The sequence below is a fragment of the Accipiter gentilis genome, chromosome 8 (genome assembly GCF_929443795.1).
Source record: "Accipiter gentilis chromosome 8, bAccGen1.1, whole genome shotgun sequence".
Classification (NCBI taxonomy): Eukaryota; Metazoa; Chordata; class Aves; order Accipitriformes; family Accipitridae; genus Astur; species Astur gentilis.
The window spans coordinates 31081238-31153326 of NC_064887.1; the positions used below are offsets into that span (position 1 = coordinate 31081238).

The 72089-nt window shown below is 42.1% G+C and overlaps 1 protein-coding gene and 1 long non-coding RNA gene across 3 annotated transcripts; one reads left to right on the plus strand and one right to left on the minus strand.

Annotated features, from left to right (window-relative positions):
• Window positions 1–558: 558 nt before the first annotated feature.
• LOC126042071 (uncharacterized) lies at window positions 559–11939 on the minus strand. 2 transcript variants are annotated; one of them, XR_007507059.1, is made up of 3 exons: window positions 11844–11939; window positions 5244–5381; window positions 559–846 (listed from the first exon to the last, which is right to left on the minus strand). It is a non-coding gene; the product is annotated as an uncharacterized LOC126042071 (long non-coding RNA). The 2 variants fall into 2 exon arrangements; XR_007507060.1 differs by lacking the exon at window positions 559–846 and adding an exon at window positions 3031–3130.
• On the plus strand, window positions 11803–19656 carry PTGS2 (prostaglandin-endoperoxide synthase 2). The gene is made up of 10 exons (XM_049808662.1): window positions 11803–11984; window positions 12456–12572; window positions 12686–12829; window positions 13298–13441; window positions 13822–14003; window positions 14840–14923; window positions 15104–15350; window positions 16323–16609; window positions 16750–16897; window positions 17048–19656. The coding sequence occupies exons 1-10, from the start codon at window positions 11933–11935 to the stop codon at window positions 17452–17454; spliced, it is 1812 nt and encodes a 603-aa protein (XP_049664619.1). The 5' UTR covers window positions 11803–11932; the 3' UTR covers window positions 17455–19656.
• Window positions 19657–72089: the final 52433 nt, after the last annotated feature.

The window sequence follows — 72089 nt, forward strand, 5'->3', positions numbered from 1 at the left end:
CTTGCCACATCCACACTTCCATTAACAGCCACCCTGAGATGCCCACGGGCCTGACCCAGAATTGCCTGACTTCACTAAGTCCAGGAGATAGGGTGGAGGAGCCTTACGGGAGTTGTGTTTGTGGTTGGAGCGAGACATGGGGGAGCTATTTGCATAGGAGCTGTGGCCCTTCCCTACAAAAATCAAGTAAAGAGGAAGGACACACACTGCAGAGTGTCAGGCATTTTTTTTCCAGCAAAAGCTGTAACTCTTAAGGAGCCGCAGGCAAAGAAGAAAAGCTCACCGGCAGCCAGCAGGGAAGGGTAATCCCCATCGGCCCTGCCACCATCTGCTGACTTAGAAACCACTGAAGGCTTATCACAAGATTGTGATAGCCTTTGCAATGGTCTGGAACAAGTCACTTCAAAGGAACTGGTGGTGGCTCAAAGAAGCAACAACTCCTTGGGGGCACCAGCACAAAATTAGCTTCCCAGACAGAACTCCATAATGGTGAAATACGCCCTGCTATTTCCCTCCAAACCTGGCCTCAAGCCAAAGCTGAGGGCTGACTGGCCCGAGGTCTCTGGCAACTCTCTCCAAAACAATGCCAGGAAAACTGCCATGTGAAATGAAAACGCAAAATAACATGCATTGCCAGAACATGTTGCAAAGCCCTCATTTGCTTAATGAACTACCTGTAAGGAGCACACAGCAAGGCACAGAGTGGCACCAGCACAGAATTTCCACAGCTGGTGGAAACAACTGAACAAGACAAGCTGAAATGTTTTCAGTTGGGTTTGTATGATTTATCTTCTCTTCACTGAAGGTTAGGAGGAGAAATAAATCCAAAAATATTTTAGAGATCACCTCTGGATAAACAGAAAAATAGTGGAAGACAGTCATATCAATATTAAACCAAATTTACAATTGCTCCACAAAGAAACACCATGAAAATTCATGATACGGGACAAAATCCTGCGCAGTACAATAATAAAAACTGTTCACAAGATCATATGCATTACTCTTACAAACAGTAATGAGATGCCCAGCTAGACATGAGTTAGTTGTTTAACCTGTATGCTGACAAATTCAGTATCTGGCACAAATAAACACATATACTTTCTGAGAAAACATCCTTGCAGGAGGTATTCCCTCATTTTGCTTTTTGTAAAGGGGCGTTCCTACAGGTAAAAGGTGCTCTGCAGTGGAGCAGTTTGCTGGGTTCTGGTTCCCTAACATACACAAATAGAAACAATAAGTGCAGGATGTTCCGCTCACAGCACATGGGTTGTAACCTATAACGCAGCTCAAGCACCAAAAGGAAATATCAGAAGTTTTCCCTGGCAGATAATAAACTAGCTGGGCTGTGGTTCTGATCTCTTACAGCCATTGCAGTGTTTGTATCTCCTTAATTATTTTCTATTTTTATTGTTTTGATCAGTATACATTTTCCCTAATTGAAAATTCTAGGAAAAAGAAATTAAAAACAGTGAGACACTATTTCCTGATAAGTATCGCAATGGCATTATTTCCCTCGGAGGCTTGCTTTTAAGCCCAGCAAGCCAGCCAGTTTTTTAAGCCATTACATAATTGGCCATCTCAAAAAGCATAAAAGCATTTGAACAATTTCTAAATTATTTGCCTTTGCTTAGAGTCATATGTCTTGGCAAGACATAACATGATGTGATGTCTGCTTCACATTCATCTAATTTTCCTTTGAAAAAAAGCAGGAGTTTCTCCATATTTTCTCTCTTGAGCTGTACATTTTCTTGGCAGAATCTTCCTGGATTAAAACTCTTGTTGCTACCTGAGTAGTTTAACTCGCAATACTTCTTAAAGTGCCTTCAGTCCCCACTGGTAACCATGAATAATTACAGCAAGTTACTCGCTTGCCTTTTAAGGAAAAGGATCATGGGGAAGAGTTTTTATCTGGTCTCTTAGTCTTTTTCCCTCACCCCTAACCAGCTCATTTAATATCATTTCATCCCTTTTATTTCTTAATTTCTTCTTTTTTTTTTAATTGTAAGAGTATTTTGGAAGTGAGGCAAAGTGACAAGCCATTACAAGAATATTGGAAAACACTCCTGATTTAATTCTGGAAATGGAGATGACTAGAAAGGAGACTTGGGAGTTTGGGTAGCCTGCACTGGGCACAACCTGCTCCAGGAACCTCCCCACCCTGGTACAAGCTATTACTATAATTTGTGCAGGCACGGTCCACTGTCCATCCCAAAGAGCTGCCATGGGATCTGTGTCATGGAACATTTTTGTTTGTCTACCACCAGATGACTCCTCCAGCCTCCCAGCTATGAAGAGCTAGAGTCAGTTTTAATGAACTCAACATCTTAATACCAATATTTTAATCCACATCTAGTTGTCAATGAAGAATATACCTTGATGGCATCTTCTGTGGATACCGAGTGAAGGCTCACAACAAGAAGTTGCAGAGTGAAGCTGCCCCCTTCTCAAAGCACTGAATGTTGTCACTTAACAAGCTGCACTTGATCATACAACAACCCCCAATGGAGTTACTTTAAAAGTAATTTGCTGATCACAGTAAATGCAGCAGCATCACAGCAACCAACACAGCAATCTTTGCAATACTTACAAAGCAGTGTTTCAAAACCGGAGGACAAGCTGAGGGCAGTTCACGCTTCCACAGACTTGCATTGAAATAAATCTCCACTGAATGTTACTATACATTCTGTGGGTGTATCATGAGATTCTGCTGTTGATCACCAAAGTCCAATCATATAGTGAAGATGTAAAAGCCCTAACAGAAAGTCTTACTGCACTGTACGCATAAGCTTTCACAATTATTATTCACATGTGAACCTCACATATAGAAAATTTATTGTGATATATTAGACCTTGATGAAAACTCATCCATAGCCAAGAGAGTGGAAAATCATGATGAGATGTTATACTCGTGTACTTAAGATTGTAACAATATCCCACTACTTCTATTAAACATTGCTTTAAGGACAGAAGTTTACAATGAACTGCCTGCGTTAATAAATTCATCTCTGCACTGTCACTGGCAATCACATACCTTTATAGACTGTAAGTGCCCACAGAACTGTATCATTCTGCATAGCCTTGCACATCCAAGCCTTCCAGGAAAAAACTCAGCATCCCATCAGACAAAAGTCTACATTAGAAGAAGTACATAAGCTACACTTAGGCAGTCTGATTTTTTTTTTAAGTGCTTGATCATAATATTCTGTGAATACAGATGATTTATATAAAATTATATATATAGTTATATATGTGGACTATATATATAGTGTATATAGTTATATATGTGGATAAATGTTTTAAGTGGAGTTAGATTCAATCTTCTGTTCAGTAAACCCTATCATGGTTTGGTTTATGCAGTTTATGCTAAAGTGCTGCTGCTTTTTTCCTCCTCTCTCCTTTGGCAAGTGATTGTATCTGAGATATGATATAGATCTCCGTAACAAAAAGACTGGGTTTCAGCTACATGGCAAAGAAGCGTTTCTATCACATCCTGGGTTCAGCTCTTATGTTCAAGCATTTGATGAAAACACCTATGAATGTTGTACCTACAGGATCTGTGGACTTCTCTTAGTGACTAAAGGCAGCTCACCTAACAAAACTAAGAATTCTTGGAAAACTTCACAAAACCCTGCAGAGTAGAAGTTACTAGATGGAACAACAGGTTTTGCACTGTTGTAACTTGATCTGGTAAGTGGTCTTGTAGAAAAAAATAATCTCTTCTTTGCAGAAATAATATTTACTTTCTGTAAACTGAATGAGAAAAGGGACTGATGAATAAAACTAAATAAACTTCAGTACCCAAACAGGTGTGTTATGTAAAAAAGCATTACACCGAAACAATTTTCTAATCTGTAAAGCCTACTACAGTGTCCTTTATCCAGGTTAATGTCAGCGTGCTGGAAAGCAATGGAAAATTACAAAGTATGGTATTTGCTGCATAACAACACATAAGCTTTCAGCTGCACAACAAAAGAGCATGAGACTGGACCAAAGAATTAACTAAAAGTTAAGCAGGAAGTAGTTAAAAGAAAATTCCAGCATCTGCAGTAAGGAACATAATATTTGCAAATCTTCTCTCTATAGGTGGATTTTCTGTGGAGGTTTTCCACAGAAAGATGGCCTTTTGATTGTTTTGATACACAATGCTTACTATAAATGGTATAACAGAAGCAATTACCCTAGTATGAGTTACAGCCGTTTTGTGAGATGACAAAAAGCAGATAAAATGTCAGCTGATGCTTCTTTACGTAAGGGAGTTACAAAATCTCATGACGTATTTTTCAGAGCTAACTGTGATCAAATGTCTACATAGGAAATACAAAACATATTGAAGCCTTATGGAGAAAAAACCAGGGGCTCTGCTAAAAAAAGCCCAGAGAACCGAATCACAATGGCAGAGAAGTTCACAGTTTAAGTTCAGTAGCCAATTACCAATAAAGAAAACTTGGTTTTCTACATTCAAGTAACAATGAAAAATATTTTTCATTCTAATAGGTACAGTTCAAATAGGAACAAAAACCCATAGACGAGTGTAATCCAAACAAGGTCTCTGAAAAATTATTTGAAATTAAAGAAAATTCCATAGATCTGATCCAGACCGTGGCTGCCAAAAACTAATAGCTTATGTTTATGGCCTTTTCCTTTAAATTCACCATAAAAAGAAATTAAAGATCTTGCCACCTAAAAAAAATGGGACAGATCGTAGCTAGGATGAAATTTTCAGAGTCAGCCCTGCCTCAAACTCAAACTATCATATGGGATAAAAATCTTGTGCTTCATATTCCATTCATCTACACTCCTTGGAAAAAGTTCGTCCTAGAGTGCTTTGAGCTGAGTTTAAGTCATTTAGGGCTTGTTTTTTCAGGAACTAGTCAGGCAGGACTGAATTTGTGACTACCAAGTTTGCAAATGAGGAAAAGAATAATATTGTCTAATACTTTTAATCTGAAAAACAAAACACATGGTTCTGGAAGCCATTCTGCTGAGGCTTCATTCATTAACTTTCATTTAAAATAATGTGAATTCGATGTCTAGTCACCTCTCAAAGCAAAGACCTCAACCTTGTTTTGGATAAGGCAGAGATTCAAATTTCAGCTGTTATTAATGAGCAATTCTTGTGTTCTTTTTCTCTCCAGTTTTGTGACAAATTGATGTTTACCATGTACTCAGAAGTGTGCAGATACCCTACAGCCACATTATAATACAGGTAACTGCCAAAGAATTTGCAAAGCAAACAGGCCTACCTGGGAGAAACCTGGCCATGATGCAGAACGATGAAGTGTACAGGAGTCTCATTTCACATCTTGTCTCACTGGTTAAATTTGATACAAAGTCACTCTTTTCACCTTAGTTTCACTCCAGCCTTTGACTCTTAACTGAATCTGTCAAGAATGTCAGAGGATTAAACTGATTAAACTCAGAGACATTAATAAAAACAGAAGCATGGAAAGAGTTACCTGAACAGAGTTTACTCCAAGCACATTTTAATGATAGAAATGACAATCTTCTATATCAGAAAGCATCCCCCAAAACTCTGGTTGGCTTCCAAATAAAACACAAGCAGTGGATTTCTGTGCCTTCTTCAGTAGCTGTAGTGCAAAGGTAAGCTTCTTTGAAAAGGGGGAAAAAAGGGGGGAGGAACCAAACTTGCTCAGGTCTTGCCTAAATCAACCGTAGCTTTTTATGCTATCTGCCTATTTTTTGTACACTTTTTTTTGGATAATTCCAGGAGGAAAAAAAAACCCCAACCCAAACTGATTTGGATAATGAGGTATACTCCCATTTTCCTAAGCAATGATCAATGCCCATAGTTACCCATTTAACTGACCTCCCACCTCAACCTCAGGTTCCTTGTCTCCCTGAAACAGGTCTGTGTAGGGAGCCAGAGCCCATGCACAAGTATTTCTTACCAATCACTGTCCATGGTATTTTTATTGAGTGCAAGGCAGTCCAGTTCCCAGATCTCACATACTCTACATTCATACGTATTTCTGACTGGAAGAAACTTCTTTTGTCTTCCAGACAACAATACCAAAATTGCGGTAGTCTAGAAACTCCACAACCTTTTAAATCTTATTTTCCTGGAAAAATAAATAAATCTCCCTTGTTTTAAGTCCAGGTAATGGACTATTTCTGTTTCCCAGCAGAACCTAGGGGTGCTAATGAAACCAGGACCCAAATGACTGAAGTGCTCCATGAGGACACAGAGTAAAGAGACAGACAACTGGCAGACCAGTTGCCTGACCAGACAAACCACGGGGTGATTACATAAAAGTTTAAATCAACTACATAACCGAACACTTTTATTAACACATTTCTGATTAGCAGAAGGCAGCAAAAGAAGCTTAAAGACATTGACATCCTCCTAAGGTCCTTAGATATTCAAGAACATTTTCAGAACATGCAGAATTGTTACCATATCCTTGTACCCATCAGCCTTGGATTGTATTTTCGCTTCAGATGCAATGTATTAAAACTTTCTGTGATAGCAAACTTCAGATTAAGCACATTTTGCAACAAAAGAGCAGAAAAGTACAGACTGAAGAAATAAAACTGGCTTGCTTGCCAGGAAATTACTGCACTATTAAACATGACGACGAGATTCCTGCAATCACAAAGGAAGCGAAAGCATTGGAAACATATTAAAAAGGCTGGTATATAAATTCACTTCTAGTTTAAGTGTAAGCAACCCCAATGATTTCAATAACATTTACTCCTTTGAACTAGCTGATACGAGGAGTCTTTGCTTTACCAATGTTCTTTTCACGTAACGCATGGATCCTATCAATCTATTGGCTGGACAATTTTTCAGTTTCCATAGAAACCTGCAAATGCAAACAATGGATACGGAAAAAATCTGTTTTCTTTCATTCTGTTTTATAAAGTACCTATAAATATTCACTCACATTTCTGTCCATGTGTCACAAACACCACGTTTCCTTTGGAGCAGCTGTGATGGATACATAGACTGCTCGTTACACCTCTGAGCCTGTGGTGAACATAAACCTGACAAGGCTTTCATGTGGATCTTTGTAACTATGAATAGAAATATGCCTTTATTTAATACTGTGCATCATCTGCCCACTGTTTTAGAAAAATACTGGGTGCTTACTGGAGATGATCAGCTCACTTTATCAGCACCTCACTGGGGACCACAAGAAGCCTTCACAGTCTCATGCTCTCACCAGAATACTCACACCAGCACAGCTCTGGCAGAGCCTTTCTGTTAGTCAACCTTATCTTGGAAGTGGCCAGACACCCCACTGTGCAGGTGAAACTTGGCAGAAGTCAAAATCATCCTGGCATCCAGACAGCTACTTGTATTCTGCTTTGTCTCAACTCCAAAGCGTAGTCTGCAATCAACTCAGCAGTGAGCAGAACTAGTGAGAGGACACGCCTTTTTTTCCTGGAAAAGCAATCTTCCCAGAGATACTTTAACTCTAAGATATGCAACAAAATCCTTCCTCTCGCTAAGGACACAATTTTAAAAGGTCCACAACTTAAAGGTACGTTATTTTGTTATTTTCACCAAATATGATGCAAAATAAGAATAAACCCACATGCTCTCTAAGAACCTTAAGTTCTTAGGCCATATAGAAAGGCAGGACAGCTAGAAAACAACAGACAAGCAAAAATCCATTAAAAACTCTTAATATTTGATTTTTAAACCAATTTGGGGAGGTAATTTATGATTATAAAGTGGCAATATTATAAACACCTTGTGTTTATTTTTTATTTTTTCCCCCAGTAAATTATGAATTCTAAATCATCTTGCCTTTCAGTTTAGCACATTTCTCTGACATACACAGCAGCCAGCTTGCAATGAAAGCCCCTGGGAGTTATTCCCATGCATCTGATGACAAAGTAATTTTTTAAATTTTTTTAACAACACAATATAATCTGATGGTTCAAGTATTTGTTCACTTCCATTTTTTGATAGCTACAATTAGAAATTTTGGAAGAACAAAAAATATTCCAAATGATCCATTTATCTTTTTATATTCAAGTTACTTAAAATTACCAATTTTTTTCCTGTCTTTTATTTAAGAATTTCTAATGACAGCTTAACCTTGCAAAGTTCAGTTACAAAACAGAGCTTTATATGGCTTGGATTGTAAATTATTATATTAATAGAGCTTATTCTCAAATAGAGTATCATCTCAACAGTAAGAGCAAAAATAAGCTCCACATCATCATTTATCATGTCATACAGTAAGAAACAAACATCCAGCAAAAGAGGGCAGTAATACTCAGTGAATCCTTCTGCATTTGGAAACTTTTGGCTTCCTTAAAAGTTGTCAAAAACAGGTCTTGTGGGGCTCTACCTACTATTGGGGCAAAAAAAAATAATTGTATGAGCTTATATTCCACTATGTATAGAATTATGACTTAATTGCCATGTGCAGTTGTTAAGAAACATCCCAGAATGGCAGAGCCGAATTTGACTTCAGGGGTGCAAATATTCCCTATGAGCATTGAGGAATTTACTAATTTTTCCCACTGAACCATAGCTACAGATAAAATGAATGAAAATAATTGGGGTGGGAGGTGGGTAATGCATTTGCTGGAAACATTTTGTTGCTTTGAAAACTGTGCTTAAAGGCTGTGCATGCCTTGCAAGGAAGATACGCGATGGGCTTTGCAAAGCCTCAATCTCCCTTCCACATAAATGCCATCTCAGAAAAATCATTATTATTAGAACAATAGCATTTGCCTTGGATTTTCAGGAGTCAGTGCAAAAATGGAGTAGCACCAGTGCCGGGGGACAACATTTTCCCTTCTGCCATTCCGCCCCCCCTTCCTTCAGTGGCATTACTGAAGCATGTCAGTCCTTATGGATTGCTGTATCTTCTGCCAATACTGTCCTTAGGGAAACAGTAACATGACCTCAGCAAAGAGGTGTGAATTCGATATATATTCTATATGCAACCTTTTGTATGCAGTCAAACTTAAAGTAGAAAGAGGAACAAACAGCTTTCAGGGAATCACCTCCTCCAGAAATTTCAGCCAATGTAAAAATGTTGAGGTTGAGGAAGCTACTCTGTTCCACAGGCTGCTTTCAACTGGACCAAAGGGTACTTAAAATAACTATCACAAAAGTAAAAATAATACTGACTTTTTGCAAAGATTGTTTATATGCTAAAATAATAAAACAAAACAAAACAAAAACAAAGAGCACTTATTAGTTGATGGATAAAATCTCCACCTGGTGGTGAGTCCTGCCACAGCAAACTTTTATTTTTAAGAAACATTCCTGTTCCAACATAAAACCAGTTCTTTATGATAGGCAATCCCAAAACAACAAGTGGGGAAGGGCAGCCTTCAGAAAAACAGCACTATCATATCTCCCTGATTTTCCATCTTGGAAAGCTGAAGAATCCTTTCAGTTATACTGCAGCTATCAGGCGCACAAGTGACCTTCCCCAACCAAAAACACACTTACAGAGAGCTCAAGTTGCACTGTATGTAGGGTAGGGTGGAAGGTGAAATGTGCTGACTTTTTTTCAGCTGCAAAATTGCTGCTTCCCAGGGAGAAGTGCACTCTGCCAAGGCTGAAGTTCTGCCCTGTTGCTTGCTTTGCACATTGGCTATTTATAATAATCGAAAACTTTAAGCAATAGTGTCTTCCTGTATCCCCAGGGTCCTCCAAATCAGCATAGTTAGCTTTGTATTGTCATTTTGGGGGTAATTCTATAGCTCCCAACAATTAGTTCAGTTTTCCCCTTAACGTTGCTGGTTCTACACCCTAGACACGTTTTCTGGATTTACATTTTCTGATGCACCGTGTTAAAATGTAACATCTCACTTGCTTAATATTTTTGGTAAAGTCTTATTATCTAACAGCATCAATAAAAGCTTTGTAAGCAGAAAAAAATCAATGTAAAATGGACACATAAAATCTACGAAGCCAGATCCTTCATCTACTGCATTGTGCATACCATGCATCCCTTTCTATACCCCGTTCTGCTGGACATTACCAGTGCTTCATTATTAGTCAGTTTGGCTCATGACACCTTGTAATGCAGAACAAAACATCCCCTTTTCACACTTGATAAGACTGAGCAACAGTTACAAGGCTTGCACATAGCCACAACCTGCAGTGACCTACAGGAACAGGCTCCCCACAGCCATCCTTTGCTTCAAGTGGATGACCAAGGCCAGTAGTTTTTTTACACCTATGTGTGTAAATGTATAAATATAATATATGCCTTTTCCTATGCCAGAAGAATCATGTGATTATAGACTTTCATGCAACATTCCCTAAAAACATCTAGGATGACCTACTGCTGATGTATACAAATTATTCACTGACCACAATACAATTCTTCTGGGCCAAAAATAAGATTTTGTTTAAAGTGGGCCAAACCCACTTTCTGTCAAGTCACCGATTTGCAATTTAAACACAATCAGCATTGAACCTCAAAAGATATCGTTATTGAAACAGCAATGGATTTTTTTGGCGTTTAATGCTGACATCAAGGGCGAAAGTGCAAGCAATGGGAAGACAGCAGCAAGCCCCCAGCACCACGCTGTAGAGAATTACACAGCTGCATTACATCCAACTTATTTCATAATACATTTTCCACGCGCAATGAAGACTAAAAATAGTAGTAGAGTGTACTGATTAAAAAAAAAATAACCTATGACAAAAAGGTAAAGCATCCTCAAATGGCAAAATCTGTGCAGCATGTGAAGGAAATGAGCAAAGATGTGTTTACAAAGCGACTATACAGAGCGGTGGGGGGTATTTTAAAGCAAAATGCTGTGGAAAAGTCCCTGGTAATTTCAAAATAAGACGCCCAATAACGGGATGTGGTCTCATCAGAAACACAAACATATAGAAATAAAACTAAATACTCTCAGTATTCATTTCTCCCCTTCGTGCACATTCATTTGCAACATAGGTGCTCTGCAGCGAGCCCCATTTCGCGCGTATGGAGAAAATAAGTCCTCCGACCGCTTGTTTAATATCAAAATTACCTCATTAACCATCTACACCCCCCTTCCCAAGAGCGCCTAATGGCGTGTCAGACCCGGGGGGGGGTGGGGGGACCCAAACGCCAGTAGGACACTGACGGTACGGTGCCCGGTGCCCCTGTAATTTCTTCTGCCGGGTGGGTTTCCACCGCACTTTTCAGTCAGGAACGGGCGTTTCCTCCCGCGGGCGCGGGGCCACGCCGGCGGGCAGGTGCGATAACAAGCTGCATTTTTAAAACATGACTTGGAAAAGGGACGATTGGGGGGTGCGGGGAGATTTCGGCAGCTCCTCGGACGCCAGGCACCCGAGTCGCTCGGCACAAGGCGAGCCGCCGGGAAGCGCCGTGGAACTCGGGGCAGGCTCCCCGCCGCCCTGCCCTGAGGAGACGCCGGCGGCCCCGCGGAGGACAGGGCGAGCCCGGGTGCTGAGGAGCCGCCTCCGCCAAAGCACCTCCTCCTGCTCCCCTTCGCCGAGGCAGCCGGGGACTCAAAGGGACGGGGGGGCCTCAGCAGCCCCCCTCCCCCTCAGCCACCCCCCAGGCGGGTGCTCCCCTCAGCGCCCGCCCCCCAGCGCTGCCGGCTGGAAGAACCGCGGCCCGCCGCGGCGGAGGCTCGGCTGCGGTACGACGGCGGCACGGCCGCCGCCTCATGGCCGCCGCCGCCACCTCAGCGCCCCCCGCCGCAGCGTGACGGCAGCCGGGGGCGGGCGGAGGGCCCCGGCCCGCGGCAGGTGGGAGCGGGCAGCGGCGGCGGGGCGGGACGGCGCGCAGCGGCGCGAAATCCCCCATTTCGTGATAGTTTCCGGCGGGCGGGCGGAGAGGGGGTGACTCATTCGCGGAGCCAAGGATAAATAGGCGGGCGCCTACCTGGGAGCGGCATTGGGTTCTCGGCGCCGAGCACCCGCAGAGCCTGAGCCGTAGCGAGAGCCCCGCCACAGCCACAGCCCCGCCGGGACATGCTTCTGCCCTGCGCTCTGGTGGCCGCTCTCCTGGCTGCTGGCCACGCAGGTGAGTCCCGTCCCGTCCCCTCCCCTCCCGGGGGCAGGAGAGGGTCCGGCCGCGGGTGGATGGTGCTTCAGACCATGGATGGGGATTTCTTTTCTGTTCTTCTGAGCTGCGGAGTGGATTAATGTTATTATTATTTTTTTTTAACGTTCTGTGTGGTCTCCTGTGATTTCTGGGATACTTGATGTGTGGTAGAAAGGATGTCAGGCCTCCGTTGGCCTGTGTGAGATAATCCAGCCCTCCTGAGGAGGTCTGTTGCTGTCAGGAAACGCAGACGAAGTCCCATGCTTTTGTTAATAGCTATTACCTGTTGTAGACCAAAGGCTAGCGTGAATAGATGCTCACTCTCTGTCTTCCTGATAAGCATTAGACTTAAGGGTATTGCTTGCCAAAGTTTGAAAAGTTAGCTTAGCAAGATGAGAATGCCAGTGTAGCTGTATATGATGCTAATCAGAGCATTTGGTTTCATTCTAGCCAACCCTTGCTGTTCAAACCCCTGTCAGAACAGAGGAGTATGCATGACAACAGGATTTGATCAGTATGAATGCGACTGTACACGGACAGGATATTATGGAGAAAACTGTACAACACGTAAGTATCTTAAGTCTCTCTTTTCATGGAAATGAAATTTGAGAATTCAATTCCAGGAGCGTAGATTATTCTCAACAGCTAAATTACAATAATCTTTCCATTGACGTTCACAGCGGAGTTTTTCACATGGCTGAGGCTAACATTGAAACCTTCGCCGAATACTGTCCACTACATCCTCACCCACTTTGAAGCAGCCTGGAGTATCATCAACAATGTTCCCTTCTTACGAGATGCTATTATGAGATATGTATTAACGTGTAAGTAAGACTTCTCTCTAGTCCTCTTGACTGGCAGAAGGTGCTTGTAGGACTTTAGAATATTGTACTTGATTGGTCCATATATAAAGTTAGCAGTCTAAAATGCACTAAGGTAAAAACACTTTAGCCAAAATTTAAGATTTCCGCATGATGCGGACTTGTATGAAACACGCTTTGAAATGGAAATGCATTTTGCTTTGATCTCTAGTAGAATCCATGATTTTGCTAGCATAACCTTTGCACCAAATTGCTCATGTTAATAGTTGGATCCAGCTGATAATCCAGGACCCAATCCTGTTAAATGGGATTACATTTACTGAATAACATCAGTAGCTGATATATGTGGAATTTGTCAATGCAACTGCTGCCAAAATACATGGAAAAGATCTGACCTTGTGATTTATTTTTTTGAGACTAAAATATACAGTTAAAAAAAGAATAAAAATCAAATACTTCTTTCCTTTTCAGCAAGATCACACTTGATTGACAGCCCACCAACTTACAATAGTGATTATAGTTACAAAAGCTGGGAAGCTTATTCCAATCTTTCCTATTACACAAGAAGCCTTCCACCAGTAGGACTTGACTGTCCAACACCGATGGGTGTTAAAGGTAAGGAATAAACCAGATGCATAATGCTCACTTCTAGGAATTTCTACTTGTCTTCTTAGAAAATACCATGAGACCTGCTTGTCTATAACCTGTTTTCGGTGTAGTTAACTTGAATAGCCATGTTTTCAATACACTGTGTAAAGACTGAGAAGACAAGTATTCTGGTTCTTGTTATTGAGTTACATGCTAAAAAGGGAATTTGTAAGTTTCTAATAAAATCAAGAAAGTGAACATAGAAAAGCAGATAATTCCCTTTATTTGTATGCTGCTATCCTTCAGTAATACATTGAAAGTCTTAAGCCTTTGCGTTGTTAGGATCAAAATTAAGTATTGCATAAACACAGTTGTCTTGAATATCTCGCTGTTTCTTTCTCTCACAGGTAAGAAGGAGCTCCCAGATTCCAAGCTGATTGTGGAGAAGTTTTTGCTAAGGAAAAAATTTATTCCTGACCCACAAGGCACAAATGTGATGTTCACATTCTTTGCCCAACACTTCACTCATCAGTTCTTTAAGACGGACCACAAGAAAGGACCTGGCTTCACCAAAGCTCTTGGCCATGGGGTATGATCATAGGTCTAACTTGAACACAGCATTTAGTTCTTAGGAGCTACTGAGCAGCTAGAATGGTATCTTACAGGTTGTCAGGGTATGCAAACACTGGTGCACATACTGTACAAGGCTGTTTGCCACAAACTGATGGGCTTACCCCTTCTGTGTCTTCTCTTTAGGCAAAATTCTAGCACTTAATAGCATCTCTGCCTGGGTCAGAACTGCTTGTGCAAGGCATGTGGTTCTATTTAAAATATCTGCACAGTGATGTCTGACCTTTTTTTATTATTACCAAGAATCTGCTTTCACTTAAAGCATGTTAGATCTAGTGAGTATCCAGAACTTCTCTGGACTCTTTCTGTCAGTTGCAAAGAGCTGTATCCAGCACTGTAAAGTATCTTGTGGGCTGCTAATTGAAGAGACTTAGTTTAAAAAGAACTTCAAAAGCAGACTTGGATTTAGGATCTTTATCTACAAAACAGGCAGCCTTTGGACAAAGTTCTTCAATATAAGTGTAATGTGTATGTCTAAAACAAAGCTATAAAATATGCGTGTATATACAAAGAGCTGTCTGCATAATAGAAAGCTGCTGACACTTTAAACAGAGTCCTTTTAAATTGCCAGTCAATTTAACAACTTGCTCTCCTGCAGAGATGGCTCCAGTAGCCAGGAAATAATTTGGTTTCATCTTAAATATCAGTGTGTGATACTTACAAGGTAATAATAATATAATTAAAAAGTAAACATCTAAGGGATGAACTCCTGTTGCCATCCATAGAAGTGGGACATATCTTAAAATAGCAAAAAATGAGGGTTGGCTTCATGTTCCAAATGCTTTTATTTTATAGGTTGACTTGAACCATATTTACGGAGAGACTTTGGAGAGACAACTTAAACTGAGACTTCTAAAGGATGGAAAGCTAAAATACCAGGTATGTCTTATCTCAAAACTCCTGCCTTCTTATTGGATGGCACATACTTCCTAAAACTAGTGCTCTGTGCATGGTGTAGTTGATCTAAAGTGTAAGCCTAAAGTCAGACACAGTCAATATAGCTTAACTCCTAAGCATCATAGCTTACAACTCTTTGTTCTTTCTCCCTCCCCCTTGCAGATGATTGATGGAGAAATGTATCCACCAACAGTGAAGGACACTCAGGCAGATATGATCTACCCTCCTCATGTACCTGAACACCTGCAGTTTTCTGTTGGGCAGGAGGTGTTCGGTTTGGTCCCAGGCTTGATGATGTATGCTACAATATGGCTGAGGGAACACAACCGGGTCTGTGACATCCTGAAACAGGAGCATCCAGAGTGGGATGATGAGCAGCTGTTCCAAACTAGTAGGCTTATATTGATAGGTGAGTGTCACTCCTACTATGTGCAACTCTAACCTTCTCGTGAGCTTGACACTTCTACCCATTATCTACTGCAGCTGCAGTAGGTGTAGTAAGAGGGAAAGCTGTTACTTAAGTTGGTGTGTGAGGGCACTTATCTGAGCCTTCATGACCTGTCCCTGGGATTGTATTGAGATACAGCTTCCTCCCAGCTATGTTAAAGGCAGAACTGAAGAAAACTGAGCTAAGTGATACTTAATTCCTTTATCTAAGGGAAACAGAACTGAAAGCAATGAAAAGGCAGGAAGCCAAGGTTCATTTCTCAGAGAGAAAGCATGTGAGGCAAGATGACTTCAGACTCTCGGATCTTGTGGGTTTTTTTGTGGGTTTTTTCTCCTGGGGTTGGGTCAGTTCAGGTATGCTTTAAAAGAAAGGCTGTGATTAAGTCTAAAGTTCAGGAAGTTATATAAAATGTAATTCTAAATACTTCTGTCTAATTGTCTGTTCATTTTGTCTTATGTAAATGGTGATGTACGCTAAGCTTGAAAAGACCTTGCCCAAACTGACTGAAACAGTAAACCAAGACAATTGTATTAAGCAGCTCAGAAGCTGAGAGTTGCTTTCAGATACCAACTTTCTTTGTTATCCCCTCCCTTTATCCTAAAGAGTATGGTATAGATGCACACAATGTAGATACCCATGTGTGCTGTTCTGTGGTACATACAAGGAAGCTTATCTTGGGGTGGGGGGGAAGCAGGCTACTTTACCACAGCCAAAAACTCTTGGGATCTTAAGTACTGTTCCACCCCTTAGTCACATCAAATACATCAATTATTTTCTAGAAAAGATTACAGAATGTTGAAGTGTTTGTTATCCTGATCACTACAGTAGTTTTTTAGAACAGTTCAGAAATGGTGTTTTCTCTCAGGAGGGTAACCACCTAAAACATCTCAGGCAACCAGTACCAATATTGTCTTCTGTTTCTTTGACCAATAGGAGAGACAATCAAGATAGTTATTGAGGACTATGTGCAGCACTTGAGTGGCTACCACTTCAAACTCAAGTTCGATCCTGAGCTGCTGTTTAGCCAGCGATTTCAATACCAGAACAGAATTGCAGCTGAATTCAATACTCTTTACCACTGGCACCCACTTCTGCCTGACACTTTCCAGATACATGACCAGGAGTACACTTTCCAGCAGTTCCTCTACAACAACTCTATAATGCTGGAACACGGCCTTTCCCATATGGTGAAGTCTTTCTCCAAGCAAAGTGCTGGCAGGGTAGGTACTTTCTCAAGTTGCACAGAGACATAAACTGTGGGCAGAATAAAGGTATCCAAAACTAATCATACACTATAAAGTTACAACTTCCTCATGACTCTTATCGGGAGATCTTACTACTTTTCATCTCTATTAAATAGGTTGCTGGTGGGAAAAACGTTCCTGCTGCAGTACAGAAAGTAGCAAAGGCTTCAATTGACCAAAGCAGACAAATGAGATACCAGTCCTTGAATGAATACAGGAAACGCTTCATGTTGAAACCATTCAAATCATTTGAAGAACTTACAGGTAACAGTTTTCATCCTTTCTGACAAACAAGGGCCTTTTTATTAAAATGGCTGACAGAGTCCTGCAGTGCTATTACTGAACTTGAACAAGATAGTCTTGCAATGAAAATAGGATTTTTTTACTTATGGTTTTTCTCATCAATAATTACAGGAGAAAAAGAAATGGCAGCTGAACTGGAAGAGCTTTATGGCGACATTGATGCTATGGAGCTGTACCCAGGCCTTCTCGTAGAAAAGCCACGACCAGGTGCCATCTTTGGTGAAACAATGGTGGAGATTGGAGCACCGTTCTCTCTGAAAGGACTGATGGGAAATGCTATCTGCTCCCCTGAGTACTGGAAGCCTAGCACCTTTGGTGGAAAAGTGGGCTTTGAAATAATCAATACTGCCTCCTTACAGAAGCTCATCTGCAACAACGTGAAAGGCTGTCCTTTCACTGCTTTCCACATCTTAAATCCAGAACCCACAGAGGCAACTATTAATGTTAGTACCTCAAAAACAGCAATGGAAGATATCAACCCCACACTACTACTGAAAGAGCGATCTGCTGAGTTGTAAAAATCCATCTATTTATTTAACTATATAATTTATTCTATTTATGGCTTAAAGTGTTTAAAAACAAAACTTGAGCATCTTCTTTGTGGGGGTTGCCCTAGATTCCTTACTCAGGTAAGGCTTCCATTTACGAAAGGGATTTTCTGTGTTGGAGCTCTACAGTGGTGAATCCCTTGTTTAAAATCTTCTGTAACAGAACTATGTATTCCAAAGTGGACAGAGGTTCCAACTTTTTTTAATGTTGTTTTAATACTTGACAAAGGGTGTTGGTGGGTTTTTGCCTTTTCACTTGATAGGTCACATAACACTACAAAATCAGTTATTGCCTCAGCAACTTCTTAAACTTGAAAGCAGACCATTGAACTAAAAGTACAAGAAAAATTTGACTTAATGAAAACTGCCAGAAAAGATTATGAATTCAGTATGAGCACTCCAAGATTAACAGAAAATACATATACTTGAGACTCACTTATTTATGTTAAGTCAGAAAATGCATTGCATTTATTGTTGATACTACCTCTCCCTTATTGCAAATAAGGCACTTTGTATAGTAACTTATATGTTTGTTTTTATGTGTAAATCTACTTTCATGTGGCATTACACTTTTTTTTAATTTAATTATTTTAAAGAAAATAGAATGTCTCTTGGATCCTACTTGTTTTTGAAGCATATGTTGCAGAAGTATTATTTGTGTAAGAGGATGATAAGGTACTGAGCTTAGAAATAACTGACTCTCAGGCTGCAATACAAGGCTGCTTGTATTTTGATACAGATGTTTTATTGTGCAAGTTTGGGGAGGTCTTTAACTTAGTCCAAAGTATTGGTATTCTTTTCATAGCTGTAGTTTGCTGGTCTAATTGATTATATAACTTTAATATCTGTCATTTTAAGGACAAATGGGCGGTATAGCTTTAGTTAAGGATGTGACTGTAGTATAGCTTTGTGTACCCAAAACAGATGTTATTGGGGGATAGTGAAAACTGAGAAGCTGTGTAAACATATACAGCAGAGAAACAAATACAGAATGGATCTAGCAAAACTTCAAGGCAGCAAGACTTGGAGGTAGCTTATGTCTATGTATGCAAGCCATACTTGTGATTTAGTTCTATTTATTGTGGGGAGGAGGGATAATGTTTTGTTTATGAGTTATTAACAGAGGCATTTTGAGTAAGTGGCTTAAGCTTAATTAAAACTGGCTAGCTAGCACAAAATCTAGACATATTTGTCCTGATCCAGCACTAAAATATCTAGTCTCATCTGGGCACATAAGAAGTTACACAGGATCTTGTACCAGTACTTCAAACTTTGCATACAAGGGTATCTTTTTTTAATTTCTAGAGAGGAAATGTAGAAGATGATCTTCCCATAAAAACAGCTGGGGAACTGTAGGTAAAAAGAAAGTCACTTCAGACTGGAATAGAGCAGCAACCTGATATTCTGTGTCCCTGCCCAAAATTCCTTGACTACTTGTGGAAAAGGACTTGAGTTTTCTATTTCATCTGAATCTCTCAAACATTTGTAGAGGCTCGTACATTGTAACAGCTATGGCAGTAGTATAGTTTGACTGTGACTTCTTTTTCTTTTGATTTGTTTAGAGATGTCAATTACCTTATGCTGTGTAAGTTTGTAATTGTCAGTGTGAATAGCTGAATCAAGATCTCCTGTAGTGATCAATGCCGGTGATTGATTTGAGGTGGTCATTGGTATGAATGCTTCGGGATAAAGAAGGGCATTTGTTTTCCTTTTTCTATTTGAAACATGAAGAATGGAGATACTTCAATAACCTTGTACTGTATATGATAAGAAGTGAAAACTGCTTGGACACTTGTTAAACATGTAATTGTCATTAAGATCCATCTTTGGAACACACTTCTTCAGAGCACCCTTCTGCCATTAACAAGGAAAAGTGTTTGGTTTAGAGTCAAAGGGAGACAAGTCTGGACAGATCTAGTTATTTTGGGGTAGGTAAAGAGGAATTCCTCAGACCATGTCATTTGAGTTGAGTTATAAGCCACTTCAGAAAGGAATCCTGTTCACTCTGCATTTTGTACTCTGCAGCCACATTTCAACAGTCACCTATTACCCAACCTGCTGGGTTTGGCTGGGTTCAAGTTGCTCGTGATAAATGTGTATGTTTGAGATTATTTATTTAAAATTCTGTGAATTGTTTTTCACTTTATTTTTGTAGGACAAGAATGTTTTTAAAATGCAGTTGTTTATATAAATAAATAGAAAATATTACCTGTGTGGGCTCATTTGTTTGTGACTTCCTTTAGCAATTTCTAGTATGAAGCACTGCTTTCATCTGATTGGCCACTTAAGATTAGAGAATTCCAGGTAATTACTAACAGTGTTAAATTCTCTCACATATCAGACCTAAGATGCCTCTAACTTCAGTCATCCAAATATGGTTATTTTTTTTTCCCCTTTCATCACTGGCGAAGAGGGATCTTGCTATGACACCCCCAGAGAAGCCAGCTGCTATTCATCATAGTAAAGATGAATATCCCCTGAGTACCCAGGTGCTTTAGAGGGGAAGTACAACATCGGCGTTGCACACCACCACATTGGTGTAACCAACCTCCCTTCATGGTTCTTGAGTGCTCAGACTTTCCCAAGTAAGAACAGTCCATAGGTGTTTCTCTTCAAGCTTAGTGTACTCCAGAAGGGGAAACTGCTTTGGGATACAAGCAACCACTAGCTGAAGCCTTTGCACTTGAGCAGGTTTTCAGCAGTGGTAGCTTGTCCCTGTTGTCAGACAGCAAACTCTGAAGCTGTGACAGCCCCTTCTTCATTAACTGCCTTCCCTTCACCCAAAGGTCCTGATTTCTTATCTTCATCACAGTTATTGACTAACTTTGCAAAGAGTGGTGCAAGCTGGAAAGATGGGCAGAGGGGCTAGGACAAGAGCCTAGTAAAAACAGGCAGGAATGTGTTCCTCTCCTACAAGGAGTACCTCTGAGGCCACCCAGCCTCTTCCCTATGTTCTCATCTCTGATAAGAAACAAGGGGAAATTGTGAAGGAGACAACCAAGGTGATTATGCACTCAGTTGACTCCTACCACCTCCACCCAGCCAGTGACCAAATGTCACCTCAAGCACTCTTCTGTCTCCAATGCAGTCCTTTACCCAGAGTCACCTTCCTTCCAACCACCCAAAATCGTCTTTGGTCCAAGGCTCATCCTGGTGACCCACAGCTCTATATTCCCAACGGCCCTCCAGCCCCGAGAATATGACAGCCCTCCTGCCTCTGCTGCGTAGCTCCTCTCCATCTCCACCAGCATGCAGTTCCCTTACATTCCTGTTGTACCCAGGCACCTAAACATCTCCCACAGCTCCCCTCAACTTAAAACCCAGTCCTCCTCACTTCAGTGGCCATCTTCAGCCCCCAAAATGCCACGTCCTGACTCTTCAAAAGCATCACTCCAGTTCCTCTCCTGGGCACATGCAGAGGCTGTGGGTGAATGGAGGCACGTGCAGACTGTCTATGAGCTATGTGAGGGGGTTTTTTTCTTTAATAATCAGTCAACTCTTTCCCTCTACAAGTTAATTAACATCTGACATTTCTGTTTTGAGGGAAAGTTAAGCGAGGGAGCAAGTGAAGACAAGGCTGGTCGCTTCAGCTGGAGGAGGACAGGCTTGGCCACTGCCGCCAGGGTGGCGAGGCACTGTGCAGGGAGGCCCAGCAGTGAGAAGGCAGCAGTGAGGTCATCCGTGGTGAAGGTGTTTCGAGTGACTGCTGCCCTAATTAGGGAAGGGCCAGTCTGGATGGATTTGGCGCAGGATGGATGAGATAGATAGCTTGATCATGGCAGAGCTCCTCCTTCCCTCTGAGCAGGGGCATGTCCTGATGATACAAAAGGCAAGAATGTTCTTCAGAGGAAATGTGCCCTGCGAAATACTTGCTCTCCAGCCTGGGTTGAGGTAACTGTTTCACCCAAGGCAATGCAGTAAAGGAGTGGGGCTCAGTGTTTAAGTCATACCCTTGGAGGGAAGTCCATCAAGGAGCACAAGCGGTCTGTGCTTTGGGAGCAGGTCACCGTACACCATCGCCTTTACCGAGGGCTTTTGCTGTACGTCATTTGCTCACTTGCTCACTGCATAAGAGGTCTTTACGGGCGCTGAGTAGGAGCCCCGCGGGCATCTGACCAGGTTTATTACTTCTGATACACTTGCTGGAGGTGCGCTGACCTTTACGCTGCAGCACTAATGCTCCCAAGGCAGCTGCTTTACCCAGATTTCAGGAGACGTTTCTATCACAAGTGGCTTCTGCGTTGCAAGAAAATACTCCTTTGGCTATTGGCATCAACCCAGAAAAGTCAACAGGTAGTTTGACCAAGCTGCAGGAAGGGTAGGAAGGAGAGAGGGAACCTGGGTAGAGGGGAATGGACACATCACTTGTTCCTTGCCTGTTCACAGCCACTGAAATAGGTGAACAGCTCTGGAAAACCTTATTGCAAAGACCTGCTGTTTCCTTTAGAAGACCAGAAAGGAAAAAACCTGCAAGTCGTAAGAATGTATACATAGGATAGAAAGGAGCAGGCTGTAGCTATATACTCTAAATATGGAAAAGGAGGTGAAGGGAGAGATCCTAACCTTTTTGCTAAAAGGCATGAAAAGAGCCACGCAAAGCAGAAATGCAGCAGCATCACAAAGAAAAAACATACAGAAAAAACTCTCCTTGGAAAGTGCTGAGTGCTCCTCTTCCTTTAATATAGAGTTTCAGTTTGGAAGTAACATTATGCTGAGAGGCAACATGATTGGTTTCAAATGTACTTTTTTTCCTCTGATACTTATTTTTTAAAATTAGTACAAAGGCTGTAACTCCTGTGCTTACTTACTCTGTAAATCCAGACATTTTCATTAATATTGGCAAGAGACTGACCAAAACAAACAAAAAAACCCACCCCCAACCACTACATTCCTCCTCTGATATTCAGGAGCGAGACAAACAAGAAAGTAGATGTCAAGAAAGTGAGAAGGAAAAAAGGTAGCACAGGAAATTCACAAATTTTCTTTTCTGGGATTTTCTTGGCTGAAAATCCTGAGACCGCACTGAAAATCTCAGCATTCACTTATAGCCACGCTAAAGCTTGAGAAACCAGACTGTCAGAGGTGGCCTGGTCAAGTTGGGAGCTGAGAACCCAAGCTCCAAGAGAGAGAATATTAAAGCTTGTGAGTTCTCACTAGTTTACCATCAGGAGAGGGCAGGGTACAAACCACTCAAGGTTTGACACCTGCTGGTTGCTTGTCCTCAGTTCTGGGCAAGCCAAGCCATTTTATCCAGTGGGTATTAGCCATCAGATAGAAAGCAAAGCACAGAACTCCCAAATATGGGGGAAGAAGGCAAATAATGTTCAAAGCATCTACTTTCAAACCAGCCGACTGCATACCAGCTGAGGATCTAGGCCATTGCAGGGCACGTCTACAGAAAGTTGAAAATACATTGCATCTTCTAATCAACTGTAATCCTAATATTCTTGTTTTCTGTTAATTAGGAGCTGTTACCACAAGGGCCCTGGGAAAATACAGTCTCACGTAACTAGGAGCATCCTGCTTGCAACCGTCTCAGATCTTTACTTAATACAGTAGCAAAGTAGTAGTTCACGCTTCTGTCTCAGGATAAAACCAAAAATACTCACAAAAAGTAAAGGAGGATCCTGCGGGAAATGCATTCTTGCTCTGTACTTTATTTTTTCATGGTAACCAGGTGTAGCTCATTACTTCAGGCTTACACAGTAGTGGATATAGGTGTGTGCAAGCATCCTTGTTCAAACTTGCCCTGCTGACAGGTAATTTTAACACCTATTCATTTTCCACAAAAGGACTGCATTTGTGGTAGACTTTTCTATGAGAGCACATGAAACTTTTTAAACACACACCCCCCAAAATGGGCAAATGCCCATCACACTGAGCACCATGGAGCAGCCGGGTTGCAGTTAGAGAAGGCATGTTCCCCAAACAGCATGTCATCTCATCTTGCTTTTTTCCATACCATGAAGATCTACCCAAAGAAAATATTTTCATAAGCATTCATCATGGAAACATTGTGCAAGTCACACTGGCTTTAGTGTAACGCCATAAAATATGGATGCTAATAAGGATATTTCTAAATTTGTGCTGGCAGGTCTTCAGAGATGGGAGGTGAGACCAAGACCCCGAGAAGCAACACAGCTTTGGCGTAATAACCCAGCTGTGCGAGACTGCAAAAGCATCAATTGTTCAGTATGATTTTAAGCCCCAAAAAGCTTCTGTGAACTATGACAGAGCAACAAAACACGGCTAAAAGCTGCAACACTGACTCCAGATATGTTCTCCAGCACCTTCAAAACCTTACCCTGAGAACTGACACAACTTGATAGCCTTTCAGTTGTGGCTTTCGCACCTGTTGCCTAGGCAATATTAATTAATCCTGCCTAACAAATAATGGCAGAGTTGCTAAGTAGCAGTCATAGGTAATAATTAAAACAATACTGCGTTGAGCTTGCTCAGCTGTGAAATACTAGTTCTTACATAAGGCTGTGATGTAACATGAGATGATCCAATCACATCTTAGAGAAGCTGTTAAAAAGGTATTATGTTGAATGAGGCAGGGAAGTAGAGACTATTCCAAGTAAATCAGGGCTGAGATTTTTATAGCACAGAGAATTTCAGTGAAAGCAGAAAATTTGAAATATACTGTATTTTCTCAGTGTCCAATAAATTGGTGGAATTTCAGACAAAGACAGGACTTATTTCTGGCCCTGGAACAATAAAACCAGCTTCTTTTCACTGTTTGCTAGGTGAAATGTTTCCATGTTTCTCATCATAACTGACCCAGTCTTAATGGTAAACAAAAGATTTCCCAGCTTGACCATGAAATGGAAGTTCTTTTACAGATCAACCAAAATATATAAAATCATCCCAAAAGCAAGCTGACATTACTGTATAATAAGTAAGTTTGGATGCTCTCAATAATCTTCACTCTATATCAGATACATTTTTCATTCAACTATAAAAGCTCTCCTGCTCAGGAGACAGAGATGGATAAAACACTGTACTGAAGTTTCCACATGTTCTTCCTCAGTCCGAAGAAAGAAAAAGGATCCTTGCCTCGTTTTGAGGAAAATTTAAGGAGCATATGAATGCCCCACATTAGTGTCTCCCATAACTGTAAAACAAACATCAGAACATTTAACAAGAGATGAGACTTTGAAAAGCAACTCTGCTTTAGCAGAGCCCAGGGTTTTGGTTTCTGCAACTCTTTGGCACTTCTGAAACCATCTCAGATAGATCTTCTGTTTGATATTGAAGTCCAGGGATCCCCCAGAGTGCCAGCAAGTGCTCTGCATTACTTCTAGTAAGTAGGTGCCAAATCTGTAAGGCTTTTCACTTAAAATATCACTTTAAATAAGATGTAGAAAAAACAAGAGCAGGCAATGGTTTACCAGTAAGCCAAGATCAATAGTGTTTCATAGACTAATTTTTAAAAGCAACAGCAAAAATAAACCATTTCTCATATGAAGGCTTTGTGAATAGAGACTTAAAATCCCCAAGGTTCCTCATTTTTTAGGAATTTGATTTCCTCTTTCAAGTCACTTCCTCAGCCACCCTTGGTTGCAAATATTTCTTACAACTCCCTTTAAACCTTCTATGCAAACAAGTGAACATTTACTACCATCTTCTCAAATATTTGCTTATTCAATAGTCAGGTCTACAGTGACTTCAGATCTCACATCAAATTTGGCATTGGTGAAGCTGCACACAGGATTTGAGTGACGTTGTTCTGCTGCAAACATCATTTGCAAAGTTTATGTACTTTCCCAGGAACAAGGGGCAGCTACTTTAGTGGTACTTTCCAGTCGCCATCTTCAGCGGGATGCAAGGGAAAGACAGGTACAAAGGCATTTTCCTATGTAATTTGTTAGGGAACTGAAAAATCTGCAGGCGTCATTCAACATAAAACAGCACCTTGGGACGCTTAGTACTATGAAGCAATTTGAAAAAAACGCTTCTGTAACTGCATATCAGATTTAAAACTGAGTTCTGAAAAACTGAAGAGCTTATCTGCACCTCCTGACTTTGCAAAAATGGACAGGGAAGCTCTCTAGAAAAGGTTCCCATGAGATTTCTGTCACTTCTGCTTTCAGTCATAGTGAGATACTACAAGACCAGCTCTAATACAGAAATTTCTTTTCTTCTTCACTTACATACCAGGAACCAGAAGATAGACTGAGGAACTATTTGCTTCAGCTTTTTCATAATGGTGGTCTGAGAAAAAAAAATTAGTTTGAGAGAAGGATGTACTACTCCACGTCACATTAAATCTGCTCACTCATTCTCAATAACTTTAAAATTTACTGGAGGAACTGGAAGTCAGAAAAAGATGTAAATTTTCTTGAGTGACTAATAAAATGTTTATTTATTTGCCTCTAGCTCCATTTTCACAGGAAGGTCCTTCCTTTAAAAAATAAGTTACATTACTTATGATTCAGCACATGAATGGGTAGGTAACATGGGAGATTATAAATAAGATTCCTTATTATTAAACGGCCACAAATGCACCCACTTGAATAAAGCTTTGACAGAGCGATCCCTCGTCAGATTTTAGGCTAGTCTAGATTGGTGTGACTTGCACAAAGCCAGCCCCATCTTCCAGTTCACAGCCATGCTCAATCCTCCTCAAATCGGGTCAAGTTCTCCTTACTCCACTATTGACATTTAATCAAAAAGAATTTAATGATTGCACGCTTTCAGTTCCTTAACAAAATCCCCTCCTTGTTTCCCTACTGCACTCCCTGTTTCGCATAGTCCTTAGGGTACAGACTCTAAGATGATGAGAAGTAAAGGGCATTTACTTGAAAAATGAGTTTCATAAAAGTCAATTTTTATGAACATTTTGCTTTTTAGCTTATTTTATCTAGCTGGGTTTTACCAATCTAAATCTAGCTAAAACCTTGCATTTTCTGCTTTTAGCTGCAGTCCGTAACTGTTCCAGTTTTCTCCTCTACAGGGAGGAGACAACCTATAGAAATTTGACAACCAGGCAGGGACTGAAGCCAAGGTTGAACATAGTTTTTTATTCAGCACTGTCCCACTGATACAAGCTTATTGCTTGACATAAGCAATGTGACAATTTGGATTTGCAGCCCACCTTTTTTCCAGACAAAGCTGGTATGATCTAGATTGTTCTAACAATAGCCAAGTCACATTTATTATCAGTACGTGAAGGTGTTCAGCTGGAGTCTTCTGCAGGGATTCAGGCTTTGGGCTTGCTACCTCGATCTGCAAAGCTCACAGCACAATGCAGAAGACCTTGGTATCAGTTGGGCAAAGGGACCAGGATGGGTTTCCTACAATAGTAGTGAAGTAGAAAAATGAAGATTATTCTTCTCTTTACTGCAAAGTGGGAAGACATCCTTCCTGAATAATGGAAAGCTGTCTAGCAACTCAACTTCTATTTGAAGTGCTAATAGCCATGCAGCATCTCCTTTGTACATGGCATATTCTTGTTATTTAGAAGGTATGCATTTTACATGTGCCTGACTGAAAGAAAAAACTCATGCTAATGTTCACTTACCAGAATAACTGCTTAGATTTCATATACCAGCAAATGTTATCAGATTATTTTTGTGGCATGTAGGTATTTGCAGCTAACTGTGATTTGTGCAAAAGCTTTATGTGTGATTTGTGATACAATAAGCAATGAACACAACTAGCAATGGTAGAATTGCAGGATAACTTGGGCTGGAAGGGAACTCTGGAGCTCTCTGGTCCATTCTCTGGTGCAAAACAGGGGCAGCTCTGTGGTCAGACACCAGAGCTTCAGTCCATGACGGGTTTGACTAAGGTGTGTCTCAGCATTATGGGTATCTTCATTTCTACTATAAAACTACTACCCTACCCTAAAGGTAGTTCCTGTCTTCAGACCTATTTCCAAGAAGGAATACGATGACCATTCCTAATGGATAGGGTAAATACAAATCAACCACAGATGATAAACTTGCAGGTTTAAACCAGAACTACAAAAATTACCTCTGTAAAAGCTGCCCATTCATCCAGAGCAACTCAGCAGATATCAAAGATAATGTGTGTACACATATGCATGCGTGTGTGTACATGCCTGCATCCTAAAGACATTCTACCCCACAGGCAGGAGCATGCATTCACATTCAGGGAATTCAGCAACGCACCAAGGACAAGCAGCAGAAGAAACCAGTTTTATTTATATGCTATATTTAGGGCTATTTACTGCCCTGGCAAAACAAAAATCAGTTGCAAAACCAGTTTAACTGTGTTTATTGCTTTTTAGGTAAAAACTGGAGTGCATCTCTGAATCTAATTGTAAAAGTTATAATAAACATCTTCCAATTTTTAATCTTTGTAATTTAAAATACTTTAGAGCAGCATATAATAAGATTTCTTTTAAGCTTCTTGTTTAGTAATTACACAAGAATATAAGAACTTTTTCTTTTTGATCTTTATCAATTTTAATTTAGAATAGAGTATAACATAGGAACATTGCAATGAATAAAAGTAAAGTTAATGTTTAGAAGAAATATAAACCTATTAAAATAAAGAAAGAAATGCACATTAGGCAATAAACAGCTTCAGCCCTACTTCACAGTGATATCAGAAGTCAAAACAGGTCAAATGAAACCAGTTTTAAAATAAATATTATAATAACAGGGAGGCACAATAGGAAAAATCCATGAAAAGGCAGTGCTAACATTGCTTTGGTTGAGTTTAACATCTCTATAAGCAAGGTGGTATTTTACTCTCAATTTCTTTTTTTTTTTTAAACGTATTCCAAATCTACTTATAAAGTCCCTACATTGCTAGCCGATTTTTAACCCTCCCATCAACATAGTCCTTAAACAAAAAAGCACTGATTGCAGACACAATAATAAAGTAGCTCTTTTCAGACATCATGGGCCCCTGCCAGGACTGCAGAAAGTCACTCGTAACCTTTTTCAGGCTGGGTCCTGGACTTTTCCTGATCTCAAACAAAAGCATCTTTAACAGGGAGTTTATTTTACTTAATAATTTTAAGCGTATTGAGTGGACTCATGATGAGTAAGGCGTGGACATGTGGAGCCACATTCATTCAGAACTGGAAGACTCTCCCCCCCTGAGAAGATGACGTTGTTTTCACTTCTTTCGTATTCTGGGAAGCAAGGAAGTGTCTCCATTTGAGCCCGGTGGAAATTTTTGAACAAATCTGTCTTCTGTTGGAAAGTAATATTTTTATGGAAACAGGCCAAGTTCAACTAAACTGTCCTTGGGAAACATTTCTCAGGTCTAGCAAGGAATTTCTTGGTCAAAACACAGCTGAGACCTTCCCCCTCCTCCACTGATAGATAGTGCAGAGGTTTACCCTCTCACAGAGACTCTCGGACAAGTGTTCAGGATAAGCTTTTGCAATGCCTTAATCCTCCAGGTAAGTACGTTAACTACCAATAAATTCACTGTTGCAGGATCACTCTTTCCCCACCTATTCCTTACTTGTTTTTTCATTTTAAAAAAATACAACTTTAAGTTTCCATTTCTCTTCCACCATAAAATGGGAGAAATTTTGTAGGATGACAAATCTTTTCCTGCCTACTGCTAGTCCATGCAAACGTTTTCTCACTTCATAATCGGCCTTGTACTTCACAGAAAGGAATTTGTCTGCAAAAGCGGCTTTCCTGGAAAAGCAAAATAGAGAGTTCAGCATGAACACCGATTTTGGATCAGAAAGCTAATGAGACATTACAATTATAGAAAAGCTGCAAGGATCGACTGATCGTCCCTTGCTGAAATGCTCTGGAGAGTCACTGGTTGTCGGTGAACCTCTCACAATCTCTCCATCCCCCAAATTATAATGTGTTTAGTTGCCAGTTAGGTCCAGAAGACAGGAGGCAAGTGGCCAAACATTGCCTTTATTCTTCTGGTGACCAGACTTGCCTTTCTCATGGCAGTATTTACACCTGGCGCCTTTCCCTTCTAGAAGGAACTACCCCATCTTGTAGGTTGTCAAGACCCACCTGCTATATCCTGGCTTTCCCCCTCCCTTTTCTGCCCTTCATGATCTGCTGGAGGGTGGGAGGGAGCAGGGGAATTCAGCAGGTTGCCAAACCTGCCTCGCCCACCTCCCGTGGAGAAACCTGCCTTTTGAACAGAAGGACCGAAGAGCGGAGTCCGGAGCAAAGCAGTGCTCCCACCAGTTTGCCAGAGGTCAGGGAAATTTTTTGTCAACGAAAAGAGGCTATGAGTGTCGTACAAGGAGGGCCTTTAACTGGGGCCAGTTGGCTGAGATAGCGTCGTCTGGACAGGACAGCGTACTCCCAGGCTCATTACACTCTAAAAAGAAGCACCCTGGCCAAAATATGATTGCACCACTTGAATGATGTTTCTTAAATTATCACAGAAAAAAAGATGCTTAAAAAGTTAAATGCAAGTTTTTGGGGGGATGGAAGCCTAAGGAAAGGCTAGAGATACTGCCCTCAAGTGAACTGGGACAAGGAGAAAGTTTTTAAAATTCACCCTATATGCAGAATCATTGTCAAGCAGAAAAACTCATGCTGGCAGCACAGCAATAGTACATCTGGGAAGCAAAACAAATATATTTAAATTGGCTAGCGGAAAAAAACCTATTTGTTTGTTCTAGGCTATTATGCTAGCCTTTCTTACGTAGGCTTTTGAAGATATAGTAACCAACCAGACAACTGGACCCATTTTAGCCATATGTGGTGTATCTGATGCACTTCAGGGTGCACAGGAGCAGGTCGCGAGGAGTGCAAGCTTTGGCATGACATCACGTCTCCCTCCTCCCCCTCGTTCCCAGAGGCTGGTGGAAAACAGAGTGCTCAAGTGCCAGGGGATCAGGCTGATCATGGACCCAAACCGTGCAGTCACAGAGCAAAGCTCAGACACGGAGCTGCCCCCATGCAGGAAACCAGATAGCCTTTTGTTTGACAGAAAATGGAGACTCAGACTGCCTACGCAGTTGGAAATTATCTCAGAGTTACAAGAAACTTGGGAATATAAACCCCAAAAACCCCTTTACGTGATGCCATGGTCCTTGGGGCTACCACCACAGAGCAACAGCGATGCTGCGGTGTCAGTGGTAGGAACAGCACGGTGTTACAACATACGTGAGAGGGTCACCCCAGCATGTCCAAAGTGTAAGGAAATCCCTGACACCTTCTGTGCACCTCTCAAAGGACATCCATACAGGACACCAAGTTAAGCATATCACCCGGGGGTTAGGCAATGGACACATGGGCACCAGGGAAGATGGGGAGAACCAGAAATAAAAGACCTGCTGCTGCCTAATAGCAGCGGGGCTGATCTCAGGTGTCATTGCAGCAGGACAGTGCACTGACAGTCTAACTGTGCTGTGTACATTTAAATTAAATGCATTGGGTTTTGACTGCTACTCCAGGAGCCTGAAGAAGGGAGGCAGATCCTGGATGTGGGTGGAAGAGTTCCCTGCTCCCTCCTGCTATTCCCCTGCATCTCCTCACTCCCCTCTCCTCTAGCAGAGCTCTCTGCAGGCACAGTGACCTCAGGAAGTTTCCTGTAAAGCCTGCGCAGAGCAGACACATGTCTTAATGGCCAGCTTTCACTGCTCGGTTCAGTGTCATTTGAAGAGTGCCACAAGCACACTTGGTGGTGCGTCAATGCATGTCACCGCAGTATGCTGGAAAAAGCCCAGAAATACCTCTTTTCAGGTGGGGATGTTTTGAAAGAAAGATATGGGAAAGGGTATTGCATTGTGAACTTGTTCGTCACATACTGCCAACAGACATATGTTGATAGACATTGCTGTACGGAAAAGCAATTTAGAGTCCTTAAGGCCTTGGCTGGTGTTTACTTTGGCCAACGGCATTTGGGCAGACCTTGCAAGGACCTGGCCTAACATGTTTACTTCCATCTGTGGCTATCATTCATTAAACTTGCTTATGCACAGATTTCATCTATATTTAAATACCCGTAGCTCTGTGCCTTGCTTCTGTGTTAATGGGTAACTCCTGGGAGTTTACACCAGTCTGAAGCGGTAAGTGCTTCCGCAATTGCTGGAGAAACATCTCAGCAGCCTTTCGTTAATGGCCGCATACGTTCCCAAATGTCAGCCCCATGTCGTCAGTTCTCCCACTTCTTCCGTACATGCAGTGCTCCATTAATTATCACTATTTATATTGTCATGGTGCCCAGAGCCCTCCACAGGGAGCAGCTTTTGTGGTCCAGAAACAAAAGGAACAACACAGACCCTCATGTCAAGGGCTTACTTTTCAGGAAGACACAACACAGCAGAGAAGCAAAGCATCGGCACTGTGGTGCATTACTTTCCTTGTGTAGGGAAAAAAAAAATATCACAAGGAGGCAGAGTCAAAGATGGAGCAAAGGGAGGTGGTGGGGTAATAGAAGGAAGTGGAGAAAGGGAGTGATGAAGAGATGACATAGGAAGAGGAGAAAAAAGGGGATGGTGAGAGCAAAGGAATGATGGCAATGGAAGGGTCCGGGAAGAAACAGAGGTGGCGTAGCATGAGATTGGACAAACAGGCACCTAGTATGAGCAGCCGTCAGTGGACAGCACTTGCTGTCCAGACTCCCAGCTGTGCAAGGAGCCTGACGTTATGCTCATCCGGGGGCAGGAAGGAGTGGTAGATATGACGTGGACCTCTGGCTGCATCTGAGGACAGCCCCTGGGGCAGGCGTGCTCACCCAGCACGTCTGCGAGGCCACGGTGGGGCCACGCTCCCGCCCTCCCTCCACCACCTCTGCTTTCCAGCTCTTTCCCCTGCTTTTTTTGTTTTGTTTTGTTTTTCTTTCCCTTTTACTGAAGAGCCCTTTGTTTTGATTGCTCTACCAAAGAGGTTTCTCTCCAGAAGATGACAGCTCAGCTCTGGCCAGGAAAGTTGGACCATGAAGGCCATAAGGAAACAATTCAGAAATGCCTCCCCCAACAGTGGGGAAAAAACACCCCCCATTATGTGTTTTAAGTGGTGTTTGAATCCTGAAGGTGTCTGCAATGCCCCACAAAGCAGTTTCATGCTTGAGTGCTGAGCGTATGGGACTCACTCTGCTCCAAGCTCACAACCAAGATGATTGCCAAAGGATTCAAAGGCAAAGGCCAACTTATCTTTTTAACAGATGCGTTTCTGTCACAGATTAACCAAACGTCTTTCAGATAAAAACCACGTGAGGGACCCTGAGTGTGGCAGTCACTCTCCTATGAGCACAAAAGATTTTCCAGCTGCAGAGAACATCTGGAAGAACCCTTCAGCCCCCTGAGGTCCAGGAGCTCCCCATCTCCATCAGCAGGAGCTCTTTGTAGTTTACTGGCAAACCAGCTGAGTGAGACATGCTAGAAGAGTGCTGTAAGAAAACCCACAGTTTTGGAGACACCGTGCTCCAAGATAGGGCATAAGGGGACACTGAGGATTGGAAAGAGGTTTGTGGAAAGGTTGGTAGGAGATGTTTGTTACCTTCTGAGCTCTAGAATAAAGCTGGAAGTGTTACATGGGGAGCTGTCTAAGTACGGGGAAAAATTAATTACAGGTTACTGGTGGCAAACCACATCAGGCTGGGGGGAAATGGCTTGTGCTGTTCTTCCCCAGGCACCACTGCAGGAGATGGGTATGGGGCTGGAAGGACCCTCGACTGGAAACAGTGTGTCCATCCTTGAGTTACACCAATGGGTTGTGAGAGTCTCCACTGATCGTTAGAGACCACCTCCAATAAGAGAAAGGTTTTGTGCCCTGTTTGGGGCTGCTTTGCACTGCTGGCTGCTGAGTTCCCACAAGAAGTAAGGGCCAGTGGGATTCCTTTTGACAAACCCCAGGAATTTTTCCTCCCCAAGGAAGGAGGCAAACCCACAGTCCACCTCCCATCTGATCCTCCTCCTGCTGCTGCTTTGGGAATCCGACTGGGCTGTGACTCAGAAAAGCCAAAAAAGAACCTTTTCTCCCAAATGTAGTGAGTGGACAGAGCTGTGCACCTACAAAGGATGATTCAGAGCATCTTGGATGTCTAAAGCCCTTTGATTTTTGGAAAATCTTCCTGAATTGTCTGAAATCGTAAAGCTTCCTATGGCTGCCTAAAATATCTATGACTGACTTACACTAAAGCATAAGAAGGAGAAATATGGACTAGGTCGCTTGGTAGTGACAGAATAAGGTGAAAATTTCATGATTCCTCCATCCATAATGTGGAATAGCAACTTTCCCAGCTTTCAGAGGGATTTGAATGTGTAGAATAACCAAAAAGGATAAATGTTTCTGTCCTCTCAGGCATTAATGCTGTCACTCAGGCAGGAAGAAACTACCCAGACTAAAGCATTTCGTATTAAGAAGAGTGTAATCACATCATCACAAGCCAGAAGAACTGTGAGACCTCTAATAAAGTGAAATCACTCCGGTTTGCAGCCAGAAGCTGCAAAGTGGAGGCTAGGAAGACTCTGTGAAAGGTAAGCAGGCTTAGACAGCTAGGAGTTGTATTATGATGCTTGAAAAGCTTTTCATAACTATGTCTTTTTTTGTCTAGTTCCTTAGTAGTGGTGTAACACCACACTTGTTCCAGCATTTTGGAACAGAAGCAATGAATTCTTTTTTTTAATTCCTGGACTCTGACATCATCTGGCGATTGTTGGTAAAAAAGTATGACTTCCAGAAAAATGCAGCTATACAGACTAATTGTTTTTCCATTTGCTTCTCTGCTCATTGAGAGGCAATGCTAACTTAGCAGCACCCAGACTTGGCTGAGACTGCGAGCCCTACCATAGGACAAACACGTATTTTCCTTCAAGTCCATGAAAAAGAAAGCCTTTAGTAACCTGAACTAATTGTAGCTGTCTGGCTTCATGTAATTTGTCTACCATACTTTTTCCCATTACCATCCCTATTGGAAAAACCATTTTTCCTAAATGAGAAGTACTGTATTACAGTGTATATCATAAAGATTATGTACACATTATAAACGAAACTAAAATTCAAACAAGCACCAAAGGACTTCTAACAATGACCTGAAATGTTTTTGAAGACTGTAGCATAGTGGATTGCATATGTAATGTAATGTAATTACATATGTAAATGTAATCCACTGTTCCTGACCCATTTCATTTCTATGCATTGCATACATTAATAGTCTAAATTAAAAGAAACTTTAACTTTCACAACTGATTCATCTGTCTTCTGTGAATCATTAATCCTGAAACTCTTTCTTTTACCAGAAAAGGACATCAGGTCTGTCCAACAGACAGCTTAGGTGTGTGCGTAAGCAAATTTAGCAGAACGAGGCAAGTCTGAATCTAAAGTCTGAAACCCATTCAAATATTCCTACTCTCATTCCTGATGGGAAACCATATTTCACTGGTATTTATGTGGCATCTGTGCAGTCATCCCACATGCTGAAATGGAATAATCTATAACTGCTTCTTCATAAGCTTAAATCCCTAAACGAAATACCAAGGACTGGATAACTTTTGAAACTGATGATAGATTAAAAAAAAATTCCTTTGGTAGATCACCAGTTTAAATGCCGGAGAAGCCATTAGAGACCTGAAGTAGTTTACAATACAGGAGAAGCCATTAGAGACCTGAAGTAATTTACTTCCAGGCACCATTATACGGTCTGTCTCTGTGCAGGTCTCCAGGTTAGTTGTCTACATGAGCACTGTCTATGTGAACAAGTGCTATTAGGACAGGACAATCATTCAGAGCAAAGTTTTGGCAACTGAGTTTCTTTTCATAAGCACAGTTTTGCCTTGCACTCCTGACACAAATATGACAACAAAACTCAGGACATTGCCTGAAGAGACCCAAACTCAATGTTGGCTGCTAGCCAGCCTGCGGGAGTAGACAAAAGGTCTGTGTGGAAGACACGTGCCATGGAAAAAGTAATACAAGTAACTGAGACCCTTGGATTTTTTACCAGTTCCCCTCCCATCATAAAAAAGGATTGAAAAATATAAAAGGAAAGGCAGAAAGACAAGGATGACAAAAAGTACAGAACAGCTGCTACAGGAGAGATATAATATGACATACTATAACATAACATAACATGACAAACATAAAAGTTTGAAAGAGAGTGGACTGGTGGGAGAAATAGGGTCATAGGAAAATTCAAGCTAGAAGGGACTTCAGGAGGCCTCTGGTCCAACCTCCTACTCAAAGCAGGTCAGCTCTGGGGTCAGACCAGGTTGCCCAGGGCTTGATCCATGACGCAGATATGACCGGATGGCATTTGAAAGGTGACTAGCACTGGAGTATTCACTCTTTCTCACTACCCAGCTTGAGAGCTGTTCAAATTACCTGATGCAATTTTAAAACAAAAGGATTACTTTTTCCACACAACTTATAAAACTACACAACATTTTGCCATGGTATACTGGCAAAGCCTAAACTATAAAAAGATTTAAGAATTAGTCAGATTAATGGAAGAAGGGTCATTCATTGATTAGTAACCACAAATAGATACAAGTCAATATGGTCACACTTATACTACGGCGCTCTGCTAGTGTATCCCTCAATGTGCCAGCAAAACCAGCCGTGCAAGTGACAGCAAAACAACCATGGGATGTGGACAAAGGAAAAATCCTGCTAATAAGAATTGTAGCATAAAGAACCCCAAAATTTAAGCATTTGCAACATCAGCTATTCTGATCTCCTAAAAGCTGTTTTCAAGGCAAAGAAACGAGAGCTAACACCATCACCGCATCTGTGGTGTGCAGGGGTTTCATTGTGCAAGGACGCTTGTCTACTTGTTTGCAAACAGCCCCTCCCTGGATGAGAACACCCCCTAGTGCCATACCCTAGGGAAAGTCCATTTTATGCCATCAAGTTGTTACAGAACTCACATTAGCTCACCCATTAGCGCACACAAAATTTAACAAATACATATTTTTAAGGGCTTAACATGTTCACAAAAGTATTGTTTATGGTGACAGGCTATAAAACTGTGCAATAACCTGCCAAGGGAAATTTCAGAAATATTCTCATCTGAGTCATCTCCATCGAGGTCATGAAATGGAGAAAGCCTTTGAAATGAATTACTGGTTTCTGGGATGGAAAGAACGACCAACACCCCGCCACACACGCACACCAATAGCCAAATAAGATCTTTCCCATCACTTACTATTGTTTTTCTGTCGTTGTCACAGAACCACACTATTGACTCAGTCTCATTGTATGGCTGAGAGAAAAGACTGCCACATATGGCACATCAAAACACAGCATTTCCAATTTGCAGAGAATTTCAACATTTTCAACTTGCGTTCAACTTGGTTTTGTTGCAATTCAAAGAAAAATAGGCCTTCAAGATTTCCCATAGAGTAGAAATTCTGTAAAAGGTGCTTTCAGAAATACCAACATCAGGAATAATGTAAGAAATAATAGTGGCTGGGATCAGTAGCTGTTGAAAGAGGTATTTCATCATCTTGTTGCTACGGTTACACAGTAATGATGCAACTCTACGCTCTGTCATAGTAAGACTTGCTACAAAAAAATTACTTAATTTAAATTCCTATTCACATTCCTGTGCCCACCTACAACTCAGTAGGACAAAGCAAGATTTAGGAAGCTGTTCTAACACTAATCAAGAAACTATAATTTTACATACAACTTAACATTACACAGTAGATTTCACAGTATCTCACAGGTCTCCTGATTAGAATATATTTCAAGTTTTCAAAGATACTGAGTCATCTTCTAATAGCCCCCTACCCTAATAGATATTGATGGGTAAACAAAAATGTCCAATTTCCAGTATTTACACAGTTAACGGTGCATATGGAAATTAATTCAACTCTCTGTATCTGAGTAGCTAACAGAAATAAGTGCCCAGGAGTATATGAAAATACATGAATTATCTGTCCAAGCACCACATACTCAAAAACTCTAGGAACTGAAATAAAATGTTTATAGGAACTCACTCCCCCAAAAGATGGAAGGCAACAGAGCATAGAAAATCCTTTAATCCTTTAATCTGTTCAATGCTTGAGCATATCCTTCTTGAATATACTTTCTTTCAACACAATGGAAATAAAAATATCACACAACAAGTAGCAGCATAGGACAGTTTACCTTGAAAAGGAACTTTGCAAACCCATGAATTATTATCTGTTATTCTCAGATTTTTGGCACTAATCTAGTGATTTACAGATTATGTATGTAAACATGGATTAATCCATTATACCAGTGTATGCAAAGAATTTGCCATTAAACACAGCATGAAAAGGTCACCGTGGCCCTAGAAAAAATGTCCAGGGATCTACTCGGGCCTGCAGAATATCAACAGCATCATGTAATCATATCAGAGTTAAACTCTACCTTCTAGAATAAACACTTTTTAAACCTTTTTTTTTTTTCACATGTAAGCAAAGTTTCCCATGTTTCTTCACTTCTATAAACATTAACGTCAGCTATAAATACTCTCTCCTGGCAACTCATGATTCAGTAGCACTACTTACAAGTGAACACTCATCCAAATACCAACTTGAATATTTGACAGGGTTAATAGACAGGTAAGAAGCTGAAGACACTGTGCTTTCCCAGTACAATGAGAAACCAGAAATTCAAGAGTCACAACGTGCCCTTAGATCTAAACACAGAAGGAAATCTCTGCCTTTACACTTTTTCTTTCTTCAAAACTGAAAGCAAATTCTCACAAAAATAGCAAGTGTGGTTTGGGGATGCAGTAATCGATGGCAGCCTTGTCTAGACTGAGCTCCAGACTGAGAAGGCAGCTGGGAGCAGGGACAGGCTGCAAGGGAGGGACTTGGAAACATGGTCCAGGCATGCAGGGATGGCATCAGGAAGGCCACAGCTTACCTCAGGCTGAGACTTGCAAGGGATGTCAAGGGCAGTGAGAAGAGTTTCTACACCTACAGGGGCAGTAAAAGGCTGAACAAGGAAAATGTGGGCCTGATGCTGAGTGGGGTAGATGATTTAGTGACAGTTGATGCAGATGGGCATGAGGTAGTCAATGCCTCCTTTGTCTTGCTGTTCACCAGGAAGGTCTCCCAGGCTCCTGATCTTAGAGACAGGGTTCAAGGAGGAAAGGATCTTCCAGTGGTGGAAGAGAATCAAGTCGGGGTCTCTTGAGAAATCTTAGCCCATACAAGGCCGTGGGACCTGATGGGTGGCATCCACCGGTGCTGAGAATGCTGGCTGCTGTCCTTGCAAGACCAGTCTATCATCACTGAAAGATCATGGAGATCAGGGAAGGACCCAGATGACTGAGAAGGCAAATGTTGCTCCCAGTGTATGTTATACCCATCTGCAAAAAGGGAAAGGAGGGTGGGGAAAGTAAAGGCTAGTCATCCTCTCTTCAGTCCCTGGAAAACCACGGAGGGAGCCTGCTGGAGTACATTTCTGAACGTGTCGGGGAGAACAAGGTGACTGGGAACAGCATGGCTTGACCAACAGTGAGTTATGCCTGACCAACCTGGTTGCCTTGTATGGTGAAATGCATACATCTGTGAATGCAGGGAGAGCTGTGAATGTTCTTCTGCCTTAAAGGCTGGGGTACCACGGGGGTCTGTCCTAGGACCTGTCCTCTTTAATATCTGTTTCAGTGACCTGAGAGATGCAACAGACCACTCAGGTCACAGAGTCTGTGTATGAGAAGATGGAGCCAAGCCCTTCACAGTGGCACATGGCAGGAGGAAGAAGGACAACCAGCATAAATCAGGACAAGAGATGTTCAGGCTGGATTTAAGGAGAAATTTTTTGACGATGCAAACAGTCAAGTATGAAAGCAAGTTGACCAGAGTGGCTGTGCTGCTTCCATCCTTGAATGTTTTCAAGACCCAAGTGGATAACACCCTGTGTAACCTGCCTTGAATTTAGTGTTGACTCTTGCTGTGAGCAAGAGAGACCTCCCGAGTCCCCGACACCTGCAGTGGTTCTATGAAATACTGAGTATTCAACATTATTTATGACCAAAACAAGCAAAAGTGATGGATTTTACCTGTAAGATTTTCCAGTGCTTGAAGTATGAAGGTTTCTACCGTGGTAGAAAAACTACTGTGAATACCAAAGAAGAAATCCTAGACTTCATTTTCATGAAGAGACTACTCAACTCTTTGAAACTCAATTTTACTTCAGGTTTCAGCCAGTATTAGTTAAATATACTTTGTAAGGACGTTGTTGTTTTTTCATAAAGTTCCAACTGCAGAAGCAAAACTCACTCTTACTTGGATTTTTTTATTTTTTTTTTTTAATTAAAGTAAGAATGCATTCAGATAGAAGAGAACCATCCCTAGGCTTTGGAAGTTAGTAAAAAAGGAAGTATTTTGTTGGGCTGTAATCAGTAATTTAATCAGTTTTAGCAGGGAAATCTTGATTTCAAAATAGTGCAGAAAGGTTGGCCGTTCTGCCAATAATAGCTGACACACAAAGAATGAAGAGGAATAAAAGCAGGAAAAGAAAAAATGCAAAGCATTTTGCAGTGCACAGCAACCATTGAACAAATAGCCCTGGCCAAAGCTCTGACAGTACAAAGCTGAAGAAACAGTGTGAACAGTTTAGTACACTGCAAAGAATATTTCACTTCCATGGATCTGACTCTCCAGCCCTTTGAGTATCAGAATACCCAGATCTAAGTAATTTCCAGTATTTCCATCATTCTAACAGAAATCTTTGCAGAAGAGCAATTTGCTGGAGGGCCACTGAAGAAGCATTAAGTGGCACTGAAGCGTCATTGACAACATGGCTAATAACACGCCAGCTTGAGAGTTATTTGTACATTATGGCACTTTTGTAAAAGTGTGCTATTTTATCTGTCACAGCTGGGAAAGAAATTAATTATTTTGGATGGAGAATAAATGGTACCAGCTAAGACATCTTCCTTACTTGCATTTATTTTAAAAAGTTTACAGCCCAAGAGTAGGCCTGACTACCTCGTATAGCTAAAATAATCTGAAATATAAAGTCTAGCTAGATTTAGGGGCAGACACAGGGAGTCTGGACAAGCAAAACAATCCATTCAAGGGTGGCAGTAAGGGCAGCAGAGCATCCCCACTGACCAGGGTACTATCCCACCACACCTGAGCAGGTTGAGCAGAGCACGTTCAGTGGCCAGGGTCATGCACAGCCTGGATGAACCCATAGAGATGGGGAAGGCTGGGACAAGCCCATGGTGGTGGTCAGGGCCATCGTTGTAGGACCAAGGGTGGGGAGCTGAAGTCAAGCTCCCTAGCAGAGGTGGAGGAACCTCCCACTTCTCTCAGCTTTCTCTCACAGCTGCTGTCACTGTGGTCTGGTCCAGAATGCTGCACCGTAACAGAGCTGGCCCCAGCATGGGCAGCCTGACCCGTAAATGGGGGAAACATTTCATTCAAGGCCCTAAAAACTGAACATGCCCAGGTGGATCCTGGGAATACCTGTCCTCAGGTGGCAGCAGGAGGCAGAATGAGAGACCAGAACAATGAATCCTTGACGCCCAGCTCTCTTCTGCTGCAGAACAGGTTGACTGATTTGCACAGGTCAAGGATCCATCCATGAATAACCTAGCTGCTCATGAATCCAATGTAGGCTCAGATTGTAATTCAGAGGTAAATTAAAAATTACTGATGTTTAAATTGTTGCAGTCTTAGTCCACAATTTGTGTCAAATGGCTTCAGCCAAAATACTTCAGGAACAGTAACCACTTGTCCCTATATTCAGCACACAACACACGCTGGATTTTATTGTGAAGTGTGGCATTGTGAAAGTTACTACTTTTTATTTTAAAGAACAAAAAGTCCTAAGATTGAAACTAAAGATTCCAGGTCCAAAGCATTTCAATCAAACTCAGTCATGCTGATGTTAAACCTAAAAAATGCTTTTCAGATTGATCTGAAACTTTTTACAACTTTTAAAAAATCCATAGATCTTACAGCTATGCTGATAAACAGGTTCCCAGTGGCAACACCCTGAGGACTCTGAAACATCCACATTAGCAAGGCTGCCCAGCAGTCCTTTCTTAAATGTTACTCCAATTCAAACAAACAAAGTAATTTAAAGAAAATACAGTCTTTTTCTTGGCTGCGCAGTTTTAAATATATAGTTCAAGTGACTCGATGTTAAAAAAGGATGCAAACAGACCAGAAACTTCACCAACTCTTTCACAATTTGCTTAAGCAATATGTCAGCATTAAAAAAAGTTGCAATCAGAACAATGAATTTTACTTTAATTTCGTCGCCTTGAGCAGTATGTCGCAACGCATTTCACTCTGTAACACTTCCTTTTACAGTAGCTACTGTAAATCACCTCAATTTTGTTTATAATATGCATAACCAACATTTTTGATACATGACAATTCTACAAATGACATTGAGAACAGGTGGATTTCAGTTTATTCCTTGAACAGTTACTGTCAACAACAAAACTGACTATAAAAAAGAGTAAATATAAAAATACTTTGATCATCTCCATTGTGCTGGGGAATCTTTTTTCTTTTACATCCTGCCTAAAGCTGGGGGGGGGGGGGGGGGGGGGGGGTAAGATTCAATTCAAGTGGTTTTCCTTGAAGACTTTAGCAAGGACAATAGTAATAATGTAATGCAGTTACGGCCTCTGAATCTGCAGCCTCCTTAAAATAAACTAGATGTGTACAGAGAAGAACTTGATCTTGAAAAGAAGCTCAGAGAAAAAAAAAAAAGAGTATTGTCTCAAGAAGGAGGAGTTCATCCTGTAGGTCCTATTGCCTGGCACAAAGAGGAAAACCCATGTCCACAAAGCAGATCCTGACATGCTTCCTACTTCTCCTACCAACCATCAGTGCATTCACTGGGACCTGGCTCTGGGATTATCTTGCAAAGGGGTTCTTCATATTACTGTACAAAACACATCACAGAACATTTTAGTACATAATTTTAGTTTCCTAAGAATCTATTTAATCTGCTAAAGAGACCAGCAGAGCAATGACAACGAATTTGGGGCCAAAACATGTCATATGCCCAATCTGAGCAAATATTATCAGCAAAGGAATTGATTTTAGAAACATATGTTACGATGGTGATTTGGACGAGTGACCAACCCTCACCACTCATTCTGGGCAGGAGGAAGGTACAACATGTCACACATGCTCATATTGCCCAGCTAGGTTGTGCCATCTCTGTCCTTGGAGGTTTTCAAGACCCAACTGGATCAAGCCCTGAGCAAACTGGCCTGAGCCCAGAGCTGACCTGCTTTGAGCAGGAGGTTGGACAGGCACCGCCTGAGGTCACCTCCAGCCTGCGTTATCCTGTGACCCTATGCCATAGAAATGGTACTTTATGCATACATCAGTCAGCAAACACAGTGTGTCACTGGTCTTTGACACAATTTTTAAGACTTCCTGCACTTATGCAAAGATATTTCACTGCAGGAGATATGATCCATGAGATCTAGTAGGATCATCAAGCTGACCACATGAACAGTTTCCTCACACTTACACAACTGGTGACTTAGCAAAGAATTACGCACTATAAATTCTTTCATCTTCATAAATGAAATACCACTATTCTTGGATTCATTGTATTTTTCCCATGACAAAATGTAGTCACTGTTTAGATGTGTTAACCTATGCCGCAATACTAAGTGCATTACTGTTGGTCATGCAGTTATTAGCACGCTGTTAATTGTGCATCCATTTTCATTGCAATTGAGAAAAACTCAATAGCTCTGTAAAGATCAGATCCTTTTTTGCAGCAGGCGACAGCTCTGATCCAAACAGTAACACTTATTTCCATTGTTATAACTAGCTTTGTATAGGAATGTGATATGGGGAAGCCTTTAAAGGTCATGGAGAAAAAGAAATACTGAAATTGCAAACTAAAGAATTCCTCTGATCTCTGAGAGCAGAAAGAGCACCCCCATGGTGACCGTCGCAAAATGTCCATCTATCTCGACAGCGGCAACACCACGCGTGAAGAGCCCTGTGATGAAACCTGTGCAAGATCCTTCACCCACCTTGGGGCTAGCGCTCAGCCTTAAACCCATGCAGAAATGCTCAATATTCAATATTCTCATTAGAGTCTGTGGGTATTTTTGCAAAGTTATTAAATTCCTCTTCACTGTGAGCTCATTATTTCATTGCAAACAGCAAACTCATTCTCCCTGTTAGAAGTGAGCAGAGGCAAGACAATCATGACATGACTTACACAGAATGGTCACCAAAACAGGGGAGAGCTGCTGGCACGTGCACTGCTCAAGTTTATACACACACAGCACAAAAAGATTAGATATGCCAGTATTACAACAGACACATTTGCTTTGGCTGAGGGTAGCTACGCCTAATTGTTTTGATTTTGTGATCTGCTGCATTTTACAGCTTAGGAGTTTCCTGTTCTCACTAAGTCCTGTTATAATTTCAAGGATGCTCTACTCCCTTAGCCCTCATGATTTAGTAATAGACATTGGCTTTGCAATAGCTAAATCCATGGATAAAAAAAAAAAATATATTGGTTCAATGCTTGAGAAATCAAGATTTGTTGCATACCATGCTGTATGCTGGCATGTGCATGTAAGTCTCCAACAGCAGCATTGCAACAGCCAGCGAGGGAAGGAATTGCAGTCTCTGGGTTCCTGCAGCTAATGTCCGTGTAGAAAGTGTGTGTGTATTCATGTGATCCACCTCAGCAGCCAGCAGCAGAGGCATTTTTGGCTAATGCAAGCAAAAACCTGCAGAAATCTATCCCAAAGAGTGACACTTGTGGATGTCTGAGACATCAGGTTGGCTCTGACAGGCAGTGGGAAAGAGGGCACGCTCTCTGCTTCATCTCAGCTGCATTTTTCCTTCCACGTGTGGTGGTGATGGTCAGCACTCATCTTTGCTCAGAGGAAATACAAGGCCACAAAGACATGGCTTGGATACAAGAACAGAGGGGAAAGTTTGCCACGGTGCCACACAGAGCTATATTTAGCTTCCCTGTATACCTCATGCACTAGGACAAAGAGGACTGCTTATAATTTCAGATGGGAAGATGGCAGCTAGCACAGGGCTGGTCAAGTGTGCTGTGGCTTGGGGAACAAAGAGGAAAATAGCACCAACAAACAAGCTTTGGTAAGACGATGCACAGCTCTTCTGAGAGGAGCATGAGCTGAAATAGATGTTTGCTCTCACTGAGCTGCATCGCCTGCTCCCAACTCATTATCTAAGGGGGTGCCCACACTACACTCAAAAGTATCACTGAGGCCCAGAAATTCTTGCACCCTTTTTCTTTGCTATGAAAAGCTCTCTTGATTGAGATCATAGGCTTAAAACAGACAGAACAGATCAACAGAACTTGATAAAACTTGATTCCAGCCCCACTGAGGCTCATGAGCAGTCGTATCAAGCCCACATGGGGTCGTTATCAAGCCCAAGTTACTCAAGAGAACAAGCTATTTAATTATGCTGGTTTGCATCATATCAGTCACTCTGCCCTTCCTCTCAGATCCTTTCTAATAAAACGCTAGAAGAATTTCTTGTTGATGAACACGCTGTTCTAAACCCTGCAATTGCACTTATTTTGCATTTCAGAGTTGTTGATAAGATATATAGAAGTGTTTCATAAAACCCAAATCTTTCAATAGGTCCTTTGTATTATTCAGTTAGTGGATAAGCTTGTTCCTAGAGGCAAGGCATGAGACATTAAAGGCTATCCTTCCCTAATGTCTGTATTTCAATCAACTTATTCATATCACTAAATGTCAAACTTGCACAGCAAGTTCTGCACATAAGTAAAAGTACAATAAACCATTTCCCCTATCTCTGTTCTTAACCAGATCAGGCAGTATAGAGCAATGCGAGTTATTTGGACCTTTTCAGCAATTTTTGTACCTGTGTGTTTGCTGATGCTTGACAATCAAGTATGTTAATGTTTGACCAAGGCTGTGTCACTTCAATTTTCCTAATACATTATATTAAAAGAATCAGAATAGGCTGGTTTTATTGTGAAAATCTTCACTGTTTCTTAATGCAAGTTAGGATCAGCTTTTAAATATACTCCACTGTGAATCTGAATACAAAAAAGCCAACCAGTACCCTGAATGGAAATCACTGAATAACTAACAGCATTTAAAGACACCCCAGCCCTCTCTATGTGTTATATACTATAGTTTGCCATTATGCAGAGTAAACTTATTCTCTCCATTCAGCAGGTTATGGGAATTAATAGCAAATACCTGAGCATTTTCAGTATCTGGGACACTGATCAACAGACAGGTGAAAGCTTCCTGAAATCAACCGGCTAATGCAGATTTTAGCAGGATTTTAGAAGGAGAGCTGAATCTCTGTTCATCATCTCTGCTGTCATCAAGCAGGAGTGAAAGGTAACATTTTTATTATTTCGGGGAAATATAAACAGTTCCTGGACACACTGACCGCGTATAAGCAGTGACTAGAAAAAGGGGAACCCCTAAATTTCTTTGAGCTACAGACAGAGAGGGGTTTTTTTAGCCAGCCGAAGGGCTGATGCAAGGTGCCTGAATCATGCGCGCGCTGCCAGTGCACCATTAGTCTGCTATGCAAAGCACTGCTACATGCCTGCACGCTCACAGGGGCATTTGCCAGGGCTGTCTGGGTTTTGCAAGCCCTCCTTACTCCCGGCGAGGAGAGGAAACAGCTGCTTTTATTCACCCTGTAACCTGCTGGGTGGGGGCATATAGGGCAGGGACAGGGGGAAGCAAGCAGTGGCTGTCAGGGTTTGCTGGGCAGAAAGCACCATCGTGGAATGGTGGGCAAAGGCAGGACATCGGGAGCAGCACACACATTGACACCAACCACTTAGGCTACCAAGGCCTCTAAGAGGGCATCTTGTGGACTGATCCTGGCTGTGAAAGCCGCAGACTAGCATCGCGCGTTGGGAGACCCACCTGGAGAGACTGTTTTTGACACAGATCCTCAGATCAGCCTCCTACAGGACCCTCAGAGTTGAAATCATGACATATTTCCTTGAAAAGTGAACACAGGCCACATTACAAAGGTCATTTGGTGCATGATCCTTTCCCTCAAAGCTCTTTTACCTTGTGTTTGCAAGACCACCAAGATAAAGCATGTCTGAAGGACAAGGGGAAGGTGCTTGTCAGCAAGTTGGATACCTCTAGCACTACTGAGTTTGTCACCAAGCCAGTCACCATACGGACCAGCAGCAGTCAGAGGAAACGGTTGTGCTGAGACCCCAGATACGCTCTGTGGAAATTTTCCACGCTTTGGAGAATTGTCTCCCGAAGGCTGATGCAGCTGAAGTGGTGTTCTTTGTGAGTCAATCAACATGAAGCCTTTTGCATTGGCTCAGTTGAAAAGTCGTCAGGAAGAGGTGTGCCGAGCCCCTTTCTCCCCCACTGGGAATGGGAGACTCCAAATGGCATCTGCTCATCGCCTTGTATAGGCACCACAGGAACAGTCTGCGCTGGAGACATGAAGTTTCACTCTTTTTTCCCCAATTTGCAAACAATTTTCATAGGAGAAAAATTCTCATGCATGACTGTCACCACAAAACTTTGTATAAGATACTGATGTTGTAATCCTTAAGTTTAACCCCAAATTCCTGGAAGTTTACTGTAAATACAGCGGTAGGGAAGTGGATACACCTTAGCTGACATTGCTAAGACAAAGGGGAAAACCACTATTAGCAAGTGGAGGATAATTGTTGGGAACTGCCACAGTTCATGCAAATTTTTTCCAATAGGAAGATCCCTTTATAAGAAAGGTCTTTTAAAACATTCACTGAGGCAGGGCACCCCATGGTTTCTCTACATCTGGGTCCACCCCTGTCATCCTGTCTTTCCAGGAGCTCTCTTCACTGAGATAAAAGTTGTTTTTCTCAAGCAAAAGGTGAGTTATCCTGCTGTGAACATGCAGTGAAAGTGAAAATAAGGTGTGTAAAGGTAATGATTAATAAACATTAAAAAAACCCGCAAAGACAACCATTTAACTGGGATGCTGCCTTTCTGGTAAAATTCAGACTAAAAGCTAGATTGAGAACTTTTCAATGGTAACTGAAGTAAAGATATTTTGAATCAATGCATGTTTTTATTTTAGAGGTTTGCTTGCTGTGATTTCTAATGTGTAGGCTTTTTACCTCCCATCAGAGCTTAGACCATACACAAATACACATGCATGTGTATCAACAAGTGACAACACATTAAGCACATCAGGGAAGCATTTAACTCAAAAGTTCACAGCCAAATGTGGATTTCAACCAACAACAGCTCCCCATTGTTGATACCTACAACGGTTGGGGGAGGAAGTTATTAAACTAAAGAAAGATCTTTGGGCTTCTGCATCAGTTTGCCTTCAAGCTCCTTATTCAAACTGTTTCAAAGTTAAAGAATGTGAACCAATCAAATCAAAAAAGGGTTTGCATATTTATGGAGCACTATGTGAAAAGAAATTTGTTACTATGTAATACCAACTGTTGAATAGGACCCTTGCATTGCCAATCACCCATGACAAGTGCTGCACAGATTTTCACGCCTCCTGGACTCGACCAGAAAAAAAAATCTGGCAGTCAAAATAATTGCATTTACATTCCTATTATCCTCCTCACCTGGAATCAGGTGGAGAAGAAAGTCATCTTCTAGTGCCTTTTACTTTCCAATACCACCAGCAATCTGGGTTGTCTTTGTCTAACATTGTATGTCTGAAACGGCCTCAGCTCCTCAGGCAGATGCTCTCACAGGTCAAACTGATTTCTACTCATTTTCACCCCCTCAGAGAAGAGAAAAAGCTTCCTTCCATCGGTGCACCTACATGCACCAGCTGCAAATGAAGTTATCCCTCACCGCAAGCATTTGTGGAGCTAAGACTGTTACCCCTACAGGCCTAGTTGACTATTTAATGATGGGGGTTTTTTTAAATCTTTTAAATTCAGTCCTTCATTCTAAAGCTCAAACTTGGAGGCATGGAGCTATATGATGACTCCAAAGCCATAGGGAAAAATACCAAGATATATAGTAAAGTTATTTGCAGACCCAAACTGCTCAGGGTGGGATTTATGGACATAATTTTTCAGAACAAGACTGAACATCTGAAGTCCTGAACTCCCTTTCACAAAGTGTTGGCTTTGGTGTAAAATGCTCAGGCATAGCGGTCACACGCCCACCAACCTTGTGATTTATCCTGCAACCTCCATCCTCCAGTTAGCTGGCCTTCTTGCAGTTATCAACATCTTCCAGCCATGCTGAAATGGAATACAATAAATATTGGGTAGCATGACCCAATTTCCTAACAGCTGGCATAGACAAGTAGCCAGAGCAATGAAAACCTGAAGACCTCTCTAATTATGTGATTTGATTCATATACTACATGTGCAGTGTGTGCTGAAGAAAAAACTTCCATGCTTCTGAGACATTCATCCATCATATACCTGTTAATCCAAACAGGATTGTCAGGCTGTACCAACTGCACTTCCGTGGTCCTAAATTGCTCAACTTGTGCTAGATATAAACAGTGACTCAAAATGCAGACAATGACTTCTTAGGTACTGAAAATGCAAATGGGGAGATGTCAAATGATCCTACACCTGAGTGCTCTTATCTGGCTGTGGGTAGGGTGGCTCGACCTGGCAAAGCCTCAAAACAGCAAGGTAGTTTGGGTGGGTAGAGCATGGAAAAGGCTTGTGGGAGATGAAACACCAGTCACACCTACACAGATACTGAGTTGTCCCAAGCCTTTGTTGTCCAAATTGATCCAAACTTTCCTGCACCAAACTTTTCAGGGGGTCTAAACTCCCTGGTCTTGGAAAGCCATGGACAGGAACAAGACCACCTAATCGTTTTCAACCACCAATACCAGCTTTCTTCTGAGAACTGGACACCCTCTCTGGTCCAGTTCTACCTCTCTTCTGAGAACTGGACACCCTAACTGGTCAGACTGGAAAGCAGAATGGTTCCAGCCTCCAAGTCATTGCCATGACAGCTTTCCCAAAACCACAGGCTCTGGTCATTGGGATTCCCAGTGGCTCCCTCTCCCAAGGGCAGGTAACCAGGCAGGTTTATACCAAAACCCTGGCTGCTTTGGCCATGAGTCCCTCAGAAATAACATCTTTTCCTGAATTATTTTGTGTGTCAGGAGCTTAACATCATGCCTTCCTTCTCCATCATAGATTTCTTCAGTTGAGATGCATCATGGATGCCTGCCTTCTTTCTTTGACAGGAGTCTTCAAAATTTTTCTAGCTTTCACCCCCCAGATTTTTCCCTTGAAAGTGGACATACCGTTTCTGAAGATACTCCTATATTCCATATTTATATGCCATATAAAAGGGATTGTTTCTACAACTCCCTTGTGCTGAATGAGAATCAAAATCAGAGAGGAGGAAGCTGCATGACCTGCAATAGGCAATCTGTGTTGAATAGCTTTGCAGAGTCCAAAAAGAAGCTTGTAACAGCCCAGCTTGTATTTCTGGCCGATAAGAAGGAAGATAAACCTGGGCAGGATGTGGTTTCTCTTCACCTCCTCTCAGAAGATACAAACTTTGTAAAACATAACCCAGAACTCTTAGACTAAGAAAAATATCCAAAAGCCCCAAGAAATCTAATGGAACCCCCAAGGAAACAAATGAAGGAATTAACTTTTTTCTTAATAAGACATTTGATTAGCAAGTTGCGTGCAACACCCCCACCATATCTGTCTCTGACTATGTCTGACTCAGAGGCACTTAACTGTACCAGAGGTTTAAGATATGCCTGCCTTCAGAAAAATGAAATAGAGAAGTCTCCTTCAGTGTCCATCACTTATTTTAGCAACAGCCACAGTGAAATAACGCTGCAGATGCTAAAATGCTCTTTGACTAGCATTACCTCAGATTTGTCGTGGGAAAGGAACACACCAATGTGAACCATAATCTCATTTACTACCTGTTACCTTTCCTTATTCAATTCAGAGCAGGGTTTATCTTCTCATCTGTATATATTTAACATGCAGTATGAATGTAAAAATACCAATAATCTAATGTAACCTAGGTCAAAAAATATTTTGTAAGGATGGATGATTTTACATTTTACACCTTGTCCTAGTTAAACCACAACACACCTACAAGCATAACTTCAACCCAGTAGAGCGAAACCATGCATCATGACCAAAAGCCAACAACAAAACCAAAATCCGCAGCCTGGTCAGTGCTGTATCTGGTTGGAGAAGAACTTATTCTCCTCTTCCTGGGATTTTAGAGTGCTCTGGAAACAAATAATTATAAAATCAAGTACAAATTATTTCAGGTGTCTCATTCAACTTCAGAGTGCTAATAAAAATGCAGGAGGGACGAGAATTACATGCTACACTAGTTCTGCTTTCAGGTGATCTAGGAATAGCATGACTGACTGTGATCAGGAAGATGGACAAAAGGTCAAATCCTTCATTACACTTAATGGTTTTAGGATCAGCCTTTTACAACAAAAGTAAGTTGTTGGGTTTTTTTAATGAAACCACCTTTTTCTACTGTATTGCTGGTGTTTTCTGTTTCCTGAAAGTGATTTTTGCCAATTAAACTAAAGGGCAAAATGATGGAGGGAAGATGAGGAAGACAGACACTGAAACAGGCATAAGGAACACTTGAAATTTCCAATTATTTTACATACTTGGAAAAGTATTTTTTTTAAAATCATCCCCTGCCACAATTCCACCTTAAATAAGTCCAGCTAGTTTGATAATAACTTCAAATAAATAAATCATCTTCCTCTCCTAGAAAAATCTGAGGTCAAGCTATCATTTGCCATTTTACGGTATCCTGACAACCTTAACCTTTATGCGTAAGAGTTCAGGGGAAAAAAAAAAAAATGAAAATTAATCAAAATATAGAGCATCCAGAAGGAGGAAGCTATTTTTCAATGCTCATCATATTAAGTATTAGTCTTAATAACATACACAGAAGAGGAAATTTGGGAGCTGAAATTGCACTTTAGTATTTCAAACTGATATACTTCAAGCTTCTGTTTCAGAGTCACTGGGTTTGGCAGATTCCACGCCCCCCAAACTGAAGGTAGAAGTTATGGAGTTTGCTTTATTTGTGGGTTTGGGTTAATTTTAAAGCAAGTATTTAAATATAATTATGGACCAAAACAACTTGCTACAAATCAAACTAATTTCTGTAGATCCAGAAATAGATTTTAATTTTATTATGTGTAGCTTCTAGGACACAGAAGTACGACCCACCCAACCCTACTTTCAAAAAGCACAAATAGCAGAGCTTCAACAAGATGCCTCAGTGTGGTCTAGATCAGGGCTGTAGAAACAATACGTTTTGCTTGGACGGCTTCAGAAGCATTGGGAGTCTAAGAACACAGATCAGCTTGTAGGATCTATACAGGAGAGCCTGTCCAAACCTGACAAAAAATACAATCACTATATAAATACAAGCTGTAACAACCTTACAAAGTTCAGATTTACCAAAGAGGGCTAATTAGATCTCTTTACTTCTCAACTACTAGGCAAACATATGATTTGCAGATTCACATGAGACAATCCATGCATCATTGTTAGCTGGTGGGGTCAGAGAAGGACCTTCCTTCACTCTCACAGCCCCACCGAAAAGAATGTAGCTGAGGCTTCATTTTTTTCCCCATAAAGACTCATTCCATTTTTATTCCCAGCCCATGGCTGCAGTCTCTACCCACAGCACAAATCAGTGGGAGGCACACACATCTGAGGAGGTGCCAGAGGTGTTAAGGGAAGGCAGGGCCATAGGATGGGACAGAGCTGGTGGCATAAGCTGCATCTGGGACTTCCTAAGCTCCCTACGGCTTCCCACAGGAGCATCATCCCAAACTGGTGGAGGGCCACTCTCCACCAGCCACTGGCAGGGGGGAGAAAAGATGCCGTCAGAGCAGTGGGAATTAATTAGACACAAGCTTCACTGAACGTTGAAGGTCTGATAGTTTGCTGAGTTGATGCCTTCCATGTCAGCCTCTCGGCCCTAGGGGCAAGTATGAAGGGAAGGGCTGTGGCTTTTGGCAAATGGTGTGGGGCCAGGCAGAGGGAGGAAGGTGGCTGATCGAGGACCCTTTGTCTTCGTTCTATTAACAATTAGTTAAGCCATATTTATTGTGTCATTATATTCAGGTGCGCATGGTACATCCCATTTAATGTGCGTGATATGAAAGCAAGCTTTTTAAAGGTTAGCAGCATCTCTGATAGTTTATCTGCATTAGAAACTATTATACACATAGCAACTTTGGTTTACTCTGTGCCTCGAACAGTATTTTCTTCTGAGAGAGAGAAAGTTAATTAAAAAGCAATTTAAATGGTAGGGAATGGACACAGCTAATTTAACCCATTACAAAGTCAGCCTTCAACCCACAAAAGAGGAAGCGCTCAAACAGCGAGATGTTAAGCTTTACCATGCCCGACGCCAGTGTTTCAGCCCACATGTAAAATGAGAAAAGTTTGTATCTCTGTTTCGCAGATGCATGCCCAGTGTCTCCCTAGCTGACAGATATTCAGCATGCACTTTTCCTACTGTCCCTCTCTCCTTCTTTCCCCCAGTTTCAAACAGAAACACCTCAAACCATCTGCTTTCCTAAATGTCCTCTGGCCAGAGAGGCAAAAAGCACAGGCTTTCCACCAGTCTTGAATTAAAAGCATTGAGCTTCTTGCCAGAAGGAGCCCCACAGACAGCAAGATGGATTTCTGCATGGAGAAAGATGTGAATTTCAAGCCCTGGGGCAAAACAGATGTTTTTGTTCCAATGAGCCAAGTTTAGTTAATACAGGCTGCCTTAAATTGTAAGGAAAGTGCAGCTCTGTAATGACAGTTTTAAGAGGGTCTCTTTGCAAAGAACTCAAAGCAGCTCTCTGTCAAGCAGAAGTGGCTCCAGTGCTCAGTGCACACTAGAAGATACCCAAACACATAGAAGAAATTCAGTTAGTGAATATGTTGGGTGAGATTCAGCCCACCTAACTTTATCAGTGCAAAAGTTAAACAGTTTGGTCATCCAGGCTCCATCTATGGTCAATAGATAAGAGAAGGATGTGTTCAGAGGATGAGTCATCCCTCTCAGAGACAGATATTCAAGATGTGTGGTACGAGCCTCGTTTAGACAAGACTTTCTTTCAGATGGCTAAATTTAGACTAAATCAATTCTATCCAACCATTATCTCACCCCAAACCTGTGAAGTCTTGCCCTTCTTACATTAAGACTGCAGAAGATTTGCTCATATTCAGATGTTAGCATTTCATCATCACTGAATAATCTGCTCAAAATCCAGTCTTAATTCCATTCATGCCACATGCCATTTACCATTGGTGAATTAGTCATCCTGAAGATTTCTGAAGCAAACACCAAATTCCCCTTTTCTACACCAGCATGCACCAAACTGAACTTGATTTCCAGGAATATTGACTATCTTAATGACTCTAGATTAAGATCTTTAGCAAGCATATAATTTGTTCAATTCTGGAATTATCACACATGCTAAAAAACGTAGTAACCACCAGCTGGATCACCCAGGACCCACCATCACTTTCCTCTGATAAAAAACTGCTGGAGGAGCAGGCCATTTTCAGGACTAAGGTTGGGTGAATATTTTCATCTAGATTCCTGGCCCAGTCAACAGTGCTAAGGGCTCAGCATTCTCCTCACTATCTCAGCAAACAATACATCCTTTTATCGAACCCAACCCTTTCATGAAAATGGTTCATTTCAGTGAACTGCCCTCAAAGCAAACCCAGCCCAGGGAGCCTCACAGCTTTGAAGCCCCATGACTGAGCACACAGCTCACCGTCTTCAAAATGAAAAAGAAGAGGAACAACTTGGGGGGGATGAGGAACTTTCATTGTTTCCTAGTCTGTATTTGATTAATAATAATGACTTTTTCAAAGAGCTCAAGGTTTCCGTGGAAGAGAATGGCTGAGTTTTAACCCAATCTCATGGGCACTTTGACGTGCGAGTGCCTGAGGTACTCCAGCCTAGCCAAGTACTCCTCTTGCAGTGAGTTGCTTGAGGGGATGTGAGGTTTCACCTTTGTTTCATTATAAAATTGAGTTTCTTTAGTGCAATTGATTTAATATAGCACTGAGAAAACACCAGAGCTTATTATTTCTTTTAACCACTAAACACTTTATAGAAGGCCTCCCAGGAGAAGAAAGCAAGTCTTCAGTGAGAATAAGTGACAGATGATTTCTTTCTTTCCGTTCCTCCAGAGGCCTCTGCCAAGTTGCACGATTAGGGTAAGAAATGCTGCTGAGAAGAGCAGGGTCTGTTGAACAGAGGCTCCCTGCACACTGACACAAAAGGAGGGTGGTTTTCCCCATCAGAAGCCGATTTTCGGCAGTGGGGCTATGTACTGCAGTGCCACATGCAGAAAACCAGAATTAAAACTCTTCCTGATGTGGCTTACACCTACCCTTTACTGCTCCAAGCTATCCAGCAGTATTTTTGGATTTGTGGACACTGTGCCACTAGGAAGCAGCTTTTTCCAACCCCCTCAGTTAAAAGTTGGGACCAGGTCATCACACCAAGAATGCTGAGAACCAGAGCTGTGTATTGAATCCGTGATGGATCACGCTGAGCACTGAAGAGAAAGTGCAGGGCTGCTCCCACCCATCCCCGGGGTGCGGTCGGGGCAAATGCACAATATCACACAAAGATCAAATACATTTCAGTAAGTTATCACCTCTATTTAGCATATCGGCCTTTGAAAGGTCTGCTGACTCAGGCGCTCAGCCAGAATCTGGCTGGTGGTGATGATTGCCATTTCTCATCTGAGCATGTAGAAGAATCTGGCTGGTAACTGGGAAATTGTTTCAGTGAACAGACAGCAAAATCTTATTGTAATTTTGCTCAGAGCAATTAAGGAAATGGGTTAATTGTATAAAATTAATTACTAGTGCTTGAATCATTAAAATCCATGTTGGGAATATCAATACAGCTACGAGATATATTGTAATTCACATCCTTTCATTGCTTCCCTCTCTGGGGAAAAAAAAAAAGGAAAATTAAGTATGATACAAATGGCCAAAAAAAAGAAACTACCTAGTGTCAGAAAAATCCAGTTCTGGAACTGTTTTGGAGGGAAGTCATCTGAGGAAAAGTTATCTTGAGTCAGCTTTGACAATAAGAATAGGCAGTAACAGGAAGGTGCTGCGCTGCTGAACTCGAGGGTTACTCTGACTTTCCCAGCTCTGTTGTTTGTTTGCTCAAATTACAACCCTGTCAAAACCAAAGCACACTTGTGTCGACGCATTCATCTGTACCTCTTCAAAGTATTTTTTTTTTCTTCTCCCTTTCCCTCCATCTTTTCATGGCCTCAAGCTCCAAGCAACATGCTGTTTATTCTGGCGTTCCACCACCTCCTTTCCTGTTTAATTTTTTTCCCCTTAAAAGAATGTGTGCAGGCTGAGAAACAGACTTTCTCGGATGAGTTTTACAGAGTTTAGTCTCTGCCAGGGGCTGGATGCTGCCAGCTTAAGAGGAACTTTCTCCTACTCATTTTCCCATCAGCTGGTCCACGAGTAACTCGATGACCGAAACACCCACTGCCAGAGGAATCAAGGGGAGAACTCCTATTTTATCATCTCCCTTGTTAAAACAAACAAACAAACACACACACGCATCAGTGAGCTGTAGGTTAAAACTGGTCAGACCCAGTTTGCTTCCCCTGTGAGACCAGTGCTGTTGGAGTCATAAGGTTTCTGCACAGACAGCAGTGCACGTACGATATGCCTGCCTGCTCGGCCTTCCCACAACCACATCACACCCCCTCCCTGGGCGTGGAGGCTCTCGCATTGCCCATACGAGCAATGAATTAAGGCAAGCCCAAGTTTCCCCTGCAGCACATGTTGCTGTGCACCAAGGACACTTCCCCCCCCATCACTAGGATTAAATAAACGTAGCTCCCTTCCCTAAATTCATACGCTGTGCCGGAGCTTCCCGAGGGTCTCTGGGCATCTTGCAGTTTAAGTAATAACACTTTACAATCAGGTGACTACACTGAGAAAAAGATGAGGAAAAAAGGGCAAAGGGATGACAACTTTCTCTTAGGTAAATGTCCCCTTAAGGAAACAGTTTTCTGCTAAGCTAAAGGTACTCAGATCTATAAAGTTCACATGAGCAGCCAAATATTTGCTTGTTCCCCCAACAGAGATGCTGAGCCCAGGCTGGGGGCTCTGAAGTTCACTGCCTCTTCTGTTCTCACATAAAGTCCTTACAGCAGACCTAAGGGGCAAGGAAGGGAGGTTTTTCTCCATGTCAAAACACAACAGGTTTTTTGTTAGTTTGGGGGTTTTTTTTATTCATTACCTTAGCATGAATTTACTTATATCACATGGTTTGTGGCAAGAACAGGCTCTTTGGAAAAGCGGTGAACTGAGTAGGTTCCCATACTTGTGGGCGACCACCACGCACAGTAGGAGCACTCATCCTGTTCTCTTGCAGTGAATGTAAAAGCAAGCACCCATTTTTCAGCAGTTAACACAGAAAAACATCCAGCAGAAGCAGCAGTTCATTTCACTGGAAACAAAAAACACACAATGCATCAATGTATGCTTAGTTGTGAGGCCCCAAATGAGCACGCACAGCAGAACTTGCCTGATCAAGTGGAGGCTGAAAAACACCTCTTTGGACACACGATGAGTCTGGTGGATCTCATCCCATCTCCTGTGAGATATTTAGAAAGAACTGGTGAATGGCATCTCTTCTCTACTTCTGGATGTATCCGCCAAGCTACCAAAATTGCCAGCATTATCAGTCCCAACTTTACAAATCACTCAATTGCTGTAACAGTATTAATGCCTGCAGTTGATTATGGTACACCAACTAGCCATAACTTCACACTACAGCCTCTTACAGGCTTCAAACCTACCAACTATGAATGCTCCTGGAAGAGAAATGTATCCCCTCCTTCTGGACACAACCACAGACATGAAGAACTCCCAAGATTTGGTTCAAGTGTTTTTAAAAGTCATTGTACACTTTGAACTAAAAAAATGGGAACAGCATTTAGAAGCCAGGATTTTTATTCTATTGCAACCATAATCATAGGGAAATTTCCTATCATAGGTCCTGTGGTTGCTAATAAACCAGTTTCTGATGAGGGGCAAGCACAGATGAAATACAAAAACCAGCACAAAACCCAAAACAGATGGACTCTGTCAAAATTTCATGCATGGAGGAGAGCAAGGAGTTGGCAAGAGCTACCCTCACTGGAAGTGAGGAACCAGATGCATAAGGGAAAGGAATGGTGCTTATTTCCTAAGTGACACTCAGCTCCAAGAAAGCTAGACATGGTCCCTCCTGCTGCCCCAAACCATGATCGATTTGACCCAAATAATTTGACAGATGCTGGTCCAACCTATTCTTAAACACATCAGCAGTGGAGATACCACACCCTCAGACCCATGCTTTGCTTTCATCAGAGAAAGGCAGTGGAGTTTCCTGTTGGAAATTAAACCCACACCTTCTTGTTCTATTGCCTGTGGCCAGGAAGAAACAGCTCATTCCCTTAATCCCTGCAAGAGACTTTTTCAGACTAGAGGATGTCCTTCTTTCCTCCAGATTCCTGAAGCCTGTCCTCCATAAAACACAACTTAAAACTAAGTCTACAGAACAAAGTCCATAAAATAGAACTCGGAAAAGCAGGACTATAGTTACAGGACTCATGATCCTCCATATCCATTGAAAAAAAAATCTTGGTTCAAAAAAATTTAAAAGCAGGATGCAGACTAATCCATGTTTCCATTTTTCTTTGGTGATCAAAGTTCTCCAGACATTGCTCATTCTTGCCAACATCCTCTCCACTTTAACTGAGCCAGGCCTTCTTAGGATCACTCAGCCAAAACACCCTGAGCACCCCAAACACAAAAGGCCCTATCCACCAGTCAATACCTAATACAGCACCAGGAGTCAGCCAAGAAGCCCCTTTGGGAGACAACTCAGGAAATCAGCCAGCAGTGCCAGGGAAGGGGTCCGACAGTGCCACCACAGCAAAGGATGTACCTCTCCACAATAGGGCTTCATAATCCTTTTCTCTTCTCCAGTCTTTACCCCAGAAACACATGATTTTTCAGATCTCAACTAACTGGCACACCTAGGATCAAACTCGAATCACAACTGAAGCTCCAGGGCTGAGCTTAAACGCAGCCCTGGGGCCATGGGCAGGAGTGCAGGAGGACCCAGCTGAGGCCACCCAGCGCCCTGACACACATTACCTGTGAACATATTTATTAGCTGTTAAATTCAGCTTTTACAGGTATTTCCATCCTTCTCAGTACCTGGGGTTTATTAATTTAAATATCCTATCTGTGTTACTTATTATAGCACCCTATAAAATCTTTCTTTTCCTGAAAGCATTCGCTGCACCCACAAACATATTTTTAATTTTATTTGGCCTGTCTATTAAAATTCATCAATGTTAATGCTTAAATCATAAAATAACAGTCACAGATGAAGAGATGCACTTAAGCTGAAATGAAGCTTTCAGGAAACAAAGTGTTTCCATTTAAGAAATGTTTAAAAGAAGAGCACTGGGAACAGCAAGCTTTAAAATATGCTTTGCTGTACTATTATTTACTGTGCTTTAGTCTCACAGGCGGTTTTACTGGCTGACTTGTCTTCAAAGTCTGAGCTAGTCTGAACTCACCCTTCTAATGGGCTCATAAAACTTGAAACCAGCAGGTTCATATTCCATAAAAATCAAACTGCCTTTGAAGCACTGTAGGACCATGTCTTCTTCTTCATCCTTCACCTGCTTGTGTCCCAGGCTGGCAGCACCCATCCTGTTAGAATGGGTACTTAAAAACCTCCTTTTGATAAATGGAGGTCTGCAGCTCTAGCGAGAGCCACAATAAATCACATGCATACAGTGGCTTTCCTTGGAGGAAATACTCCAAAGCAGTGATCAAGGCCATTCTCCACAACTATTTAGGTGTGTGGTGACACCAATGAAAATGTTGAGGCTGGTGGTCTGGGGGACACCCTTAATGAGGAGATCTTGGTGGACCCCAGGACATTTCTGAACACAGCCTCAAAGCGAGGTCAGGTTGCTGTGAGCCTTCCCAGTCCAGCTTTTAAGATCTCCACAGATGGAAATTGCATGGCCTCCAGCGCTAAACTATTTTCGGTATGAAAAACTTTCCCTGTATGCCCAGCTTTCCCCTGTTGCAGTGTGCGCCCATTGCCTTTTGCCACCGTGCACAGACCTGAGGACAGCAAGGAGTTTCTCTTTGACATGTCCCTCTGCACACCCTGCGAGAGGCTGGCATCCCAATCTGAGATGCCTTCTGCTCCCCGATGGATGAGGGTTCCAGCCACAGCAAAGATCTGGGAGTGAAATGAATGGGACAAGAGGAATGTGCTGAGCAGTGCTGGAAGAGACACTGGCAGCTATTACCACACAAAGACAAAGAAGGAATATTTTCCAAGTTATTTTCTCTGTGTGTCATCTTTCTCTCCCAGACAGCCAGGGCATTTTCCTACTCTTCTGCACCATCTACCAATTTGGTGTCTCCAGTCACACTCTGCCACATGGCTTACCCTGGTCATGTCCTCCTCTGCCCTTTACACCTTTTTTTTGCCTTTCCTGAGCTATCTCTGGCCTTCACTGAGGCAATCTCTCTGAAGCATCAAGAAGCTTGCTGAAAATTGCAGGTCCACAGATGTGGCATCACTGTAAGACACAACCACACAAGGAAGGCTCCAGACTTACTCAGGGGTCTCCCATCTGAATTCAGCTTTTGGCTTATACTGCTGACAATAAGTTTTTAATGTATCTTATTTTATGTACCTTGCAGAGTGAACAGGTCTGGGTAGACTGAATTTGCAGTAAAGGAGAGTCCAGCCCAGTTACCTACATCCAACTGGACACCAGTAACAAGAATAGTACTGGTACAGAATCTAGATACAGTCTTAAAACCTTTATTTTTGTTACAAATCAACTGGTGGCGTGAAGGAATGTTTAAAGCCTGCTTTAAAAGTTTTACTGAAATATGAAATGAAACTGTCTTTAGCAGAAAAGGTGGCTGCATCCTGTATCTGGAAACAAGCAGTGGATCAGCTAATACTTCCCACGAGTATTGGGGCACCCTTGCTACAGCTCAATCCTCTTGCAACTATTTGTAACTCGATGTTGCCCATCCAATGTGTATGTTTTATTCAGAGCTGTGTATATGAGGCTGAATGTGTGTGTCTGACTCTGAATCATTTGTTTAATACTGCATTTATTGAGGTAGGCTCACACAAGCTAAACAGTGCCACAGGTGTGAGAGAGATTTTCTGGAAACTGATGATTCAACTGGAGTTCATGCGTGCATATGGAAATGTAACTTGTGGGCAGTTTCTCAGTTTTTACTAACAAAGCTCAGACAGGCACAAAATAAGCTGATGCTTCCAAAGACCCTGCTAAAAAATACGCTGTCCACTGGCTGCTCAGTGCAGTACCTGCCCAACAGAACAGTGTTCGGGCTTGAATCCACTGAATGGCTATGTTTGTCTTCTTTAAAGATCCATTTCAAGCAAAAAAAAGACATCAGCAGGAAAATAAAATCTCTTTTGAGCACATAAAACAAAGAAATAAATCTTTCATTCATTCTTTCACTGTTTCAGCAGCTATTTTTCCCTCTTATTTTTAAAATCAAACACAATAAACCCCTTCAAACTCAGGTTTTGCTTAGCTTGATGAAACAGCTAAGGAAAAAAAATTGATCACTAAAGCTGCAAGGCAGGGCTGGACAGAATAATAATCTTTAAATATTTAAAGACTTATTTAGATGAACAATTGAATTACTTAAAAAATGGATTAGAATTATGCTACATAAGGAGAAGCAGTGGGAGCAAGCTGGAATATCAAATGATTCTTTAGCAATTTACTAAATATTTTACTTTAGCTTAGCGTTAGATTCACCTACATTCAAGACAAATATCATGATGACCCTGGAAATCAGTCAGGAAAATAAACAGGATGCTAGCGAAATACAGGTAGCTAGCTATGTACAGAAGGCCTGGGGGCCAAGGTATCGGCCAAAAAAAAAAAAACAACCACCCTGTGATGAAAGCGTGATCCAACATTTGGACTAGGTAGGGTTCAGAAAGGAAAGGGAAAATGTTACCTACAATTAACTCTACATGTAAATTAGTTGATGTCAGTCATAAAGCTAAACCAATACTGTATGCTGAAAGGCATGCAAAAGAGAGCAAGCTCAGAGACCAGGCACAGAGTCTGGATTGCCCCCAGTGAAATAGCGGCTAGATCAGAAGTAAAGCTGGCTGAAGAACAGGGATTTTGTCTTGTGACAATAATACAAGGTTTTGACATTCTTTGTGAGCATGCCTGCACCCTCTACTTGCATGTGTGCCAGACTAGCTGCCCCTCCCCGAAAAGGCAATGAACCCACTGCTGTGGGCACCTCCCAGTTGAAGTTCTGCACTGGGTTGTTGGGAGGTCGCTCTTCCTTTTGATTGGGAGTGGGGATATGAATCTCTGTCTCTTCTATGTGCCAAGGGAATCAAATGCAGCTTGCAGTTGCCGGCAATTGCATGTTATTGAAAAATATATCTTTTTTTTCCTATTCCTACATTAACTTGCCACATCCCCCCAGCCCGCAGGGTCCATCAGGAGCCACACTGGCTCCTCCCTGCCCACACATGCGTTTCCTTTTGGAGGAAGGCTTCCCCATTCCCGCCCTGGCTGCTCACGGAGAAAGACGCTACATGGCCCTGAAAACCCCATCCAGCCACCACGCACATCTAGGGAGAAGGGCTGGATCTCACCTGCATCGCAGGGAGTGTGCAGAGTCACGGTCCCCTCGCGGCATGACCACGGGGTTCGTCCCACTTTTGAGGTAATTCTGAGGAGGTTGCAAAGGACGCATTTACAAACACGTCATTACGTGTCATTGAAAAAGAATCCCACTTTTTTTTTTCTCCAGAAGCAATGTGCTGCCTGCTTAGCTGTGCTCCACAAACAGCTGCTTGCCAATACGTGGACAAATATTCAGGTGAAAGAGAGAGAAAGAGGAACTTCTCCAGCTTGCTTGAGTTGAGCACAGTGATTATTGTGAAAAAGGTAAATTTCTTGAACAATGAAAAAGCTTCCTATACCTAAGTTCTGAGAAGTGGTTATGAAGAAAACCTTTCTCAGAAAGATTTCCAGAGCAGTACTGCATTCTGGAGAAGCTAGAGTAAAGTTCAGGGGTACATGAAGGTTCTGTGCTACAAAACCTCCCTAAGACCCCAAAAGAAGGATTGCTTTCCTGGCCTTAGCATTGCTCTGCAGTGTAAACCCCCCCAAATCACTTCACCTTCATTTCTCGGCTTCCAAATTGTAACATGGAGCAACACTGGACTTCCTTGTGAACCCATGGGGACCTATGTACCAGTGGTACTCCAGTGCCACCACGCGAAGCTGTATGGATAGATGGATGGAAACAGCTCTTGCAATTTCTGTAGGCCATGATGACATTACACCATTCAGAAGATATTAGGGGGGGGAATAAAACTCAAAAAATCAGTTTTCCACACAAAAACTCATTTGGAGTCGTTCGCCTTGTGTTGTGGACTGTTCAAAACGGCAGGGGCAGACAGGTCAAATGAAGGGGAATCCAACACGGACTCCACGCTCAGAGCTGTTTTGGAAGAGTTTAATTTGGTTTTGTGTTTTTTTCCTCAAAATCTTCCATCTGAAGCGCAGCTGATCTGCAACAACTTTATTCTGCTTTGCTGGCCCCTTCTCCCAGAGGGAACAGCACCGGATATTGCTCTGATTAAATCCATTCCACTTGGTATAAGACTCTGGAGGTTATAACTGAAAGTATAAATTTCAGTTGTACTTTCAGCCTTCTGGCTAGTTAAGAGATTTATCTAAGTCTGGTTTTAACCATAGCTCTACCTGACCTTGCTGGTGACATTACCATGTCATGGTGAAAACAGGGGTTTGCACTGAGACACCCTCTTGATGTGAGAATAGTTAAAGCAACGGTCTGGAGGCCAAAGGCTGGTGTTTAATTTATATAGCGCAAGGAATACAAGTGCTGCAACACTCCTGTATCCCTCATCCTTAGCAGAGATACTGGGACCAGCACTGGGGTGAGGTGAATTTTTTGTGTTCCCAGTCATCACCTCCAAGTTATGATTGCCCAAACTCTCCATCACTCTGCAGCACTACAACTTGCACCATTCATGCTGCCCAGAGGAACACACCTTATATAAAAGGGATCTTTCATTAGCCTAATAAAAATTCCCCAAGTCTAATTGCAGAGTTACTGTTCATCCTGTTACAACAATGCTAACACTTATGGCATCTCCCGTCCTGCGCCGGCTCTCCTCTGCCTGGGTCTGTGAATAACCAAATAACCCCTTGCTGTTACTAGCTGCCCGCTAAGAAATATGTGACATCACACTGCATTGCAAAGCTGGACAAAACCTACAACAATGCAAAAAGTATTCACCTGGTCCATGGAAACTGGCTTTTTTAACAGGCTGAAATCAAGCTCCGGGCAGGCCACAGTGGACCTGGATGAGGTTGAGAGGTCAGTCGGTGCTTAGCACAAAGCCTGTTACGAGCGGAGATGACCGCACATTTAACTGGGCCATGAGAGCTCATAAGAGCAGAAAGGCCCTTGCAGGAAACTGCCAATTAAAAATTCCCTCACTGACTCATTACCCGATGCTGTATTTGAAGTCCAAAGGGGAAAGGGGCTGGGGCTGTTCCTGTCAGGCTTCATCTGCAATCAACAGAGGTCCTAAGAATTTCTGTTTCAGAGAAAAGACATTATTTTGCCCTTTCCAATTCAGAATAACAGAGACCCATTAAATACAGGCATTATGTGGTTTGTTGCGTTCTGTGTTTTAGTATTTTATTATTTTTATCTTAATGATGCGTGCTGAGTAGTATGTGACGTACCAGACCAGCCGAAGACACAAAGAGAAACTCTTCCGATAGGAAAGGTGCTCCAGTCTGTACTATTGGCTGCCTTCCTTTGTAAAACCTAACTAGGTGAAAAAGGAGGGTATTAAAACACATGATCATAATGACGAGAAAAATAAAATTTCATTGCTGCCACCAACACATCATACAGAAAATAAAAAATACGAACGTGAAGAATGACTAAATTGAACTCCACCTTTTCAGTCTTACATGAGAGTTATCTAAAACTTTTTTTTCCCTTTGCAAATATTTTCACCAGAGGAAAAATGCAAAAAATTTGCAATTTCATGAAAAAAATAGAAAAGAAAAAATTAATCAAGACAGCATTTAACAAACCGATTATTTCACTTGTAACTTCTCAGCTGGGTTTCGAAGTGGGGTTGTCAGCAGCCCGAGCATTGCCCTGCTGGCAGGTGCACCCTGACGCTTTGCCATGGCCGTCCCGCGCCCTCCCCCGTAATGCCCCGCGCCACAGCCCTGGCTCTTCGGCCTCGCCAGCAGGATGGTGCTAGCAGGGCGCAGGGAAGAGTCAAGCTCCAGACCACCCCGATACTAGACATCTTCCTTCTTGCGCACCCGCCCCACTCTGTGGCCTCCCTCCCTCCAGTGACCACGTCCCTGCCTGGGATGCAAGCCCTGCCAGAAAGCTGTGGGAGGGCAGGGTTAGCATCAGAGGCTATAATTAAACTTCAGAGCTCCGTGACACCACGCTCCAAGCATGTCCGACAAGAACGCTGCTGCGGGTCCTCCAGCGCAGAGTGGCTGGAGACAGATATTTCCGACGGCACCTCACAGCGGGACGAGGTTGCACTGCAGAGAGCCCCAATGACGTATGTGGCTCTTCAGCGAACTACTGTCATTACGGGCTGCCGAGACTGTGAAGTCAGCGCAATGCTGCGGGGGATTTATTTTATTTATTTACCTTATTATTTTAATTCTTTTTTGTTGTTGTTGTTGCAAATGGAGAGTGTGAGTCTGTCAGGGAACAAGGGGTATGGTTTGCAAGCACGGAGCGAGGGTGGTTGGGCAACCCAATTTAGTCCGGGACATGCCTCAAAACGGTTTGCAGAGATGTGTGAGGCCACTCACTTGTAATTATGTTTCCTGCATTTACGTTTAGGTTCCTTGTGGCGCTCTGGTATTTTTACACGTCTTGGACCAGACGGGCAGGTGGATGTAGCTCTTTGTATGCACAGCACAAGGAAAATGCCAGACTTCGGGGAAAATAAATAAATAAATGTCAGAGCTGGGCTTTGGTGTTTCTGATGCTCACCTGAAATACTAGGAGGAGAAAAAAGGTGTCTGTCATCACGTTTCATTCATAAATGGCTCTTTTACTGGAGAGACGTGGCAGAGGAGTGAAACAGGTTTGTGAAAACCAGCACATGTATCAGTTTCTTCACTTTCTTCCACATATCGAAGAAATTTTATGCATTGCTGTATTTTGACCCATTTCTAGTGCTTCTCCAAGCCTACACAGTTCTTCCTGGTCAACCTGAATCAACCAGGAAATCTTGTTGAAAAATACCCATCCCCTGAAAGGTCTCAGCATTTCCCACATTATGCTGAACAAACATCATCTTGTCCCGGTGCTTCTCACGCCATCCCCCTTCACAGCCCCAGCAACAAGGAGAAGCCTGTGAAAATGCAAATAAGGCCATCAGGAAAGATAATTTGTTTTCAGATCATGTTTTGGGTGAAGTTTGCAGTTTAAAGCTATCCGATTTCTTCCTCTTTTATGTGCTACTCCACTGAAATTTGGAAATTATAATGTGCGATCAGCTGTAAGGGAGATAAAAATCACACGTAAAGGAGGTGCTTTTTAGTAACGTAAGTGAAACGGAGGCAGGAGAGTGAGAGAAGATATCCACAAGAAAAAAAATCCATCTCAGTAGTTATATTCTAGATTGAGGTGGTCTAAATACCAGCCTACGTACCTGGTGGCCTCAGAGGGTAGAGGTAACTGGACAACTCAACACAAGAAATAAAGACTCCGCTGCAAATGCCGTGCCTCTCCACACCATGCGGTCTGCAACCACTTGTACACACACCATGTAGTCAGCACATCATCATCCCACCATTAAGGTACTTTTCCCTGTATCCCTGTGGCCACACCACGCTATTTGGAAAGGCGGGCATCGGCGTGACGGCCAGGCGCGCCGTGGTGTCTTTGGGCTGGATACACATGGGATTCTCCGCATGGGGCAATGGCATTTCCCTCAAACCACAGGCTGGAGTCCAAGGGGACGATTGTGAAAATGTTTTGTCATCTCCAGCTCTGCCCCAGGCTGGGAATAGCCCGCATTACAGAATTCAAAGCGGATGATGAAAAAAAAAAAAATCAATAACATTTTATCATTCTTAGCAGGAAGACTGTATTTTCAAAACAGCCTACTGCCCCTAGCAATTGAGGCTCAGACTGAATAACTCCTATGACAGCTTATCTCATCCCACCCGTCCTGTTTTTGCTGGGCAGGTTGCCTGCAGGACACAGGCATCCCGGAGAACCGAGGCAAGCGTACGAACTAGGAGCTGCCACGCACTAACCAGTCTAGAGACCTGAAAAAGCTGATAATGAAATGAGAAGTTTTCTACTTCATTTTTTTGGTTAACTTCTCTGGAGGACCACTCACATTCTACCAAGAAGCACAAACTGACCAGAGAAGACAGAAACTTCAGGATGCCAAAAAGCCAGTTTCCTAAATCAGGTGAACGAGTATCTCCCTTTTTATATAGTGGCCACAGAAGAGAAGTTGTCTGGACAATGTTTTAGGGAAAGAAATGCCTCAGACTATGCAAGCCTCACAAGATTTTGGATAGACTGTGCTGCAGCGGCAGTACCACACTCCTTAGGAAGGTATATTTTTCCTCAGACACCAGTAATTCTGGCTGTGATGTTCCACCTGCCCCCTCTTCTCCCTTCTCTCCCATACTTCATCAACGGTCATCTCCACCTCATCCTCTGTCTTTCTCTCACTTGGGACACACCAGCTCTTGAACTGTCTCATCTCTTGATACCTGCCCCCAGCGTAGCCTTTATATGCATCCCATTAAATCAAGAAAACTAGCCCTGGAGCAGACTAGGAAGTTTCAGAAATATCTGTTTCTATATGATTAGTCAAGAATCTGTAGCAAAAGAGTGAACTTGTTGCTATCATGACCTAATTCTGCATTTGCTCCTCCTGTGCCTATGGAACATGGTACGAACAGATTTTCAAGACCAGCTCCAGGTAGAAGCTGGAGGTCCACCTGGGTAAGGAATGTGGATGAAAGAAGACCCCTGTGTCTCATAGGCATACGTAGAATGTGTATGTGTCTCAGACTCCAGCTCACTCCTCCCTACACCACTGTTCCTGTTCCTAAATAAACAGGAAAGCATATATGAATGCTGTCTATTTGGAGACACCGTAAGTTAGGCGAGTTGTTTCTCTGCTTTCCCTTCTTGCTCAAAAAAGGCTCTTGGCTTCTTGCCCACCTCTCTTCCCTATTTCTTTATGCTTTATGTTGCTCTGTACAATGAAGGGGGTGAAGAGCTCTCTGATTTCACTGTTCCTGAACAACTAAGAATAGAGTATTTCTGTCCTTGATATGAGCAAGAACCCGTTAAATCACATATATTTGAGTATTACAGTTGCAGAATCTGGCATCCATTTACTAGGAAGGCAGGAAGCCTTTTTCTTAAAGCCTTCCAACATTTTAACTGTTAAACACGAGAATGCTACTCTTGAATCACGCTGGAGTTGAGGCAAAATAAACAATCTCTTACATAAAGTAAGAAAGTCCAGAGGGAAAGCTAGCGTGAGTAGAAAGTAAACTTCCTTGTTGTGCAATTCATCTTGCCTAACTTTTTAAAGAAATCTTAAGAGCTGAATCTAAAATGGCAAATGCAGAATGATCTTATTTCCTGTTGAACATTTACTCTCTCCAGCCACACAAGGGCTGTGTGCAGCTGATCATCGACACAGGCTGCTCTGGCTTGCAAAGCAGCTCTAAGGAATAGCTGTGGCTGGTTCACATCACGAATGGAGGCACTTCACGCATGCACAGAACTCGTTCGCATACAGCCATGTCAACGTTAATTTAATTGTGTCACCATTTTAATGCCCTTTTCTTCTCTCCTCCTGGAAAATTGAATAATTCTACTTTTTTTTCCTAAGTGCAGTACATTGCTTGCACGCATCTCGGCAAACCATTCGAGCAAATCCACTTACAAAGATAGCATCACTGCATCGAGTGTGAAGAGTGAAAGTCTCTTTTCAAAGCCATTCAGTCCACGTCCGTGCACCAGGTTTCTCACAAGCGTGCACGTGCCAGCAGGCACCGCTCACCGGCTACCAGAGCAGAGCCAGCACCCCCAGTACAGACTGCCAAAAACAGACTGCAAGCACATTTTGAGTACCACATGGCAGAGCTGGGTTAAAGTCAGGAGTAGTGTGGTTTTCCTCTTTATACAGGGTCTTTGAGAAGCAGGGCTGGGGACATACCGTCCGGCTCCGAAGCAAGGGGCTACCCGTGAAGTGCCTGGAAGCATCTTACCTGTTTGGGATGGAGCATCTCCCTGTCTCTGCTGAATTTCCAGCAGCATGCTTAGCATCTAATTTGAGAAAGGAAAAATACAGTCTGGCATGCCACCCTTGGAATACAGCCCACCCATCTATTATGCCAAAGCTAGTGTTTATAGTTTCCCACAAAAAAGATCACCGAGTACTGCACAGTACTGCACAGCGTGGGACTGTGTATCCACATGGGATGTCAGAAAACTCAATAAAATGGGAACTTAGTTCTATGCAGAAGAACCATATTTCTGCAACTCACATAACCTTCCTTAAAGCTACGGATTTCCTTCTTCTCATATTAAGCAATCATAGGAGAAGTCCTCTAGATCTCCCGTGAAGTCCTCTACAACCCAACCACCCTACTGAAGCCTGTAACTCATAACAAAGTTAAATGAAGCACTTGTGATGTACTGACTTTAAAAAGCAACATGAAGAGCAAATTTTCTAGAACCACTTGAAAACAGACTTCCCTGGTATTTTAATACCTATACAACTACAGCAAGAAACACAAAGACTGAAGGCTATGTGTATGGCCTCACAAACTAGCTGAAAAAATTTGATGTTTAATATTAAAAAATTTAAAGCCTTGAATTTAAACAGTGAAAATGGCAACAGTAATTTGCTAAAACAGTTCAAAATTTCAATTTGGAAAATGCAATTTGCCTTTCAATGTGACTAAAAAAAAGATATTTGGATATACTTCTCCACAAGGCTTTCATCACTGTGCAAAATGTTCATCATCTTCACTTTTCGCCTATAGCAAGTTAAGGTATGGAGTCGCCCCATCCGGCTAGCCCAGAAAGCACTTCTCCATCAAAAGCCTTGGTCCAAGCCATTAAAAGCCTTGGTCCAAGCCATTAAAATGCATGAAAGTCAAGATCTATCTCAGACCATGTTTTATTGTCCATAGATTGAATGAAAACTGGCCTTGGACTAGATAACAGAAATGGCGGTAAGACCTCACCACACTTCCTACAACATCTGGGTGTTGTTGGGATCATGATGGAGCTCAGCCTCATGTTACCCAGCTCTTCGGGGGACAGAAATGGCATGGGCTGCCTACACTGAAGTTTCCCAAATATTCCCCAACTCCTGCAGACCTTTGGCCACCTACGCCCCCCACGCTGGGCCATGCGACCAGCCCCCAGGAAGAATGGTCATTTCCCATTTCATCTTGCTTAGAGAGTCCCTTTACAACTAAATGACAGGGTTTTTTCAGTCCTTGACATCAATCAGGCCCTTTTACTTTGAGAAGCGAGGTCAGTAGAGGAGAAGGGCTCCCAGCCACAACTCCCCATTTCTGACCGTACTTGAATGGTTTGTGGGTTCTTTGGTTCCCCTGGCAGAAAATCACTGTAATTAAGTGTCAGGAGTTTGATGAGGAAACCTTTCCTCACACCAGAGGCAGGTGTCTTCACCAGCCTCTTTCTCTCACTTTTTGACAATGCACCAAAGTCACAACATAAAAAGCCTTGGAATTTTCCAACATTTCTGTTTCCTTTAAAGGCAAGAAAAGAGCTTTTTAGGAAAAAAAAAAATTACTTTAGTCCCCAGACATTCAAAATGCAGCTGGAGGAATAATTTTTACCAGTTTCCCTCCAGCAAGCAACTTGTGTCAATGGAATTTTTGGAGGAAGAAGGAGCACAAAAGAATAAAATATATTAATTGAGATTAAATAGATATTAGCTGTTGTAACATAGGAAACCCAACCTTATCTTGCTGCCTCTCAGCTGGCTGATTTATCACATGTATTTAGGCAATAATGCGGGGAAAAGTGGCTGGGGTGTGTGTGTGTGTGTGCTTTCTGCTTTCTTTGGTGTTTGGTTTTGGGGTTTTTTTCTCACTTTGGAGGCATTACCAGAGTTTTTTCTCAGCAACTGGGAATGGGTTCCCAAACCTTTGGAAGGAAAAATGTGGATGAGGGCATGCCTAATTCCTGGATGCCAGGAGTAACAGTTCTTCACATATAGTGCCTTTTGTAGACAACTGTCCACCTGAAGAAACCCATAATTTTGCACCCCAATTTGTCACAACTCCCTTTCATTTCGCAGGACTCACGACAGAGAGGCATGACGAACCAGGCTGTCACCAGCTCCTCAGCAACAATGAGAAAATTTCCTGTGAAATTTTTTAGCAGCTCTTAGAAATACATCCCTTCTGTGGTTTCTCTTCTGCCTTTTGAAGTTCCTTTCCTCGGTCTGAAAATTCAAGTTCACGTCAAGTTCACTTTTTATTTCAATATATTGACCTCAAGCCAGGAAGTATGGCAGGGAGGATGGACAGTGCTATAGCACCACAACACTTAAATTTTCCACATTTGGTGCAAAAGTGTAAAGAAGAGAAGACTGCTTACAATCTCTTACACCCTTGCTGCCATACACAACTTAATCTTCAACTGTAATCTTCATATGAATTTGACAGAAGGTCCAACAAAAATTCATTAATATGAACATACAAATAATTGGAACATGTTTAAAATTTCCCAGCAGTTCCAACAGAAAAGCAACTTATCAAAAACAGTCTTTTCACCAAAATGTGCAAATCTTGGTGGGGAAAAAAAATCAGTTCTAACTTAGCATTTATGGTCAAAAAACTTCCCCACCAGCTAGCAGCAGCCAGCTCTTAGGTATTCTCCTGTCAGTCTATCCCAATCTTTCTTGTAGGAGCTGTTCCAAGATGTTTCAATAATTAAGCATTCTGTGAAGCAAGAATTTATACTGTCTGTATTCCATGCAAGGACTGTAACCAATGGGCTGTGCACTCAAGCTTTCCTTTAATCCAGCCACTTCACCACAGACAGAGCCACATTAGAAGTAGAAATGACCCAAAAGCTAGAGCATATGTTTAGGATACAAAGATTTGACATTCAAGTCCATGCCTACATAACACAGGAAAGCTCCAAAAATGTTTGTTGCATCCCTAGATGGAGGATGAAATTTTTCAAATGCAAAAATTTGCAAGAGATGGGAAAATGGATACCCCTCCACTGAATCTTTATGACCAGACACAGACAACTACAGATTCAGTTATCTCCTCCATCTGAAATACAACATACACAAATGACAAGCCTGAGAGAACCAAAAACTTAGTGTTTCCACCTCAGGTCATAGCTCAATTTGCTAATGAACACCATGTTTGCGCCCAGGGACTCTCTCCCACTCTGCAGCCTTTCCCGTGTGATTCATTATCCCATACAATTGACAGTTTCTTTACGGTCCTAATTTTACCATGAAATATCTTTTACCTTTAATCATGCATTGGCACGGAGCATATGCTACTGATTACAAATTGGGCTGTATTTAATAGGCATGCAAAC

Bases quoted from the DNA above. Each gene is read 5' to 3' on its own strand.
- PTGS2 (XM_049808662.1), top strand. From the start codon at position 11,933: ATGCTTCTGCCCTGCGCTCTGGTGGCCGCTCTCCTGGCTGCTGGCCAC. The intron at 14,004-14,839 runs GTATGATCATAG...TTTATTTTATAG, and splicing joins CCAAAGCTCTTGGCCATGGG to GTTGACTTGAACCATATTTA. The intron at 15,351-16,322 runs GTGAGTGTCACT...TTTGACCAATAG, and splicing joins TAGTAGGCTTATATTGATAG to GAGAGACAATCAAGATAGTT.